The sequence below is a fragment of the Megalobrama amblycephala genome, linkage group LG1, assembly GCF_018812025.1.
Source record: "Megalobrama amblycephala isolate DHTTF-2021 linkage group LG1, ASM1881202v1, whole genome shotgun sequence".
In the NCBI taxonomy this organism is placed as follows: domain Eukaryota; kingdom Metazoa; phylum Chordata; class Actinopteri; order Cypriniformes; family Xenocyprididae; genus Megalobrama; species Megalobrama amblycephala.
In genome coordinates, this window is record NC_063044.1 from 54306617 (window position 1) to 54367564 (window position 60948).

At 37.5% G+C, this 60948-nt stretch overlaps 3 protein-coding genes and 2 pseudogenes across 4 annotated transcripts; all 5 read right to left on the reverse strand.

Moving 5' to 3' along the window:
- Window positions 1-4566: 4566 nt before the first annotated feature.
- On the reverse strand, window positions 4567-17961 carry LOC125270363 (annotated as a pseudogene).
- Window positions 17962-18103: 142 nt separating this feature from the next.
- LOC125275072 (cytochrome P450 2K1-like) lies at window positions 18104-26223 on the reverse strand. Of its 2 annotated transcripts, none has more exons than XM_048201757.1 (9): window positions 25971-26223; window positions 25735-25897; window positions 24253-24402; window positions 24004-24164; window positions 23720-23899; window positions 20144-20252; window positions 19852-20036; window positions 19631-19772; window positions 18104-18936 (listed from the first exon to the last, which is right to left on the reverse strand). In XM_048201757.1, the coding sequence occupies exons 1-9, from the start codon at window positions 26175-26177 to the stop codon at window positions 18749-18751; spliced, it is 1485 nt and encodes a 494-aa protein (XP_048057714.1). In that variant the 5' UTR covers window positions 26178-26223; the 3' UTR covers window positions 18104-18748. The 2 variants fall into 2 exon arrangements, with proteins under 2 accessions (XP_048057714.1, XP_048057707.1); XM_048201750.1 differs by having other exon boundaries at window positions 20144-20285; window positions 25971-26222.
- Window positions 26224-28978: 2755 nt separating this feature from the next.
- LOC125275097 (cytochrome P450 2K1-like) lies at window positions 28979-37198 on the reverse strand. The gene is made up of 9 exons (XM_048201778.1): window positions 36972-37198; window positions 36727-36889; window positions 35988-36137; window positions 35746-35906; window positions 35414-35593; window positions 35063-35204; window positions 34792-34976; window positions 34568-34709; window positions 28979-29443 (listed from the first exon to the last, which is right to left on the reverse strand). The coding sequence occupies exons 1-9, from the start codon at window positions 37173-37175 to the stop codon at window positions 29256-29258; spliced, it is 1515 nt and encodes a 504-aa protein (XP_048057735.1). The 5' UTR covers window positions 37176-37198; the 3' UTR covers window positions 28979-29255.
- A 1955-nt stretch (window positions 37199-39153) lies between these two features.
- Window positions 39154-48350, reverse strand: LOC125270422 (annotated as a pseudogene).
- Window positions 48351-52268: 3918 nt separating this feature from the next.
- On the reverse strand, window positions 52269-58354 carry LOC125275065 (cytochrome P450 2K1-like). Its single transcript, XM_048201737.1, has 9 exons — window positions 57380-58354; window positions 57135-57297; window positions 54905-55054; window positions 54663-54823; window positions 54388-54567; window positions 53345-53486; window positions 53072-53256; window positions 52848-52989; window positions 52269-52765 (listed from the first exon to the last, which is right to left on the reverse strand). Exons 1-9 carry the CDS (start codon window positions 57737-57739, stop codon window positions 52578-52580), a joined length of 1671 nt encoding a protein of 556 aa, XP_048057694.1. The 5' UTR covers window positions 57740-58354; the 3' UTR covers window positions 52269-52577.
- Window positions 58355-60948: the final 2594 nt, after the last annotated feature.

Consider the following 60948-nt stretch of genomic DNA (forward strand, 5'->3'; position numbering starts at 1 on the left):
TTCAGTGACGATGCATATCTCCATCTTCTGTTAGTCGGCTTCACCAGCAGGTGGTGCAAGCGGCGTTTGATGAAGACCAAAGCAACAGTTAGAAACAGTCATTCGTTCACAAAAACGGATTTGCAGAAATGGAGCAAGAGGTAAGTGAACATGTGATGATTATCAGGGCCAGTATATATGCGGAAAAGCTGATAAAGACACAAAATATGTGTTTATGTTTAGTGTCTTCACGCAGTTAATTTCCCTTTGTAAGCTACATGTAAGCAGCTTTCTCTCCAGTGAACGAGATTATAACGTTATTCCTGATGCTGATGTACAGTTCAAATGTTAAATCTGAGTTAGACATATATATCTCTCGGTTGATTAGTTTCCTTGACTTTATATCGCGATGCTAATTCTAGGGTTTCCCTCAAGTCATAGGATTACCCTGCTGTCGGGACAAATAAACAATCGCAACTTCTGCTTGATGCCGACTTTCTATATAGGGGTTGCACATGCACAGACTAGTCGACTTTAATGCTCTACCATGATGCTTTAGGGAGTCAGCCTTTTTAAGGGCTGTCTCAATCGCAGAATCCTTCCAGGGCATTGAAACATTCGCTCCCTAAAAAGTCCCACAATGCACTGCGTGGCATACTCCTCAATATCGCTGTAAAATATAGCATTCTGTGCAGAACTTAAATGAGTCTGATATGTTTTGTGGTCAAAACTTATCAATCTCTCCTTTCAGATACTGAATTTCCTTTATGATTTTGTCTTCACTTCCTCTCTTGCCCATCCCGAAGTCCCGCAGGTTGCTGAGAGCGACGCGTCGCATCTCTTTCCAGTTCTCTCCATTGGAAAAGAGGATTCCTGATCAACACAAAACCACCTTACTATGAGTCTCAGCAACAACACAAGCAGAAAATGATTACTTACTGAGTTAGACATACATTAACCTTAGACCTTTGGGATTATAAAGTGTAAGTTTGCTTATAAGCATTATCTGTCATGTTAATAATGAGTGACAAGTCGACCTATATTGGGCAATCTATGTGTTTAGATCACTAGTCATTTTACAAAAAAAAAACAGTTTTGTCCTAAAATAATGCTTGGAATCCATGAGTACTCCTTGATTAAAGACTTTTTAAGCCAACATTGTATTGTTAGGTTTTATATTGTTAAAGTGGTTGATTCACCACCAAATATGTTATCCAGCGTAAGCGTCAGTTCCGGCAGGTCATGTCAGTCAAACTCGCGTCAGCTGACTCCCATGTGACTTACGTCTATAGGAATAATAGGAATACGACGCCTATCACAGCATCTATATATTATATCTATCTATCTATCTATCTATCTATATATATATCTATATCTATATTATAATGAGCTAAAAGGTTTTACCCATTTGAGTACATTTCATTGGACTGGAGAAGCCACAAGAAACTGAAAGCTTGAGCAACATGTTTGTTTTGCAAAATGTCTAGTATTTACGGTTTATACATTCATTTTAGGCAGAAAAAAAGACAAAGAATCCTACCATGTTCGTCGTTCATTATCCTGAAACCAGGTCCAATTTATCTGTTGCCGAACTCTTCTGCATAGTTCACAAGAGCTTCTTTGACAGTTTTGTACCCAACTAAGACCACAGTTTTTCTGGGACCCAAAAACACTTGGAATATGTTTCCGTAGGTTTTGGACAGCTGAAGGACACAGAGGAAGACATTTAGGCTACTATTCTTTTTAAAGAGTCATGAAACCCCAAAACACTTTTTTGAGATGTAAACAGATATGTATAGGCTGCACATCATTGAAAACACTAAAGGTACTCATTAATGTTATTCATATATGAAAAATAGTTATTTTTGCATTTTTCAGAGCGATTTCTGTCTTTCGGTTTGAAAAGCTGTGTCAGAGCAATGTCACAAAATCTGACGTAATCGTGTACTTTCGGCCCAAGTATGGGCATGATCGAATATGCTGACGTAGACCGTTTCAAGTGATTCTCGACATATATTCATGACATAAAGCTCATTTAATCCAATCCACAGCTTTACTTGAGCAACATGTTTGTTTTGCAAAATGTCTAGTATTTACGGTTTATACATTCATTTTAGGCAGAAAAAAAGACAAAGAATCCTACCATGTTCGTCATTCATTATCCTGAAACCAGGTCCAATTTATCTGTTGCCGAACTCTTCTGCATAGTTCACAAGAGCTTCTTTGACAGTTTTGTACCCAACTAAGACCACAGTTTTTCTGGGACCCAAAAACACTTGGAATATGTTTCCGTAGGTTTTGGACAGCTGAAGGACACAGAGGAAGACATTTAGGCTACTATTCTTTTTAAAGAGTCATGAAACCCCAAAACACTTTTTTGAGATGTAAACAGATATGTATAGGCTGCACATCATTGAAAACACTAAAGGTACTCATTAATGTTATTCATATATGAAAAATAGTTATTTTTGCATTTTTCAGAGCGATTTCTGTCTTTCGGTTTGAAAAGCTGTGTCAGAGCAATGTCACAAAATCTGACGTAATCGTGTACTTTCGGCCCAAGTATGGGCATGATCGAATATGCTGACGTAGACCGTTTCAAGTGATTCTCGACATATATTCATGACATAAAGCTCATTTAATCCAATCACTGTGCTGTAGTATGCATAAGATTATAATTATGCATGAGGAAGTATCACTTTTCTCGCCTCGGTCTCTTGTCATTCAGAGACATATCGTTGGTGTTCGTTTCCTCAGTGCTACAACACAATGTGTTTTCCTGAGACGCGACCAGAGCAGAGGTTTGTGTGCATGTGGATTGTTTTGCTGTAATCTACCAGCACAAATGGAAAATATGTTCGCGTGAGATCGCATTACAGCAGAGAATTCAAATGTCACAAAAGTGCGGCTCATTCACCTCTGCCTGCTCTAGCTGCGTTCAAACATGCGAGCCGTAGGCTATGTTTCCCCCAGCACAGCAACACGTGTTGTTTGTATTTTGCTCGCGATGCGGTCAGAACTGAAGTTTGAATACGAACACATGAAAAATACGATTGTGATTAATAAACACGTGGAGCGCGCATATGATCAGTTTCAGCGCGGAGCTCCGCGATGAGTTTAGTAACACTAGCCACGTGGCACATAGCTCATACAGAATAATGTATCCGTGTTTAAAGTTTTTATTTCACACATTCTCCTGCACCAAACATTAACCAGCACGCTGTAGTTATGCACACATATTTCATCAAGTCTTCTTCAAATGAATTATATGTGCAAACTGGACACTGATACAGTGGTGTAGCCTGAACGCAACGACACAATTATTCTAATAGACAAAAGACTGATTTTGAGACTGCAGTGCTCGTAAACGTAATCAAAGTAGCCATTAGCCCTATTAAATATTCTTTCACATTTCTCCCTTGTGCTTGGGAGTTTGTTGTCATTTTCTCCGTGCTCATATATTAATATTCATTATTCTGTATAATGAGTGTGTTCTATGTCTGTGCTTCATTGGTTGTTCTCTCCCTTCTTCTCCCCCTCTACACTCCCGCTTATCCAGAGCTTTACACGCCCATTTTTACAGAGTTTTTGCAGCTCAGAGGTGTGAACGACCAGGCTAAAATAGGGGGTTTCATGACCCTTTAAACACATCAAGTTTTCACCTCACCAAAGGTGTCAAAGGGTCTCTTGAGATCAAGGGTCAGCAGATTCCCCAGCAGCGGCAGTGGTTTGGGTCCAGGTGGCTCTTTTCCCTCTTTCTGAGATCTGGATCCAGATGAAAGCAAATACAAAACCAGAAGTAACAGCAAGGCACGCAGTAATGTACCTGTGCTGAAAAACTGAAGAAGTAACTCGAATACAGCCATTTTCTCTCTAAGCTTCTGAACTGATGCACACACACATTTATAGGTAGAAAATTTGTAATCTCAGTCATCAGTTAAGAAACAGGCGCCTCAACCCCTGTGATGTGTGGCAGCAGCAGCGCGAGGCCTTGGGAGAATGACCAAGCAGACACAGATAAAGTGTGGTACAAAGTATTCTCAGATTTATTCAGGAAGAAGGGTCATATATATAGACATAGGTCAAACAACGATCTCCAGGATGGCTTGAGCATCCAATCATACGACTTAAGAATCAAACCTTACCATGTATGGCATTTCACAAAATATAATAACAAATAAGAAATGTATGTGCATAAATGTGTGTGTGTCTTCAACTTCTGGTTACATGTGAGAGTGTCAGTGTGTCCAAGGACTACTACTTCTTGTTGTGTCTACGTAGGTACATGATGTGCACAATGGAAAAATCCAAGACACAGAGAAAGTCAAAAAGTGAAGCCCAAGAAATAAGAAATTATTTAACAGTCAACATACGATGAAGATACATGTAACAATATTAAGGCAGGAACACACCAAGCTGACGCCGACGAACTAGTGGCAACGAAAGCAGACTGCAGGGTTGGCTCACGTCAGCAGCGTCTGTGTCCAAAGTTGCCCTGACACACCAAACCGACGCTAAACAGCCGACGACCAAGTAGCACGTCAGTTCTGCGCCTGCGTGAGATGGAATGCCTTTCCGTACCAGCAGGTGGCAGTATCTGAACAGCCAATCAGAATGATCAGATGGCCCGACGGACCGACGAGCTCCGACGCCGATTCAACATTTCGAATCGGCCGAAAAAAGCAGACGAGGACCAACTTCAGCCGACAGTGCGGAACACATTGAGAAAACTAAGTCGGCCGACGAACAAAAACTGCCCGACGGCCGACCGTCGGCTTGGTGTGTTCCTGCCTTTAAGGAACGGAACTTTTCTCAGTTGAGTGTTGGATCAGTTTAGTTGTCTTTCTGTTGTCTACTGATTGCACACAGTTTGTGGGGTGAAGGGTTCAAGATCAGACCCACGACTGGTGTGAGATCCAGATCATCTTCAGACACTCCAGGAGGAGGAGTGAAGCGGAAATGCTGAAGGAGCGAGGTGAAGAACAGGAAGAGCTCCGTTCTGGCCAAACTCTCTCCAAGACAAACCCTACGGCCTGAGAAAAAAAGAGATAATGTTCAGAATGGCTACTTTTGAAGAACACTTTATTAGAACAATACAGTTTATTAGAACTAGTACAGGAAAAAGTGAACCACTTGCAGAATCTGTGAAAATGTGAATAATTTTAATAACATAAGAGGGATCATACAAAATGCATGTTATTTTTTATTTAGTACTGTCCTGAGTAAGATATTTTACATAAAAGATGTTTACATTTAGTTCACAAGACAAAACAATTAGCCTGGTAATACCAGACTCTGCTACTTCACTTTGCTTCGTAGACAGAGTCTGGAATGGCATAATAGAGAAGTGTTTCTCTCTCGCTAGGGGACGCTTGTCTGAAGTTTAAAATCATTGGTTACCCGTAAGCCAATCAGATACGTTTAGTTATGACGTATGTTATCCGCCTGTACAGCCGCATCGAAGCACAGACATCATGCATCGAACTCAAATCTATGATTGAACTTCCACTGTAAACCTGTTGTAAACACATGATGATGTGAGCGAAATACCGGAGTGAACATGGCTGTAAACGACTTTTGCAGATTATGCGAAGTTAATGCATCCCGAAGTTTGCATCCCGTGTCTCGTTTCCCATTTCCGCGGTCGTTTCGGTTTTCGATTTCTCTAACCTACAATGTAAAACTCGCCGCTTAGCATCTACGTCACGGCTCTCAGCCCGCCCTCTGTTCGTTGATTGGCCCGGCTGTTTCCAGACCGGTGGCAAACACAAAGCTCTGACGCTGTATCAGACTGAGTACAGAAGCGAAATGAAATTGAGCGGAAGTAGGAAGTCTGACGTAGTCAGGCTACAAAACAATAGCTGAATTTATTAAAATAACCCCATTCATAAGTATGTGAACCATTGATTCTTAATACTGTGTGTGGTTACCTGATGATCCATGACTGTTTTTTTGTTTTGTGATGGTTGTTCATGAGTCTCTTGTTTGTCCTGAGCAGTTAAACTGAGCTTTTGCAGGCTGTTATAAAAAGAAGAGGGGATACCACACAGTGGTAAACATGGCCTTGTCCCAACTTTTTTGATGCTATGAAATTTAAAATCAACTTATTTTCCCCTTAAAGCTGATACATTTTCTCAGTTTAAACATTTGATATGTCATCTATGTTGTATTCTGAATAAAATATTGAAATTTGAAACTTCCACATCATTGCATTCTGTTTTTATTCACAATTTGTACAGTGTCCCAACTTTTTTGGAATCGTGTTTGTTCTTTTCTTGCAACTGTACACTGTAAAAAAAATCCCGTTGTTTCTACGGAAAAATACCGGCAGCTGTGGTTACCAGAATAATACTGTAAAAATGACATCAAACCGTAAACATACTTACGGAGTTACATGTGAATTTTACATTTTAAATATGTATATTTAACATTGGATTTCAGTACACTGTAAAAAAAATCCCAGTAAAATTTACGGTAAAATAACGTATTTCATTAACTGATATAATGTTAATTTACCAACCTAATGAAGTACTAATATCTGTTTTGTACCTTTATAATACACTGACAGTCACCAAACACAGTGGTGATAAGAGTCACATGATGAATCAAAGTTCATCACAAGCAGCTTTTCCACAAGCTGAGAAGGACAATACTAACATATAGAAGGAGCACACAGTGTCATTCACACACACACTAAACACCATCATGGTAACATGCATGAAATTTTAAAAATGCAATAAACATTAATTTAACAACATTAGATGTAACATAAAACCCTAATGTACATAACTGATTAGAAAAAAATGAGAAAAACTAAGAAGAAACAGTTATTTCAACGAAAATATATAAAATGTGAAGTGTCACGCAGGGAATTGTGGGAATGTCAATTTACGGTTTTTCACTGTAAATTTTACAATGAATTGTTATTTTTCACTTTCAAAAACTGTGAATTTAACGGTATTTTACCGTAAAATTACATTAAATGTACCATTAGATCTATTACAGTTATTCACCGTATATAGTATGGAAACTTTCTGTAAACCAATTAACAGTTTTTCACCGCAGCATTTTTACAGTCTTTTACTGTTAAAATCACGGTAATTTTTTACAGTGTATGTCATTAAAAAACATTGAAACACAATCCAACCATTCGGCTCAAGTTCAGACTAAAAGACAAGTCAATGTCAAAACATGACACCTGCAGAGAAGGGCATGAAGGCGTCTCGTTTGATCAGCTGACCCTCCTCGTCTAGAAAGTGTTGAGGGTTGAAGGTGTTGGGCGTCTCCCACTCGTTCTCATCCCTCAACACAGACGTCAACAGCGGCAGAACACACGTACCCTAGATTTTAGAAGCGCAAAAGCAAGAAATTTTAGTGTTATTTTCACAAAGATTTATTGTTTGTATAAAGCCCACTGGGTTGTAGACTGTAAAATAATTAATTTATTTACTTTTGAAAATTAAGACGTTTTGTGCTAGGTGGGAAGTATAATTGAAAAATGAAAGTAGAAGTTTGGCTAACTATGTTACAAGTTGCCAAACGGCAGCACATTTGAGCAGATTGCACCTTATACAAATTATTTAGAATTCTTTAAAAAACAAAACAAAACAGACAGATTAGTTTAACTGAGCAATGTGTTGTAAAGAACAACCAATACATAACATAAGCAGGACTAACCTTCTTGATGAAGTATCCGTTGAAGTGAACGTCACAGCTGGTCATATGAGGAAGATTCATGGAAAAAATATTAGCCAGTCTCTGGATTTCATGGATCACAGCATCTGTATACGGCAAGTTCTTCCTGTCATCTGTAACTGGCTCACGGCCAGCAAGCACCTGGTCAATCTCTTCATGAACTCGATCTATGACCAATGAGATCACATATAAAGTACATAAAATGCTTTAATTTCAGTGAGATCTCTCATTATGATGTGTGTAGTGACTTTTGTGTAATGTGTAGAAATTGTTTTCACCAACAGAGGGAGCTGGCAAGCTTTACTGATTACTTCAGCCACTAAGAACTATGCCTGAACAAGACCTCAGCACCATCAATTGTCAAAAGAGAGACAGATAAGTGAGATGCCAATGATATTTTGAGCAGCATATTTTTCTCCCTCAATTTGGAAGTCTGACCTTGTATATGAGGATATTTGGCCATGAGCATCAGACCCCAGCGCAGTGTTGTGCCGGTCATGTCTGTACCAGCAGCAAACAGGTTTGACACCGTAATGAGCAGATTCTGATCATGGAAATGTTAATCTTTTTCTCCAGATTCCTGCATGAAGCACAAAAAAAAGTCTTAAGGCCAAAGTATACTTCACTTTTTATGTGTACGTGAGGGTCAGCGTACAGTGCCCGTGACGCGATTTTCATCATCAGAATAGTACGCGTGTACTGAACACGCACCGCTGAATTTTTGTAACCGGTTGCACACAAGTATTTAAAAATTTTTTTCAGTAATTACTTTATCCACAAGGTGGCAACCATGCCATGGGGCTGTCGATTCACAAAGTATTCAAAGAAAAACTGCATAAACAGAACAGACCGAAATGCGTGCATGCTACAGCAACAATGGAGGCCTACACAAGAGATTGTGCGAAGAGGTTAGAAAGTACCCTCATTTGTCTAGCATGAAAGATGTGTATATCGGTAGTAACTCATAGTATTGCAATTTGTCGCAATAGCATTACGTAATGCTGTATTATTATTTTTAAATAGTTTTAGTACATAGTGCATCCTTAGAAAACTGTCTAATAATGCGGTTTTAGCACATTAAAATAATTGAAATTATAATATGACATAAATTACATTAGTATCAAATCAGGCAGATGCGTTGCTGGTGGTCAAATTATCAATGCGCCGTTAAATGTATAAATAATCTCACCCTTAAATAGTTTCACCATAGTTTCACAAATTTCACATGTTTGTGAACATACATAGGCTACCTGAAAGAAAAGCACGGGATGGATCCATCTAGGGCTTTTTTCTTTTTCGCTTCTCATCGCCGGACAGCAGTTGTATTTTCCCGGACATAGTTGTCACAAGTTGTCAGCCAGCAGGAAACACTAGGTGGAGCATATTAGGCAGGTGGTCATAATGTTTTGGCTCATTGGTGTATATCTATGTAAATAAATGGTACAAGTCAGTGAAAAACTGAAAACCATATCCCTAAGGTAAAAGTTTAAGCTTTTGCTGGCAGGTGGGCAAAAATGAAGCATAAATACATCTAATACTTTACTTGTATGTTTTGTTTGTGGATGAGGAAGGAGTCGATGAATCCTCTGCAGTCAAGCGAGTTCAAAGTTTCCCGTAAGACGTTCACTAGCTTCTGCATTTCTTTCCTGTTGCTTTCCATATTTTCCATCAACAGCCTCCACGTCTTCATCCAGGGTCCGAGAACCGGACACATGTTGTAGATCTACAGATGAAGACACACCAACTTTAAAATGCATCTATATCTGTTTGGCTGACATGAAGACATAGAGTTTAAGACCAGAGCCGAAACTGTTTTAACAGTGATTCAGTGTCTCTGCAGCATTTTTGCTCATTGTGTCCTCTTTTCAAATCTGATTGTAAACCCCCTTTAAAATAACATTGCAAGGAACAGCACCATAAACATTGCGGAGTACCTGTATCATAGCTGAACCAATCATGCGGACATTCTTGTTTGCCTTGTTCACCATATCCTGAAACTTTGGGTCCTCATATTCAAACCGTTTTCCATAAACAATAGCTGAGATGATGTTGGAGACGGCGCAATTCACCGGTTGGGTCGTATCAAATGGATTTCCTGCAAGACAAATGCAAACAGAGAAGATTATAGAGTAATCTAATACATAGAAAAGTATTCCATTAACACAAGCAGTTGCTTTACCTTGAAACTTCTCAAACACTTCCCGCAGATAATGTGTCTCATCTACTATTTTCTCTTCGCTCAGTTTCTTGCCCATTCCAAAGTCTCGAAGAGTTGAGATAGCGAATCTTCTCATCGTCTTCCAGCTGTCGCCATTAGCAAAGAGGATTCCTGTGGAGAAGCATGTTTTGTATTCATAAATCACCAGAGAGGATGATGGGTACTGATCTAGTCCACCAGAACGTTTTGTATTAATCCTCTATGATGTAATATTTTTATATTAAATATATCATTAACAACAATGAAATGTTGTGGAAGAGTATGGCTGCTCAACACCACTATTAAAAAATAAACTAACACTAGTTTTTCTTTCTTTGCTCAATGATTAAGCTCAAGTGTCAGCAGTGATGCTGTGTCATGTTAGTGAGGCTGATGTTTTACCACATCCTTGATTGAAGTCCTGGAATATGGGGGTAATGTCTCTTTCTCCGAATTCTTCTGCCTGGTTCACAAGTGCTTGTTTGACCGTCTTGTATCCAGCCAGAACCACAACCTTCTTGGGTCCAAAATGCACTTTGAACACTGACCCGTATTTTTTGGACAACTGTGAAATAGATTTGCATAACATACTCATGCATTGATTTTATCTGTTAGCAACTGAAATGAAACAAGAAAAGCATTTGGAACTTAAAATCAGGGACAGAAATGTTCTTAGTCGTTGATTTGACTTCAAACGAAAACGTATTTTGATATACGCTCTTAAAAATAAAGCTTCCAAAAGGGGGTTTTCACAATGATGTCAGAAGAACCATTTTTGGTTCCCCAAAAAACTAAAAGACCCATTTTTTATTTCAAAAACCTAAACCCTTTTATTTTTTTTTTAATACTATAAAGAACCTTTTGTGGAAAGGAAAGATTGCATGGATTTGAAAGGTTCTTTATGGAACCATCGATGTCAATAAAGAACCTTTATTTTTAAGAGTGAACAGAGATTGTGATCAATTAAATGACAGAAAAAGTGTGTTTTCTAATGTCTTATTATATGTAAACATTCATCCAACATTGAAGAAAATGTGGCATTTAGCACTTCTTTCAGAAATTAAATCTTGTTGCACATAACCCTAACCCAATAAGACTCAAATATCAGATTGTGTTTGAGATAAAGGTGATGAGATATCAATGTCTCTATAAAGAGACAAAAATGCACATATTTCTGTTTTATCTGTTAAATCAGATTCTTGAAATAAATGGGAAAGTTTTGCCTAAAGAACATGGAAAGCAAAGACAAGAAATAGAAAACATTTGAATAGCATAAAATAATGTGTGTAACAAATTATGGGGAAAATGACAACAGGAATTATAATCTAGGAAACATAAGATACAGAAACGTACTTCCCAGAGGCTCACGTGAGGTTGTTTGAGATCCAGTTGGAGCAGGTTCCCCAGCAGTGGCAGTGTGGGTCCCGGAGGATCTTTTCCCTCTTCAGGAGAGCTGGAGCTGATTGAGATTAGATAAGCAACCAAAAACAACAGCACAGCTGCAAGGAAAGCTCCTGTAGTGGACACATGCATGAGAAGCACTTCCACTAAAGCCATAGTCAGAGAGAGCTCCAACACAACTCTGAGTCTTCACAAAAAAACAACAACAAAAAAAAACAGGTGTGAAGGCAGGTCGTTGTGTCTCCACATGCTTACATCAATATGTAAGAATGATTGGCGAAACAGTCATGCATTTAAGGGTTAAAAATAGATGAATGTCAAAAAGTTGATTTTCCATTTCATGCCAACTTTTTTTTTTTATATTTTGCATCTGATAGTCCAGTTACAAATCTTTTTAAGTTTGAAAGTGCAAAAATAACATATTTGACCTTTCTAATCCCAGATAGCAAGCAACCATCGAAATAATGTTAAATCAATGGTAATGTGTCAACTTTAACCACACTGAATAAAAATCACTTTTGCACCCGCAATTAATGATGAAAAAATGTTGAAATTTCAACAAAAAAAAAATCAATGGTAATGGCACTGATTCAATGTTACAATGTGATGTTGGTTCAACAGCATGCTTGCACTCAGAAAATGAAACACAACTACAACTGAGTTAAAGCCACACAGCCTGAAATCAACTGAAAATAAAAGACAAATCTCTCAAGATCTCAGCAGAGGATGATTTAAAAAAAAAAAAAAAAAAACTCCACAAACAACATTACCAGCTTCACTTATTACTAACCAGTTTGACTTTATTTCTGAAATTCACCTACAGAAGTTTTTTTTTTTTTTTTGAGAATTAACAGAGGTTTGGTCATCATTATGATGATCAGTGTTTCCTTTAGTTGGGCAGTTTGACTCTTGGCTTTGAGTTTGTGGTCTTTGTAACTGTGTTTACCCAAACAAATAATTTGTTGCAAAGAAAATCAGAAACAAAGATGATCAGGTGATATAGTTTACAACATCTTAAAGTAGGATATTTATTTTTTTTTTTTTTATTTATTTGTTATTAATAGATTATATTCACCAAAAATATTTTCTTGCCACAGATCAGACATTCTGAATTTTGATTTTTTTAAATACATTATGGATAAAAAGATCATGCTGCAATGATCCTAATCTCACCATTGCTGAGATTAGGCTTGTTCAAGATGCATCGGTGCTGTGCAGACCGATCGTTGTATGACATCAAAGTACCGCGAGAGAGATTGAAGTACCTCTCACCGTGCTTTGATGTCATACACCAAATGGTCTGCGCAGCACCGATGCATCTTGAACAAGCCTATTCATATACTGATTCTTGATGTCTGTGTGTGTCAAATAAAAAAATCCCAAAATGTATTTAAAATCATATTTCAAATTGTTTAATCTGTTGCAAGAAAATATTGTTGGTGAATATAATCTATTAATAACAAATAACCACTTTTGGTCAAAGATAAGATTATTAACTTATTCTAATTTATGATGATGAAAACTATATGACCAGATCATCTTTGTTTCTGGCTTCCTTTGCAACTAATTATGTTATTTGGTACAAAGACCACAGACTCACATAAAAAGCCAAGAGTCAAACTGGCCAACGAAAGGGAATACTGATCACCACAATGGTGATATTAACATTTCAATAAAACATCAACATCTAAACCTCTGTTAATTCTCAAAAATAACTTCTGAATATAAATGACAGAAATAAAGTCAAACTGGTTAGTAATAAGTGAAGCTGATAATGCTCTTTTTGGAGTTGTTTAATCATCCTCTGCTGAGATCTTGAGAGATTTATTGTCTACTTTTATTTTCAGTTGATTTCAGGCTGTGTATCTTTAAGTCAGTTGTTGTTGTGTTTCATTTTCTGAGAGTGCATGGCGTTGAACCAACATCACATTGTAACCTTGATTCAATGCCATTACCATTGAGTTTGTTTGTTTGTTTGTTTGTTTAAATGTCAACATTTTAATATTAATTGCAGGTGCAAAAGTGATATTGATTCAATATGGTTAACACTGACACACTGATTTAACATTGTTTCAATGGTTGCTTGCTATCTGGGATTTTATATATGACATGGTTTTCATGAATCATTGTGAAAGCTGAAAATGATTGATTCCTGAGATTTCTGATGTTTGAATATAAAGAATAAACACACAAATATCTGTTTGAAAACTATCAAATTTACTGTTTTAACAGATTTAACTAACAGATTTCACGACCGCTTCACTGCACACAGTTTGTGTGGGATCGGGTTCAGGGTGAGGCCCACCACTGGTGTGAGATCCAGATCATCCTCAGACACTCCAGGAGGAGGAGTGAAGCGGAAATGCTGAAGGAGGGAGGTGAAGAACAGGAAGAGCTCCATCCTGGCCAAACTCTCTCCAAGACAAGCCCTACGGCCTGAGAGGGAGAGAAAAGTCACAAACTTCTATACATCTTGTGTTTAAAATGAGCATTTTTGTGATGTGTTATGCCTTATAAGTTTTTTTTTTGGGGGGGGGATATTATAGATTTTTGCCTCTATCTCACAACAAAATCTAAAATAAAACAATTTCACCAGGATATTTCATGAATAAAAACGAGAGTCAAGCCCTTTGTGAAGGAAAATAGTACCTGCAGAAAAGGGCAGGAAGGCGTCTCTCTTCACAAATCGACCATGCTTGTCCAGGAAGTGTTCAGGGTTAAAGGTGTGTGGTGTTTCCCATTCATCTTCATCCCACAGTACAGACATTAGAAGAGGAAATATGCATGTGCCCTGCTCAAAAAAAGAGATCACATCTTTCTATGTTTTTTTTTTTTTTTTTTTTTTTTTTAAAAAGGGAGTCAACTTTCTGTATTTTTTTTTGTTTTGTTTTACAATATGCTTACCTTCTTGATGAAGTATCCGTTGAAGTGAACGTCACAGCTGGTCATATGAGGAATACTCATGGGTACAATATTAGCCAGTCTCTGGGTTTCATGGATCACAGCATCTGTATACGGTAAGTTCTTCCTGTCGTCTGTAATCAGTTGCCGTCCACCAATCACCTGATCAATCTCCTCTTGAACCCGATCTGCAAACACATCACACTTTAATTTCATTTTCTGAACTCAGCCCACCAGCACAAGATAAGTTAAACATCCAAAGTATGTTTAACAAGTAAAAACATAACCCAGTTAAAACAGAAACGTCATGCTTGTTGATAAAGACTGTTTGATATTCTCGTTCAGGATAAGTTCAGCTCAGTCTGCAACATTTGTGGCATAATTTTGATAACTATTTATCTATTTATATTTTGTTCCCAGAATGTTCTCCTAAAGGATAGAATAACATTCTTTAAAAATATTCTAAAATGTTTAGATAACATTGTTGGAACATTATCCCCTAACATTCTTAAGATAAAGTTTTTTTTTGTTTTTTTTACCAGGAAGTTTTTCAGTGGGCACAGAACATGGCCAAATTTTGGTTGAAAATGACATCTAAACCCAAAGTTTGTTTGACGTCAAGCTCCATCGGCGGGCAGACTTCACAATGTGGTTGGAATAAACACCACACTAACCAGATTGACTTTATTTCTGTCATCTGTCTACAGAAGTTCTTATTGAGAACTAACAGAGGTTTAGTTGTTGATAGTTTGGTTTTATGTCACCATTATGGTGAACGGTGTTTGCTTTTTTTCACATCTTGTGGTTAAACTATAGAAACAGTAAGTATTTTAACTTTTACAGAATGACCTAATTGACTTCCATTGTAAGTGCCTCACTGTAAACTAGTTTTTTTGTGCATTTGTGTGTGTGGTAATCAACAATATGCCACAAATGTTGTCAAACTGAGTTTAACTTGTACTTGTGAATATATCCAGAATAATGTTTTAAGAAAACATTCCAGTCAATTGCAATATTTCAATCATACCCTGTATGTGTGGATATTTGGCCATAAGCAGCAAGCCCCAGCGCACTGTTGTACTAGTAGTGTCCGTACCAGCGATGAACAAATTGCCGACTGTAAAAATGAGGTTTTTCTCATGGAAAAGTGAATTCTTCTCACCAGATTCCTGATGAAATAGTAAATTAGAGATTTAAAGAAGTAAAAAAAGAAGATCATTAAAATTTTAGGCTGCGTTATATTGACAATACTTCTGCAGTCTGCTTGCGGATGAGAAAGGAATCGACAAGGCCTCTGAGGTCCTGTGGGTTCAGTGTTTGACGTAAACTGGTCACCAGCTCTGATATCTCTTTGATATCAAGCTCAAGGTTTTTCATGAGCACTCTCCAATTCTTGAGCCATGGACCCAAGAAAGGGAACATGTTGTAGAGCTGGAGAACAAAAATCAGGAGATGTTTCTACCACAATGATGCAATAGTGTATGCCATTATAAACCAGTTCATTCTCACAGGTTATATTCAAATCATATGTGAACCTGCACAGACGCTGTTCCACTCAGTCTGACGCTCTCATTGGCTCGATCCACCATATTCCATAGATGAAGGTCTGAATACTCAAACCTGCGGCCATACACAATGGCAGAAATGACACTTGAGGCAGCGTAGTTCATCAACTGTGTGGTTTCAAAAGGTTTTCCTATAAAAGAACAGGCAGTGGTGTTCAGCTTTTGGTCCATTTGCTGGCCATGCCTACATTGCTGCACTACTATGACTTTTGAAGCTTTACATTACAGGCATTATGATATTATCTCTTACAAAGCATTGATACTCTACCTTCAAACTTCTCAAATTCCTCTCGTAAATGGCATGTTTCCTCTATGATTTTCTCCTCAATTTTTTTCTTTCCAAATTCTCGTAAGTTGGTGAGAGCAAACCGTCTCATCTCTTTCCAGCTCTCTCCGTTGGCAAATATGATTCCTACGAAGTTTCTGAATTTAATCTTACAGAAATCATATTCTTGTAGCTCAAACAGTTGTGACGCCAAGGTCACTTTCTGAAGTGACTTCATACATCCATGAAAAGAGACCAATTGGTTTTAAAAGTGGTTCAGAAAAGTTAAGTTGGTTCTGAGAAAAGCTTGAGCATCATTTGAGCACATATGCCTCTTGATTTGATATTGTGTTTCTAATGCAATGAAATTCAGATTTTATTAGTGTGACTAAAATGTCCAAAAGTGTCCAAAAACTGTACAGGGCTTTTCACACTTGATATAGTTAACCCTGGGTCATTCTAAACCCTGGGTAAACAGAATCCTGGGATGTCTTGCTTCACATTTCACATTGCTCATAATTTACCTAGGGTTACCAGTCAATCCTTGGTATTTATAAAATGACGTTTCACACCTTTAGATTCCTAAACCCTGGGTTATTTGAATATTTGAGGTGTCAGTGTCATTGAATGGATAAACACAGCACGTGACCTTTTTATATAAAGTCTCTAGCATTGTGCATCCTCGTATTGCCGACTACTATCTAGTTTATACTGAATGGACATTTCGGACAATAAAGGTAAGAATGAAACAGTCTCTTCTTCACATAAATTGTTGCATTTTCTGTCAGCATTTGACATTTTTCCTCTCAAATGCTGAATTTACTGTTTATATACAATGCACAGTGTTTCCGTGACTGTCCAAAGCAGGCAAATATGAGCGTACGATTGGGTCTGTTGCTAAGCATCTAGCTGTAACATTCTAACATTCTAACATTCTAACTTGTTAACCCCATATTTTAGTGCCAAACTTGTACAGTGTGAAACCATGCAGTGTGGTGCTAACCCTGCTCTGGCCCCAGGTATAAAGCAGTGCTAACCCCGAGTCTAAATTACAGGTGAGAAACATTCCTTTACCCGGGGTTAAAAGCGTTGTTTAGAATGACGATAACCTGGGATTAAGCGCAGTGTGAAAAGCCCTTGTGTAACTTATATCTATGATAGTAAGTATAAAGAACCCTTTAAACTGGGCTGCTCTTACCGTGTCCTTTAGTGAGATCATGGAACAGTGGCATGATTTCTCGATCTCCAAATTCATCTGCATAATTAACAAGTGCTTGCTTCACTGTTTTGTAGCCGGCTAGCACAACCACTTTCTTTGGACCAAAGTAGACTGTGAAAACTGGGCCAAACTGCTTTGCCATCTGATGAAGATTGAAATAGACATTACAGACATTTAAAGGAGAAAAAAAATCTGTTCCAAACATTATTCAACTTTATTAAATGAATCTTAAGAGAATATTATGTTGTTTTGTTCTAAATATGTTCTTGTGTTCCATAGGGTTGAAGCAACATGAGGGTAAAATGATGACAGAATTGTTATTTCTGGGTAAACAATCGTATATTTTCCCTGTGGAAAAACAGAATTGTTCTCTGTAAAAACTCACCAGACCGGTTTGTCAACACCTTGAGGCTTTCTGCTGATGAACCAATAGAAACAATGCTGAACCTGTTGGCCAACAGGACTGATATAATTCATACATACCTCACATAGGCTCAAGTGTGGTTTGTTAACATCCAACATTAGCAGATTTCCCAAGAGTGGCAACGGTTTTGGCCCTGGAGGTTCATTTTCGTCTCTCTGAGAGCTGAAGAATATGAGATAAACAACCAAGAGCAGAAGCAAGCAACCGATAAATGTTCCTGTGCTGGAAAGCTGCAAAAATGATTCCATGAGAGCCATGTTCACTGGACAATACCCATAAGACCTTGAGTATTGTACAGGTTTAAACTTTACCTAGATAAAGTGGGAGTGGATACTTTTGGTCTTGGAGGTGGAGACTGTCATAAACTATAGGATAAATGTTCTTGTTGTTGTTGTTGTAGATGCGCAGTAGATTACAGTTAAAGCAACAGTATACCACTTTAAAAGATTAACTGTGATTGTACTAAAATGCGTTTTTATTAAACTGACAAGTTAAGAAAAAAGAAGCATTGACAAGGCTTTTGTACATCAAATATGTTTTCATTAATGTGCAATAATAGCCTAAGATATGGCAAATCGCAAAGATTAACAGAGCATTTATCTTGCAAAACATTTTGTTTTGTTCCAGCAAATCCGAAACAATTAACTAAATATTTATCCACCAGTAAATGGACGCTGTATGCTGGTTAGCATGGCTTAGTTAGTAAATGTCACAATTACAATTTTCTGCATAGATGAGAATATAAGTGAGAAACAAAATTATATTAAGCAAAAAGTTTACTTTCAGAAGATATATCTTGAAGTTTATCCTTTTTTATTTCACTTACATTTTTTCGAATCTTGTCTTACATAGTTGTGCCTCTTATGTTATTTTATTAAAGGAGGTTCATTTTTGTGAGAAAACAACATACATTTTTTATTACATTTTTTTACTACAAAATGTAACATTACATTTTTTTTTTTTTTTTTTTTAGTTTTATGCAATAAAAAAGTCAGAAGTGATTTTGCGGAAGGTTTGTGAGTTATTCACATATTTACATTTTGTGAATTTATTCTGAATAAATGCCAGTAAAATACATTGTTTCTGTTTTGATCATCCAGTATCAGGGGCGTCTGATTGCACACAGCTTGTGTGGGGACGGATTCAATGTGATTCCCACTATTCCTTTGAGATCCAGATCATCTCCAGACACTCCAGGTGGAGTTGTGAAGCGGTAGCTCTGAAGGAGGGAAGTAAAGAACAGGAAGAGCTCCATCCTGGCCAAACTCTCTCCCAAACAAACCCTTCGGCCTGAGAGAGAGAGAGAGAGAGAGAGAGAGAGGAGTTGAATGGTCTGTTTAAAATGCTGTCTGGGTAGGCAGGACACTAGGTTTTAAAACAGAGCAAATGAGAGCAAAAGCAGGGCCGTAACAATAAAAGACATTAACAAGATTATTCCTTTGTGCTCACTGGGAATGGTATGAAACTTAACCTGTCAGACCTTAGTCTAGTTAGACACCATATTGAATTTAATGCGGATGAAAACATGGCTATGAGGGATAGACTTACAGTCTTTACAATGGCAAACTCTGTATAAAGGTCCTATTACATCATTTTCACACTAAACCTGTTTTGGAGTTTTTGCCCACTGATAGGTTTTTTTATTTTTTTATTTAGAAAGACATTTCATCTGCTGAACAATCGGTGTGTTGTTAAACAACAGTACAATTGAACACACTATAATTTTATCCTTCACAGCCTCATTTTCATTCTTGTCAAAAATGAAAAATGGAACTACCCTGACTATAAGGTCTATAGGAAATTAATGAGAAATATGAATAAAAATATGAAAATACTGAGAATTTTGGAGGTACAATCCACAAATCAGCCAACATGGAAACAAAAAGACTGAGAGAGAGAGAGAGAGAGAGAGAGAGAGAGACTGTTTAATTCCAAGTCAAATGATTATTTCCTCAAAACACTGGGAGCTCAGATTTGAGCATACCTGAAGAAAAGGGCATGAAAGCATCTCTCTTGACAAACTGGCCCTTCTCATCTAGGAAGTGTTCTGGGTAAAAGCTGTTCGGTTTCTCCCATTCATTTGGATCCTTCAGAACAGATGTCAGCAGAGGAATGACAGGAGTACCCTAGAAAATGGAGAAAAGATGATGTTCAAGATGCACATGGTATCTTTTCTAGGCCTACATGTTTACGCATCTGACAGACCTTTTTGATGAAGTATCCATTGAAGTGAACGTCACAGCTGGTCTTATGAGGGAGATTCATGGGCACTATGTTGGCCAATCTCTGAGTTTCATGAATCACAGCATCTGTATATGGTAATTTCTTTCTGTCGTCCACCACTGGCTGACGTCCACCGATCACTCCGTCAATCTCGTCCTGAACTCGATCTGCATTATAGCATATATTTGTGTTTTATGACTCAGTGAATGGGGGGGGGGCCTTCACAAATACACATCAGCATTGGAACAAATACTTCACTTTACTGTTACTTTACCCTGTATATGAGGGTATTTGGCCATGAGCATCAAACCCCAGCGCAGAGTCGTTCCTGTCGTGTCAGTACCAGCAGCAAACAGATTTCCTACCATCGCAAGAAGATTCTCCTGGTGAAAATGCGAATCCTTCATGCCAGATTGCTGACAAGTACAAATCCACAAAGCACAAATTTATCATGTTTACTAAAATACTGAGGAAACATATTATAGTTAGAAAATTGAAACAATGAAATTCATGCAGTTGTAGTTTAAGGACCAAAATCCAAACGGATATTAAGATATCTTTATATATTTATTGAGTTACAGGCAAAAACATTTTTTCCAATATTTGAACTTTTACCATTAGCATATGATGCAACAAGGATTGAAAAAAATCAAGAGATTTTACTAATTGAACTATCTGTATCATGTTACAACAAGGTCTCATTTCCCAGATAGCAAGCAACCAGTAAAATAATAAGACAATAATAATGTCTCAATGTTAACCACATTGAATCAATATCACTTTTGCACCTGCAATTAATGTTGAACAAATGTTGAAATTTTAGCAAAAATCAATGGTAACGGCATTGAATCAATGTTACAATGTGATGTTGGTTCAACATCATTCTTGCACTCTCAGAAAATGAAACAACTACAACTGACTTAAAGACACACAGCCTGAAATCAACTGAAAATAAAAGAAGACAATAAATCTCTCAAGATCTCAGCAGAGGATGATTAAACAACTCAAAAAAGAGAAGTTCACTTATTACTAACCAGTTTGAATTTATGTCATTCATATTCTTTTTGAGAATTAACAGAGGTTTAGATGTTGATATTTTATTGAAAATGTGTAATGCCTGTACAAGATCTGTCTTAGCCAACCAACTTTGAAATTCTCAGAATGCTTTTAGCCTCCTGAACTTTGCATGTAAATCACGAATTGGCTCCGGTCGGTCTAGGAGTGACTGTGACTTTTGGCATCTTTGTGGACCCACTGAGGTTAAACAGAGAACCCCAGACCCCAGCTCTGGGGACTTCAAAAGAATCACCCATGTGGACCCATGCGGCCACAGGCCAGACCAGCCAAATCCCAATACACACCACACACACACAGAGACACACACACAAACACGCATGAGGATTATATATACAAAATATGACTATGCCAAAGTGTACTCGCCGTTCTACATACATGCAAGCTATATGTATGTATCCCTAGTGTACAAGCTTAGCTATGACTGTAGTTGTGTTAGTGTCATTCTAAATGATAAAATTCGAGTATAAACTATCTTCCCTTATATGCTTTTGCCACCTGACAAGTTTGGTTTCTTTGTAAAGCTCTCTTTATGCCTTATTCAACAATGTGTCACATTACTGTAAAATGCATTGCTCTATTTTTAATGGTACTTTGAAGAAAGTACACTCCGATCTGATACATAAGTTTTGCAAATCGAGCCACAAGACAAGACAAAGAAAAGTTTTGCCCGCCGGAATTTCACACTTACCATTAACTGTTTCAACCAAGGAGGCGTGTTGGCTTGTTTGTCCATAAAAGACAAGCACAAACATTTTTGCTTTGTATCTCGATTATCTCTGAATTGTCCATCGCCATCTCATGCACGTCTCTCCCGGACGTCTCGGCGACATCACGCGCTCATCTTCTTTCGGGACGACCATCTCCGGCGAAATGAACTTTCAAGTCCTCACTTCAAATCTTTCCGCGGAAACGGAAGAAGCCAACGAACTGCAGCCGCACTGAACCAAAACTCAGCATGCAAACTAATGGAAGTACCGCTTCTCTATCTTAGATGCGATAAGTCATACGACCTAACCAAGTAATATTGATTCTTTGCTGGCTCTCAAGGACTGTTAGTAAGTTTTGCTACTTGTTCCCTCTCTTTTCCTGTCTTTACTTTTGCTTTTGTATATATATATATATATATCATCTGTGTATATTTAGATGTATAACCTCTGTATATATATATATTAAACACATTATTATGCTCGATTGTTCTGCTGCTAATTCAGAAAAACCAATACACTTCTACATTTTCGATCCAGCAACATTGCTTTACGCTTTGATGCTGTAATAGAAAGTTATTTTCGTGGCCAGAGAATAACATTCTTTTTATAATAGTCTGTGAGAAAAATACTGGTTTGCTGGTCAAACTAGGATAGTTTCTCTAAAAAACTATTAAACTAGAACTAATCATATATGTAATTGATTATAATCCGTTGTAATTAATTCACAATATATGTGCAAAATTCCCTCTTGGGTCAATACATGTATCATAATTAATCATAAGGCTTTATGATTTATTATATTCATATATTTCACCCATGAATTGATTAAATACTTGTAATATTGCTAAAGATCGTTACAAATGTTTGGTCACTATTATGGTGATCAGTAGTTGGACAGTTTGACGCTTGGCTTTTTATGTGAGTTTGTAGTATTTGTAACAGTGTTTACCAAAACACATAATTTGTTGCAAAGAAAAACAAAAACAAAGATGGTAAGGTAATATAGTTTTCAACATCATAAAGTAGAATTATTTGCTAATCTTATCTCTAAACCAAACCAGTTATTTGCTATTAATAGATTATATTTACCAACAATACTTTATTGCCACAGATCATTCTGAATTATGACTTTTAAAATACATTATGGGAAAAAAGATATTTAGACACACACAGACATCAAGAATCAGCATTTGAATCTAAACAATGGTGACATGCTTCATGCTGCAATGCATGCTGGAAATCTTATTACCTGATCATCTTTGTTTCTGGATTCCTTTGCAACAAAGTATGTGTTTTGGTAAATACTGTTACAAAGAGCATAAAAAGTGAAGAGTCAAACTGCCCAACTAAAGGAAACACTGACCGCCATAATAATGCCATTTTCAATAAAATGACAAACATTTTCAATAACACATCAACATCTAAACGTCTGTTAAATTCTCAGAAAGAACTTCTGTAGATGGATGGCAGAAATAAAGTCAGTCTAATTAGTATTAAGTGAAGCTGCTCTTTTTGTAGTTGTTTAATCATCCTCTGCTGAGATCTTCAGAGATTGATTGTCTTCTTTTATTTTCAGTTGATTTCAGGCTGTGTCTTTAAGTCAGTTGTTGTTGTGTTTCATTTTCTGAGAGTGCATGTATGATGTTGAACCAACGTCACATTGTAGCATTGATTCAATGCCATTACCATTGATTTTGTTGAAATTTATTTATTTATTTATTTTTTAATTAATTGTGGGTGCAAAAGTGATATTGATTCAGTGCGGTTAACACTGACACATTAACATTGATTTAACATTATTTTGATGGTTGCTTGGCATCTGGGTAGTTAGCATTGAGTATCATTAAGTAGCATTTAGAAATATTTTTCATTGTTAGTTCATGTTAATGGTTACAAATGGAACCTTATTGTAAAGTGTCATCAAATCTATTTAATTTTAGCATATTTTGTGCATATTTCATTTTAATTTAATAACAAAGTCCAATCATTTAAAAAATATGTTTAATAAACGAGCTGATGATTACTTTTTACTCCATGCTGTATATACAACAAGGTGATTTCTGTACCTCATCGCTCTGTTTGCGGATGAGAAAGGAGTCGACAAGCCCTCTGCGGTCCTGTGGATTCAGAGTCTCCAGCAGCTCATTGATCAACTTCGTCATTTCTGCTTTATTTTTCAGCACATTTCTTACAATAATCCTTTTGCTGTTGAGGAACGGACCCAACCACGGAAATGTATTGTAAAGCTACAAGTACACATAGAGAAAGATATGTATTCATGATTTAAAAAAAAAAAAGAAATTAAAGTCATCCAAATTGTCTCTTTAACATACAGTAAATCATACTTTACCATCATAGAAGCCGATCCACTAATCCGAATGTTTTTATTTGCCCTGTCAACCATTTCTGTGAATCGAGGGTCCGTGTATTCAAATCTGCTGCCGTACACAATAGATGAGATGATATTTGACACAGCGTAGTTCACAGGCTGTGTTGTGTCGAAGGCTTTCCCTGTGAAGAGCAAACAAATGTCTCTCAAGGGATCCTTTTAAACTAAGAACATGATTGCAGAAGTCCATAAATGTGTTTCAGCGTGTACCTTTAAACTTATCAAACTCTCCTTTCAGATACTGAATTTCCTCTATGATTTTGTCTTCACTTCCTCTCTTGCCCATCCCAAAGTCCCGCAGATTGCTGAGAGCGAATCGTCGCATCTCTTTCCAGTTCTCTCCATTGGAAAAGAGGATTCCTGATCAACACAGACAGAACCATCTGATCACAAGTCTAGAAATTAGAAAGTCTGGGAAATTTTCAAACCTTTCCCAATGAGACTTTTTCTTACTACGTAGTGGGCTGCAATAAACTCCAATGGCAGAAGAGCAACAATGAGCAGAAAACTAACCAACACAATAAGATGTCTGCATAGCTTTAATTTTGCTCCATAACAAACCATGTAGGACTCGACACTAGACACGTGCTGATATTCGGTAATAGATATATCACGATAATGAATATGCACAATATTGTTATCGTGGGCACTTCAAAATACTGTGAATAATTATTTATTATGAATTGTTTAAATTTTTATAATGCATTTTAAGAATACTTTACCCATCAACCATATAAATTGCACAACACCTCTGTATGCTGCGTCAAATAAACACACATGTAAACGAGCCCAACGTGCATGAGAAGCACAGGGCAAAAAGAGTGAAGGAGACGTGCTGAATGAAAGTGCACATTCACACTCTGATAGCAGAGGATACTGATGGAACAGCAGAAATGCAGCGGTTACCCTGGAAACCCCGTAAAGAAAGCAGCTGCGCTATTGAACAGTATTTAAAATGCTTCAAATAGCCATTCAGCTTTTTTGTATTTGCAATGTTGTTCATTACAGCACCAAATACTTAATACTTAATCACTTTATAGGCTATTTATTTTCAAACTTAATCATTTTTATATTTTAATCTGGACTACAACATGCCCTATAATGATTGAAAATGTTCTGATTCTGATTGTTCAGTACCACTTAGTGACATAAGGCTTCATTAGTTAACATGTTAATTTATTATTACCAAACATTTATTCATCTTAGTTAATGTTAATTTCTTAGTTAATGTTTAATAACAAATTAAAATTTTTAATTATTATTTAATGGACCTGAGCTAAAACTAACAATGATCAGTTGTATTTCTTTACTAACATTAACAAAAAACAATACCTTCTGTAACAAATATAGCTATTGCTCATTCTTAATCTTAGTTAATGCATTAATTAATGTATTGTAAAGTGTTACCTGATGTTCTTTATATTTGTTTCGAACTTGTGTATTGTGTTATTGTGTTTAATAATGTCCAGAGTTATTTTTTGTTATAAGAAAAATAGTTCTTAAACATGTTATACTATAAAAACAGTTTTTTTGCAACTTATTTCAATATTGTGATAATACCGTATACTGTGATAAAAGCTTCAGCAATCATTGCAACATGAAAATTTGATACCGTCACATGACTACTCGACACATTTGGATTGTAAATAAAGAACTGATTTAAATGCAAACACAGCATTGAGTTATTCTTACCATGGCCGTCGTTAACTATCCTGAAACCAGGCGTAATATCTCGCTCCCCAAACTCATCTGCATAGTTCACAAGTGCTTCTTTAACGGTTTTATGTCCAACTAGTACCACAACTTTTTTAGGACCCAAAAACACTTGGTAAACATTCCCATAGGTTCTGGACAGCTGAAGGACACAGAGAAGGACATCTGTTAAAATGTACTATAATAGATTAAATGTATCTATGTCAAGTTCTCACCTCACAAAGGCTGTCAAAGGGTCTCGTGAGGTCAAGACTCAGCAGGTTCCCCAACAGTGGCAGAGGTTTGGGTCCCGGTGGCTCGATTTCCCCCTCTTTCTGAGATCTGGAGTCACAGGTAAGTCGATATAAAACCATTAACAAAAGAAAAGCACCCAGTAATGCACCTGTGCTGGAAAAATTCAGCATTGATTCAACAACAGCCATTTTTTAAGGCTGCATAAATGTTCTGCTGCATCCAAACTCTTGTAATGCATACTTATGGGAGGGACCTAAATTAAATCCAATGAGAGTTTGTAATTCAAAACAAGGTAGCCATGAGAATACAGTGCTGTTATGGTTGCAACAGGAACCAGGTACATGAGTCATGAGTCATGACAATGAATTAATGAACATTAAATTAGTACTAAGGCCAAAGAACAATAATACAAAACACTTGTCTTTAACATCAGAGGTATAATTCAAATGACCTTTTTGTTTTGTATGATATATACAAAGATATTGTGATTTATTGGGCTACACTTGCATGAGTATTTAAACTGTTATTGGTAAGCAGTTTTAACTGTAACTTGCTGTAATTTTTTTCTTCCGCCATATGCACACTATAAAAACCAAAGACCTGCCAGCCAACCCAATGTAAGCAAACCTGAAAATTCACAATGATTCAATAATTTACAGACAGTGTTTCTGATTGGCTACAAAACGTCTGGGCTGCACCCCATGTATTTATTTTCTTGGGCTGTCCCAGACACAGGTTTTAGGGATATTTTATCCATGATTTAAGCATTTTCTTACACCAAGATCAAAACTGAACTAATTCAGTCTAACTGAACCAAAGTTCGCTTTCATCTTAGAACTGATCCATAACTGAATTAATAGTGTTTCTTTGCACTTAGGAAATAAATGATAACTTATAAAACACTTATCTTAGATTTGAGCCAGCTAAGTAACACAATGTACACCAAATTCTAATAGGACACTTTCTCTCTGTCTTGTATATAAAAGAACCTAATTTCAGTGATCATTTTATGGAGAAACAATAACTTTATTTGTGAGTTTCAGGTCTTTTTGTACTTAATCATGTAAAGTGCCATAGATTACTGGTTGTAATACATATGACTGAGATGTGACAATTGGAATGATTTTGAATGAGAAAGTTTAATAAATTATAACCTGACAATACATGTAAGTACTGAATTAATAGCTTAAGATCTAAACAAGACTGTATTGACTGGAACAGCACTGACTAACTACTGATCTACAGTAAACAAAATGTGCCATGGTATACACACTATATAAACAGGTGATAATGCTTCAGTCAGATTTTCAATAGCAATGATATAGTTTACAGCAGGTCATCTGTCAAATTCAATTTCAGTTCAATATTTTAAGAGGCATTTAAAATTCATAGCAAATAGCAAAACAACCAGTGAAGTCATTAAATTATTTGCTCTTGTTTTCAGTTAAGTGCATTTGATCACAATGCATAAAATTAGTGCAACAACGATCAACGAAAGAGCAAATTTGGTTAAGATTTTCAAGACAATATAGAGAAAAAATAATGCAATATGTTGATTTCTGTACCTCGTCGCTCTGTTTGCGGATGAGAAAAGAGTCGACAAATCCTCTGAGGTCCTGTGGATTCAGCGTCTCCAGCAGCCCATTGATCAACTTCTTCATCTCCATTTGACATTGTACAACATTTTCTATAATAATCCTTTTGTCTTTCAGGAACAAGCCCAACCATGGAAATACATTGTAAATCTAGAAATGCACATTTAATGAAACTGAGTGACAGATGTTCTCCAGAGATATACTTTCAAAATGTCTGTGGACAAACTACATGCAATTTCAGCAAAAGTTCTGGGTTAGTTCACTCAAAAATTAAAATTCTGTCATTAATTACAATTAATTCAATGAAATAATGACTTTTTTCAGCAATATCAAAGCTTTACGAATCTTTTGTTTCAAAGCAGTGATTCGGAGCATGTATCAAACTGCCAAAGTCACGTGATTTCAGTAAACGAGGCTTAGTTAAGTCATATGTGTTTCGAAATTTCAATGGTTCACCACTGGGGGGTGTGACTTTGGCAGTTTGATACATGCTCCAAACTACTGATTTGAAACAAAAGATTTGAAAAAAAAAAAAAAAAAAAACGGCCATCACTAGATTGCTGAATAAAGTCATTATTTGTTTTTTTGGCTCACAAAAAGTATTCTTGTCACTTCTTAACATTAAGGTTGAACTACTGTAGTCACATGAACTCTTTTAAATATGTCTTTAGTACCTTTCTGGGCATCTGAAAGTGTTAATTATCTTGCTGTCAATGGAGGCCTCACTGAGCCATCGGATTTCATTAAAATGATCATAACTTGTGTTCCTCTATGATTTTATCTTCACTTCCTCTCTTGCCCATCCTGAAGTCCCGCAGGTTGCTGAGAGCGAAGCGTCGCATCTCTTTCCAGTTCTCTCCATTTTAAAAAAGGATTCCTGATCAACACAAATGCTTCCCATATTCACGCATTAGGTCAGTAGGCGGAAAGTGGGCGGTCTTTTGTGGCGATTCGAACACATTCGACCACATGAGTGTTTACACTACAAAAGCAATACGGTCAAATGCGTTTTCAACTACCTCTGGAAGTGGTCAAAAGTGGACAAGCTCAAAACATTTTAGACCCCATTTACACCTGTATTTAGTGTCATCCACTTGTGGTCTTAACACCAGGTGTAAACAGGGCCAAAAACACTTTGATTGTGTCATTAATAAAGTGGATTGGCAAAAAAATTAATTAATAAATCACACAAAGTATGAAGTATATGCTAAAAATTTCAACAAAGTCAATTCTTTCACAAAATAATGTTATTATTATTATAAAAGATTGCTCACAGACTGTATAAAAGTCATAATTATGATATTAAAAGATGACATTATGAAATAAGATGTCAATAATGACATTAAACAAATATTTATAACATAAAAAGTAGAAATTATAACAAAAACTCATAATTATGACATAAAAAATGCTTTTTATTTCTCCAAACAATCAATAACAATATTCCTTATTGATTTATAATCTAGAAATGTTTCATTCCTATTAAAGATTTTTACTTGTCTGAAAAGTTTATAATACAAAAAGAAGTGGTTTGACACATTGCTAATTATTTACATATATATACATTTAGTCAGAAGAATGAGTAAAATAATTGCAGAAATCATCCAATTTATACTGAAATGGGGTAAAATTTATGTGTTTTGTTCTAATAACTGATGATATTTTCTTGGATCAGGAGCGTCTGATCGCACACAGCTTGTGTGGGGACGGATTCAATGTGATTCCCACTATTCCTTTGAGATCCAGATCATCTCCAGACACTCCAGGTGGAGTTGTGAAGCGGTAGCTCTGAAGGAGGGAAGTGAAGAACAGGAAGAGCTCCATCCTGGCCAAACTCTCTCCCAAACAAACCCTTCGGCCTGAGAGAGAGAAAGAGAGGAGTTGAATGGTCTGTTTAAAAATGCCGTCTAGGTAGGCAGGAAGTTTTGAAACAGAGCCAATGGGAGCTAAAGCAGGGCCGTAACCACAAAAGACATTAACAAGATTATAGGTGCTTACTGGGAATGGTATGAAACTTGACCCGTCAGACCTTAGTCAGGTTAGACACCATATTGAATTTAATACGGATAAAAACAAGGTTTTGAGGGATAGACTTACAGTCTTTACAATGGCACACTCTGTATAAAGGTCCTATTACATCATTTAAGACCTGTTTTGAAGTTTTTTAGAAAGACATTTCATCTGCTGAACAATCAGCGTGTTGTTAAATGACTGTTCCTCAGTCATTTAGTGGGGCGTGATTTCACCAAGTACAACATGTTCCTAGATGGAACAACATGTAGTTAGTGTATGAAGCCAAGTTTTCTCTGTAATTATTCATTACTTACAAAGTCAATTCAATAATTATTTACAAAGTCGAAAAGACAATCGCAACTTCTGTTTGATGCTGACTTTAAATGTGAATATAGGTATAATATGGGTGAACGCGATCATGCAAAGATCCAGCAGCAGGAGACTCCGGCCACCGGCTAGCACCCGGGGAAGTCAGAGTGGTCCCCAGGATCTGACTAAACTTCTCCAGAGAGGTATGGAGGTGCGGGCATTCACCCAGAAGTTCTGGTCACGGACAGAGAGGTTTAGTCTCCCTGATGCAGTCCTCAAGGACACATTTAATAACTGCTTAGATGACCCTCTGCCGCAGTGGGAGATGGAGCTGGTGAAGGGGCTAAATTTCTGGAATTTCTCTAATTACCTGTATCTGCGTAAGAATGGGCAGATTCGGTTACCTCCAGCACCTGCTCCAGCCCATCAGTCCACTCGTCAGCCCGCTCCAGCCCGCGGGCCCGCTCCAGAACACGCTCCAGCCCATCAGTCCACTCATCAGCCCGCTCCAGCCCGTGGGCCCGCTCCAGAACCCGCTCCAGCCCATCAGTCCACTCAAGTCTGTGAATCTGCTCCAGCCAGTGAGTCCGCTCCAGCCAGTGAATCCGCTCCAGAGACCACTCCAGTCTGTGAGTTCGCTCCAGAGCCCACAGAGGAGGTGTACCTTTTCAGAGTCTGCTCCAGCCCCGCATGTGCTTCCTGTCAGTCCCGTCATGGCCAGAAGGATGGCCATGTTCTTACGTTCAATGTTCTGGCTGTCTTGCGGGCCTGGAGGATACATTCCAGTTCTTTTGATCGTGGACCAGTCTGCCAGCCTGAGCCCGCTGCCATCCCAGAGCAGCCCGAGCCCGCTGCCGTCCCGGAGCAGCCCGAGCCCGCTGTCGCCCCAGAGCAGCCCGCTCTCCTTGTCAGTCCTGTTATGGCCAAGAGGGCTATCTTCACTTTTTATGTTCTGGCTGTCCTGCGTGCATGGAGGATGCACTTGAACTTTATTGACTTTGGAACAGTCTGCCAGCCCAAGCCCGCTGTTGTCCCAGAGCAGCCCTCTGTTGTTCCAGAGCAGGCCGCTGTTGTCCCAGAGCAGCCCTCTGTTGTCCCAGAGCAGCCCTCTGTTGTTCCAGAGCAGGCCGCTGTTGTCCCAGAGCAGCCTGCTTCCGTTCCAGAGCAGCTCGCTGTCATTCCAGAACGGCCTGCTGCCATCTCAGAGCTGCTCGCTCTTCCTGATACGGTCACTGAGGCCGTCACCAAGCAGCCAGCTCTCCATGATACGGCCTCGGAGGCTGTCAATGAGCAGCCCGTTCTTCCTGATGTGGTCTCTGAGCTCCCTTGGTCTGCCCTGCCGCGCCGCCACCCAGGCTGTCAGTCCTGCTGAAGCCCACCTGGTCAGTTCCTCCAGCACCGCCCTGGCATTCAGCCAGGACTCCAGACCTGCTGGAACCCACCTGGAGTGCTTATAACCCAAATGGAGCAAGAGGTAAGTGAACGTGTGATGATTATCAGGGCCAGTATATATGTAGAAAAGCTGATAAAGACACAAAATACATGTAAGCAGCTTTCTCTCCAGTGAACAAGATTATAACGTTATTCCTGATGCTGATGTACAGTTCAAATGTTAAATCTGAGGTAGACATATATATCTCTCGGTTGTTTAGTTTCCTTAACTTTATATCGCGATGCTGTGTTGTAATTCTAGGGTTTCCCTCAAGTCATAGGATTACCCTGCTGTCGGGACAAATAAACAATCGCAACTTCTGCTTGATGCCGACTTTCTATATAGGGGTTGCACATGCACAGACTAGTTGACTTTAATGCTCTACCATGACGCTTTAAGCTTGACGTCAACAAGTTGCTGATCATAGCCTATAGAGGGCGCAACATGATAAGAAATCATTGAAGTCCACCTTTACACACGGGTGTGTCTCAATCAGCTCCCTAGTTCAGTGGTCAGGGCACTGATCAGGGAGTCAGCCATTTTAAGGGCAGTCTCAATCGCAGAATCCTTCCAGGGCACTAAAAACTTTCGCTCCCTAAAAAGTCCCACAATGCACCACGTGGCATACTCCTCAATATCGCTTTAAAATACAGCATTCTGTGCAGAACTTAAATGAGTCCGATATGTTTTGTGGTCTGTGCCAACTCACGGATATGATCCAATCTAGACCGGAGCAGACTGTGTTCACACTGCGGTGGTTCACATGACACTAACGTGAAAACAGACTATATTCACTTCGATGGAAAGCATATTTACACTGTCTGAATCGTTCCCTATCCCCTATATAGTGCACTATGTGCCATTCACCATGTAGAAACTAGTAAATGTGTGAACAAATGACCGATTTCAGCCACAGCGTCAGTGTATGTTTATAGTGTAGGAGGGGCGGGACTTCAGATTCTATAGAGCATTTGATTGGACAGAAGATCTGATGAGAAGCTGAAGTCCACAGTGATGTCATGGAAATCTGTGATCCATTTTAGCGGAAGTGAGAGGCTGTAAGTTTTGAATGCTTATATCTCCTAAATACGATTTTTGTCATTGTTTTGGAACACACCAGCTTATTCATAACCTTAAGACTAACATATTTATACTAAAAGCTAAAAAAACATTTGATTTCAGGGGGACTTCATCAAACATGCAGCGTCAAAAGAACATATGACAAGTATGGCACTCTAGAAAGAGAGAGAAAAACAGACTGAAAGTGGACAGGAAATGTCCACCCTGGTTAACAGTAACCAGTTAGCTAGGAATTGCTACTATCTCTCCTCTATAGTGGACATGGTTGAATTTCTTGTAGTGAATCATTTGCCACTCAGGGGAAGCACAGATGCATTTGATAGTCTAACAGAGGGTGGGAGTGGACCTTTCCTCTCATTATTTGAAAACACCCTCATGCGAAGATCCATAGCTTAGGAGTGTTGTAAAGACAATAACAGGCAATGAAACGTACTATTCTCACGATATTCAAAATGACGTTATTGCAGTCTGTTGACTCAAGAAATTGTTCGAGAAGTTGCAGACTCGTGGTACATAATCATAGTAGATGGGATATGTGACCCAACCAGAATGGAAAATATTTCCATCATCGTTCACTTTGTTAATTGGACTAACCTTTTCCATGACAACAAATGTAAAAGGGGATGCCCAAACCCTGACCAACAAAATGATTATAGAGCTTGAAAAGACTGGGCTCAGTACTTCTAAAATATTGAGCCTCTCTTATGGAGGAGTACAGAAAACTTTGCAGGACAAATTAGGAAGACTGATTCCAAATGTGCATTGCTTCAATCATCAGCACCACCTTGTGGTCATTCATGCAATATCCACCATAGTCTTAAGAGACTCATTGAACAGCAGTGGACAGGGCATCTTCAAATACAAAAAAAAAAAAAAAAAAAAACTGAATTATTTTCAAGACATTACTGAGTTATTAGCACGATCGATGGCAATCACAGATATGAGACAGAGGTACACATGGAAGTAGCTGGCCTGATTAGGGAAGTACCAGAGACAAGCTTTAAATTTATTGTTTCATCTGGTATTGCCCAAGTTTCTACAACTGCTTGATGCTTCAAACAAACTGATGCAGTCAGACGACATAGACCTGATAAGAATTCCTTGCAAAATTGCACTGTGAATCTGACTTCTTAGAGCTGTGGGGGAAGGCTGAAGACACTGAAATTCCAAGACCTTCCAAACAAAAACCACTAACAAAGGCTTTCAAGAATATCTGCTGGAGGAGAGCATTGGCCAAGCTCAAGGTGATTTGGGAAATGAAGAGGAGCTTTGATGATTGCACTACAGTACTTTGAATGCAGTGCTTGCAGAAATCTCGGAGTGTTTTGGAGAACGAGTTAATTAAAACACTTTCAGCTTTTGATCCACAGAATGACAGCACTTTCTTGGATGCGCACCTCGTTCTACACATGCTGAACTTAACTAATTCGAAAGTGGTTCATTCCGAATTTGTTGTGACCCGACAATTCCTGCATAGGTTTGGATTGGTTTCGAGTTGTTTATTCTATGGCCATGTGGAAAAATAATTTTCTACTCTGAAAAATGTGTTCACGGACAAGCGAAAGGCACATTTAGTGCAACTGGCATTTGAAAAGGACTTGACAAGAACATTTTGGGATGAATGGAAATAGGGTTGGGCTGATAGACAATGCCATTGTTCATCACCGATGGCTAACAGACATCACAATGTTGAGCCAGCACAGTGATCCCCCCTCACCCTTCCAACAAAAAAACATCTTAATTATTGTGCAAGAAATGCCAAATGAATTATAGGCTAGTAGATGTTTTACACAAACTAAACCATTGATATTAAAATATGGTGGACCGCGGTCCGCATCCCAACCTCAGACAGAACGGTAACACCATTTTACTGTTTAGTTGAAGTGAGCAGCGTGTCAAAACAGCGGTGCGAATCACACCACAAGCACTCAGGATTGTTTGCTGTAATGATATTTCAGCCATATATCCTCTTGTACTTTTATCTAAAGCCAAACGCGCTTCATTCAAGCCCTCCAGACGCGTGCCACATTAACGGTCCACTGGTGCGGAGCAGAGCAAGCATTTTTAATTAATTCCAATGGAAGTTGAGGTTAACGCTCAAATGCAAACGTAAGCATTAAGCTCAACTTAACCTAACCTTTTACTGTACCTGCAGAAAAGGGAATGAAAGCATCTCTCTTGACAAACTGGCCCTTCTCGTCTAGGAAGTGTTCTGGGTAAAAGCTATTTGGTTTCTCCCATTCATTTGGATCCTTCAGAACAGACGTCAGGAGAGGAACTACAGTGGTACCCTAGAAAATGGAGAAAAGATGATGTTCAAGATGTACATGGTATCTTTTTTAGGCCTTATACCCATTTATTCTTCTGACAGACCTTTTTGATGAAGTATCCATTGAAGTGAACGTCGCAGCTGGTTATATGCGGCAGACTCAAGGGTACTATATTAGCCAGTCTCTGAGTTTCATGAATCACAGCATCTGTATACGGTAATTTCTTTCTGTCTTCCACCACTGGCTGACGTCCACCGATCACTCGGTCAATCTCCTCTTGAACTCGATCTGCAAACAAATGCAACATGTTTGTTCCTTTGGACACTATTGGATTCAGCACTGAGGAAAATCTCTTGGCATTACTGTGTTTTTACCCTGTATCTGAGGGTATTTGGCCATGAGCATCAAACCCCAGCGCAGAGTCGTTCCTGTCGTGTCAGTACCAGCAACAAACAGATTTGTCACAGTCATCATTAGATTCTCATCATGAAAGTATGTGTCCTTCTTGCCAGATTTCTGTCAAATGCAATCCACAAAATAAATATGCTATTTATTCACATAACCAATAACATAAACTTAACATAAACATAAAGACCTATTCAGATCGTGTGCAAACTTCTGATTGACATCTTCCACCTGATTGTCCGATTATTCCAGTAAAGGTCATCATAATATTATGGGCAAAAAATATAAAATAAAATAATGCAACATGTTGATTTCTGTACCTCTTCACTCTGTTTGCGGATGAGAAAGGAGTCGACAAACCCTCTGCGGTCCTGTGGATTCAGAGTCTCCAGCAGCCCTTTGATCAACCTCGTCATCTCCACTCGACTTTGGACAATATTTTGTACAATAATCCTTTTGTTTTTCAGGAATGGGCCCAACCACGGAAATATATCATAAATCTAGAAATGCACATTCAAAAGAAACAGATGTTTTACAGAGATACACTTTCAAAAGTATCTATTGTAGATTTTGAGACATTGATTCTAAAGTCAGTAGACAAACTACATTCAATTTCAGCAAAAGTTCTGGTTAACATGTCGATTATACTTACCCACATAGAAATCGATCCACCGACCCGAACATTTTCATTTGCCCTGTCGACCATTTCTGTGAATCGAGGGTCTGTGTATTCGAATCTGCTGCCGTACACAATAGATGAGATGATGTTTGACACAGCGTAGTTCACAGGCTGTGTTGTGTCGAAGGCTTTCCCTGTGAAGAGCAAACAAATGTCTCTCAATGGATCCTTTAAACAATGATTGCAGATGTTCATAAATGTGTTTCAGCGTGTACCTTCAAACTTATCAAACTCTCCTTTCAGATACTGAATTTCCTCTATGATTTTGTCTTCACTTCCTCTCTTGCCCATCCCGAAGTCCCGCAGGTTGCTGAGAGCAAAGCGTCGCATCTCTTTCCAGTTCTCTCCATTGGAAAAGAGGATTCCTGATCAACACAAAACCACATTACTATGAGTCTCAGCAACAACACAAGCAGAAAATTATTACTTACTGAGTTAGACATACATTAACCTTAGACCTTTGGGACCTATAAAGTGTCAGTTTGCCTATAAGCATTATCTGTCATGTTAATAATGAGTGACAAGTCGACCTATATTGGGTAATCTATGTGTTTAGATCACTAGTCATTTTACAAATGACTAGTCATGAATTTATATGTTAAAAAAGTGAAAACCAATTTTGTCCTAAAATAATGCTTGGAATCCACAAGTTCTCCTTGATTAAAGACTTATTAAGCCAACAGTCCCATAATCAAAGGTATTTTTAGGTTTTATATTGTTAAAGTGGTCGATTCACCACCAAATATGTTATGCATGTTTATAATGAGCTCACATTTGTGCCAAATTGAATTAATTTTTTCTTTTTTTCTTTCAGTGTTTTACCCATTTGAATACATTTCATTGGACTGGAGAAGCCACAAGAAACTGAAAGCTTGAGCAACATGTTTGTTTTGCAAAATGTCTAGCATTTACGGTTCATACATTGATTTTAGGCAGAAAAGAGTAGAATCCTACCATGTTCGTCATTCATTATCCTGAAACCAGGTCCAATTTTTCTGTCGCCAAACTCTTCTGCATAGTTCACAAGAGCTTCTTTGACAGTTTTGTACCCAACTAAGATCACAGTTTTTCTGGGACCCAAAAACACTTGGAATACATTTCCATAGGTTTTGGACAGCTGGAGGACACAGAGAAAGACATTTACAAACAAATCTAAAAATGTTAGGCTACTATTCATTTTAATTGTATCAAGTTTTCACCTCACAAAAGGTGTCAAAGGGTCTCTTGAGGTCAAGGGTCAGCAGGTTCCCCAGCAGCGGCAGTGGTTTGGGTCCAGGTGGCTCTTTCCCATCTTTCTGAGATCTGGATCCAGAGGAAAGCAAATACAAAACCAGAATCAACAGCAAGGCACCCAGAACTGTACCTGTGCTGAGAAACTGCAGAAGTGACTCAAATACAGCCATTTTCTCTCTAAGCTTCTGAACTGATGCACTCACACATTTATAGCTGCTATGTAAGGGAGGGACCTCATGTGATCCTAAACAAACTATAAAAATCCATGAGAAGAGGGTTGGTATGGTTACATAAGCATGTATGTGACACCATTTGGGGAATCATTAACCTTCTTCAGCTTGTTAAAACAAGACAGGAACATTATTTAAGCCATAAAGCCATGATAACAAAAATAATAATAATAATAAAACAGGTGTAACACAATCTTTGCTTCAATATATTTTTTTTTAATTTATGGGATTAAAACGTCTTTTGGTTTTATATGCACAAAATATTGCAATGTCTACTTGCCCAACAATGCACAGCAAAGCAGGTCTGAACTGTGACACACAGAGATACTGCGACCTTTATTAAACTTCAAACTAGTGCAATCTCTCGTCTACTGCAATTTATATTGGGCAATCTATGTGTTTATACAGATTATAATTTTTAGAATCAAACATATAGACTATGACTATGAAAGAAATATGTAAATCATCTACCAGATGGGCTTTACTACACTATATAGAGTGTTAACATTATCAAACAAATTTTACTAAACTTTTTTTTTTTTCATAAGGAACTGAAATGAAAATTCTCTATTATTTAATCAAATATTTCAACACTTCACATTTATTGGTTTCACTTAAAAATGCTATTGTATGCTCTATTATATATTTTATATGATATAAGCTTTACAATAACTCAATTAGACACACAAATTAAGAAAAAGTTCACAAGTGCATCTCTCACCTCTGTCACACTTCAACCTGGAGTGACTTCAGACCTGATTAGGCAATGCAAAATTTCATCAGAGGGTTTAGGATGTAAAACCATGTGCCATGTACACTAACTGGGCCTGTCAATCAAATTAGCTTTCAAAAAAGGGTGTTAAATGCAACCAATCATACACTCTTAAAAATAAAGTTTCTTAATTGGCATTGATGGTTCCAGGAAGAACCCTTAATATTCATGGAATTTTTCCATTCCACAAAAGGTTCTTTAGAGTGGATCAAGGTTCTTTAGATTTTTAAATGTTCTTCACAGTAGAAAAAAAGGTTCTGTTCACTTAAAGGTTCTTTGGGGAATCAAAACTTGTTCTTCTATGGCAGGGGTGAGGAAGTTCAGTCCTAGAGAGCCGCTGTCCTGCAGAATTTAGCTCCAACCTTAATCAAACACACCTGAACAAGCTAATCAAGCTCTTCAGGATTACTAAGGTTACGCAGGTGAGGTTTTTTTTTTTTTCAGGGTTGGAGCTACACTCTGCAGGACAGCGGCTCTCTAGGACCAAACTTTTAAGAATGTATATTAATTGTGCACAATTAGGATAACTCAACTTCTAATCGGAAACACTTCCAGTATCTTTTAAAGGTTTTGTGTGCAGTGAAACTCTACTGCATTTTGGTGAAAATTCATCTGCCACAAACGCCGGTGAAGTTTCCTCAATCGACCACCAGAGGTCTCACTCGCCTGGGTATTATCATTGGACTACATTACCCAAAAGCCCACATACTTGGATTGATTACTGTGGTTCTGTTCCATATTTCTCAGACTATTTAAGCCCTGTGTGTGCTTTTTTGCCCTGGCTACATTATTATTTCCTATGTTGTTCTGCCTGTGTTTGACTTTGCCTTGGATTACCTTTGTATGAATCTGGACTATTTTCCTGGACTATTTCTACCCTGATCCTCTGCCTGTTATGACTACATTTACTGTGATTTACAGTAAATATGCTTCTGATATTGTTGTTTGTCCTTCTCTTGCACATGCAAATTTGATTTACACTTGCAATCGTATGTACACTTTCACAAATCTTACCCTGCGCATGCAAATTTTTTAGGCATCATTTCACCCTCATACCAGTCACACTGATGGCATTCCCAATAGCATAAACACCAATACCGTTTCTCTGCTTGGATATAACTGAGAAGCAAAATTATATTAACCAAAAAAATGTTTATTTGCATGTTTTATTTCTTTAAATTTAATCTTATCTTACAGTTGTGCCTTTTGAGTAATCTTTTATAAGGAGGCTATACTTTTGTGTGAAAACAACATACGTTTTTTTAATGATCTTTTTGACTACAATTTTTTTTTTAAAATAAACACAATATGCACCTGCTGCTCAAGATGTGCAATAAAAGTCAGAAGTGATTTTGGTTTGTGGAGTTATTTGCATACAACATGTGGATTTGCTCAGAACAAGTAAAATCATGCCAGTTCTTATTTAAAATGAAGTAAAATGTGTTGCTTCTGTTTTGATCATCCAGTATCAGGAGCGTCTGATCGCACACAGCTTGTGTGGGGATGGATTCAACGTGACTCCGACTACTCCTTTGAGATTCAGATCATCTCCAGACACTCCAGGTGGAGTTGTGAAGCGGTAGCTCTGAAGGATGGAAGTGAAGAACAGGAAGAGCTCCATCCTGGCCAAACTCTCTCCCAAACAAACCCTTCGGCCTAAGAGAGAAGTGAGAGACTGTTTAATTTCAGTAAGTCAAATGATTATTTCCTCAAAACACTGGGAGCTCAGATATGAGCATACCTGCAGAAAAGGGCATGAAAGCATCTCTCTTGACAAACTGGCCCTTCTCGTCTAGGAAGTGTTCTGGGTAAAAGCTGTTTGGTTTCTCCCATTCATTTGGATCCTTCAGAACAGACGTCAGGAGAGGAATGACAGGAGTACCCTAGAAAATGGAGAAAAGACGATGTTCAAGATGCACATGTTATCTTTTCTAGGCCTACATGTTTACTCTTCTGACAGACCTTTTTGATGAAGTATCCATTGAAGTGAACGTCACAGCTGGTCTTATGAGGGAGACTCATGGGCGCTATGTTGGCCAGTCTCTGAGTTTCATGAATCACAGCATCTGTATACGGTAATTTCTTTCTATCTTCCACCACTGGCTGACGTCCACCAATCACTCGGTCAATCTCCTCTTGAACTCGATCTGCACACAAATGCAACATACGTTTGTTCCTTTGGACACTATTGGATTCAGCATTGAGGAAAATCTCTTGGCATTACTGTGTTTTTACCCTGTATATGAGGGTATTTGGCCATGAGCATCAAAGCCCAGCGCAGAGTCGTTCCTGTTGTGTCAGTACCAGCGACAAACAGATTTCCTACCGTCACAAAAAGATTCTCCTGGTGAAAGTACGAGTCCTTCTTACAGGATTGCTGACAAGTACAAAAAGCACAAATGCATTTTTTTGTACTAAAATAATGAGTAAACCAAAATGTTGCAAAGTGCTTAACTGATAATAATACTTTCAGAATGCACATGCAAACAGAAAAGTTTTTTTTTTCTCAATTATTGAGCAGTTTGAACTGTTATATATGTGTGTTTATATATGTATGTATGTATGTATGTATCATGGCTGGTTGAAGCAGAGATGAAAAGAGCAGGATCTAATTGCAGCAGTTAACAAACTCAAAAAACTATTTCAAAAAACAAGAAAATAAAAACAATGCACGAAATGAGAAACAGGTGCAGTGCATTAATCAAATAATGAATGATCATCATAAAAAAAGCTAACAAAGGAAACAGAACAGAAAACCAAGAATGCAACTGAAACGCAGACAAAAAGTGAATATTTTTTACTAAATTAAAAGTGACAAACTTTTCATTTAAGTAATGTGTTAATAAATGTTAAAATTAACATCAACTAAGATTAATAAATGTTTTAGAAGTATTTTTCATTGTTAGTTCATGTTAACTAATGTTTACAAATGGAACCTAAAGGCCCTGATATATGACAAAGTTCTTTTTTGTGCTTCATTTAGGGGTAAAAAGAAGTTCAAAGACGTGAGCAGCGATATACTGTTAGCAAACATCCAAGGCCATTCACTCTGCTGAGAGCGACATTTAGATGAATATAGGGCTTTTCACACTGCGCTTAACCCCGGGTTATCATCGTTCTAAACACCGCTTTAACCCCCGCGTAAAGGAACATTTCACACTTGTATTTATGAAACCCTGCTCCAGAGCAGGGTTAGCACCACTTTTGCTGTGTTAACCCCGCACTGCTGTGCCAAACTTGTTCAGTGTGAATCGATGCGGTGTTAGAATGTTACAGCTAGATGCTTAGCAACAGACAACCAATCACATGCCTCATATTTGCCTGCTTTGGACAGTCACAGAAACATTGTATATAAACAATAAATTAAGTGTTTGAGAGGAAAAATGAGAACGTGACAATTTGAGTGAAGAAGAGACCATTTAATTCTTACCTTTATAGTCCGAAATGTCCATTCAGTATAAATTCAATAGTACAGTCGGCAATATGAGGATGCGCAATGAGCCTTTATTTAAACAGGTTGCGTTCTGCGTTTATCCAATCAATGACACTGACACCACAAGTAAGAACATTAACCCAGGGTTTAGGAATCTAAAGGTGTGAAACGTCAGCTTATGAATACCCAGGAATAATTGTTAACCCCGGGTAAATTATGAGCAATGTGAAACATTGTGCACACCTACCTATACATGATCACCACAGACCAATAGTAGTACAAAAGTGTTTACCAGCAGTAATGAAAAAGTTCACTTGGAAAAATTGCTTTGGCAAGCTGTTTCGATCTCCCAAAACAAACTTTGTTTTTGAAATTATGTCACATCAGTTTTTTCTTCGATTTCGGTTGAAGTGTATTGTGGCCTTTATTGTAAAATGTCGCCAAATACACTGCTAAAAAAAATTAAAGGAACACTTTTTAAGCACCAAGTCAGTTATTGATCTGGTCAGTTCAGTAGCAGAGGGGGTTGTTAATCAGTTTTATCTGCTTTGGTGTTAATGAAATTAACAACAAGTGCACTAGATGGGCAACAATGAGACGACCCCCAAAACAGGAATGGTTTTACAGGTGGAGGCCACTGACATTTTGTTTTTTTCTCCTCTTTGCTGACTGTTTTTCACTAGTTTTGCATTTTGCTAGGGTCAGTGTCACTACTGGTAGTATTAGGCGATACCTGGACCCTACAGAGGTTGCACAGGCAGTCCAACTCCTCCAGGATGGCACATCAATATGTGCCATTACCAGAAGGTTTGCTGTGTCTCCCAGCACAGCCTTAAAAGCATGGAAGAGATTCCAGGAGACAGGCAGTTACTCTAGGAGAGCTGGACAGGGCTGTAGAAGGTCCTTAACCCATCAGCAGGACCGGTGTCTGCTCCTTTGAGCAAGGAGGAACAGGATGAGCACTGCCAGAGCCCTACAAAATGACCTCCAGCAGGCCACTAGTGTGAATGTCTCTGACCAAACATTCAGAAACAGACTTCATGAGGGTGGCCCGAGGGCCCAACACCCTTTAGTAGGCCCTGTGCTCACTACCCGGCACTGTGGAGCTCGATTGGCATTTGCCATTGAACACCAGAATTGGAAGGTCCGCCACTGGTGCCCTGTGCTTTTCACAGATGAGAGCAGGTTCACCCTGAGCATGTGACAGACGTGAAATGGTCTGGAGAAGCCGTGGAGAACGTTATGCTGCCTTTAACATTGTTCAGTATGACCGGTTTGGTGGTGGGTCAGTGATGGTCTGGGGAGGCATATCCATAGAGGGACGCACAGACCTCTACAGGCTAGACAATGGCACCCTGACTGCCATTAGGTATTGGGATGAAATCCTTGGACCCATTGTCAGACCCTACGCTAGTGGCATGAGTCCTGGGTTGCTCCATTGTCAGGCATGCATATAAGCACATGGGGGCCATACAAACTACTGAGTACCATTTTGAGTTGCTGTTATGAAATTTCAGCAAAATGGACTAGCCTACTGCATTAACCCTTAAATGCATGACTGTTTCGCCAATCATTCTTACATATTTGGGTCTTTATCGACCCGGATCTATATCTAACACGGAAGGATCTCTACCTGTCGTGATAACATAAAACTCCTCTGATATTAGAGTAACAATTACAGAAGAATAAAATAAAGCATATTTTGTTACCTTTTGGAGCTTGAAAGGGCTTCGTTTGAGCAGATGTTTTATGCCATCATCACTGTCCTCGTCAGAGCTCATTCCCCAGTAAATTCAGCAAATAATAGGCTAGTTTTATGTTTAAGGTCACAAATACGAGCCCATTCACAATCTCAAATGTATTCTCAAAACTATATAATTTTCAACATCTTCAAAATCAATATTTCGATCGCTAACAGCTTCACCAGGTCCATCCAGTAACAGTTACAGTCATATTTGATACTGTTCAGTACTTGCTCTGCAGTAAATCGCTTAGCTATTTCATGTTTTTCTTATTATTTCGTTTTTTTGTCTGAATGAGTCGTCACTTCATCATTGTGTATCAGACTTTGCCACCTTGTGGAATAAAGGTGAATTCCACTTATTCCATCATCTAAGATTCAGTTATTGTTGTGCAGAAAAAATATACGTACACTCATACACACCTCGGGTCGTTAGTGACCCTATATAATTTTTACAAAAAATTAATACAAAAATAGGCATTTTTTTATAATTTTATCATTTTTTTTCTTGTTATATTCTTTATAATGAATTGATTGAGGAATACCAAGAAGGTTGATGTCTAACTTTAAAAAAATGAACGAGGAGGAGGGTAGTGAATGACGACCCGGGTCACTAAAGACCCGAGGTATGCATTTAAGGGTTAATTTTTTCACTTTGATTTTCAGGGTGTCTTTGAATTCAGCCCTCTGTAGGTTGATAATTTTCATTTCCATCAAACGATGTGACATCCTTTTGTTCCTAACACATTACCCATTCCATATCAGTATAGATATCCAGCATGATATGATATTTTTCCCCATTGAGATCTGATGCATTTTCAAAGTGTTCCTTTATTTTTTTTTTGTGCATATTTAGTGTATGTTTAGTTTTAGCAACTTTTGTGCATATTTTATTTTCATTTAATAACTATGCTTAATAATTAAATAAATAATTAAATAAATCATTGTGTTTAACAATCAAAGCTGATGATTATTTTTTACTTTCTCCTGGATTTCTATGCAATAAGGTGATTTCTGTACCTCTTCACTCTGTTTGCGGATGAGAAAGGAGTCGACAAACCTCTGCGGTCCTGTGGATTCAGAGTCTCCAGCAGCCCATTGATCAACCTCGTCATCTCCGCTCGACTTTTCAACACATTTCTTAAAATAATCCTTCTGCTGTTGAGGAGTGGACCCAACCATGGAAATATATTATTAAGCTACAAGTACACATAGAGAAAAAAATGCATGTATTAATTAAAAAAAAAAAAAAATGAAATCACCAAACATGTCTCTTTAACATAAGGTAAAACATACTTCCATACCATCATAGTAGCCGATCCACCGACCCGAACATTTTCATTTGCCCTGTCGACCATTTCTGTGAATCGAGGGTCTGTGTATTCAAATCTGCTGCCGTACACAATAGATGAGATGATGTTTGACACAGCGTAGTTCACAGGCTGTGTTGTGTCGAAGGCTTTCCCTGTGAAGAGCAAACAAAATGTCTCTCAATGGATCTGTAAGAGCATGATTGCAGATGTCCATAAATGTGTTTCAGCGTGTACCTTCAAACTTATCAAACTCTCTTTTCAGATACTGAATTTCCTCTATGATTTGTCTTCACTTCCTCTTTTGCCCATCCCGAAGTCCCGCAGATTGCTGAGAGCGAATCGCCGCATCTCTTTCCAGTTCTCTCCATTGGAAAAGAGGATTCCTGATCAACACAAAACCACCTTACTATGAGTCTCAGCAACAACACAAGCACAAAATGATTACTTACTGAGTTAGACATGCATTAACCTTAGACCTTTGGGGTTTATAGTGTCAGTTTGCTTATAAGCATTATATGTCAAGTTAATAAGTGATAAGTCATTTCACAAATTCATGAATTTATATGTTATTTTAAAAAATGTAAAAAACAATTTTGTCACCAAATATTGCTGGGAATCCACATATACACCTTGATTAAAACACATTTTCAAGACATTTTTAGGTTTTCATGGTTAAAGTAGATGATTTATCACCAAATTTTTGTTCACTACCAAATGCATGTTTACAATGAGCTCATATTAGAGTAAAATTTAATGAAAACCATTTTTTTTACATCAGTATATAAACCCAATTGAGTGCTTTACATTGGCCTGGAGAGGCCATGAGGAACTTAAAGGTTATGCAACATGTCGCTTACAGATAGTTTTGTACATTACATTTTAGTACATTCGAGTTGGAAAAAAAGATAAAGAATCCTGCCATGTTCATCGTTCGTTATCTTGAAACCAGGTGCAATATTTCTGTCGCCAAACTCTTCTGCATAGTTCACAAGAGCTTCTTTGACGGTTTTGTACCCAACTAAGACCACAGTTTTTTCTGGGACCCAAAAACACTTGGAATATGTTTCCATAGGTTTTGGACAGCTGGAGGACACAGAGAAAGACATTTACAAACAAATCTAAAAATGTTAGGCTACTATTCATTTTAATTGTATCAAGTTTTCACCTCACAAAAGGTGTCAAAGGGTCTCTTGAGGTCAAGGGTCAGCAGGTTTCCCAGCAGCGGCAGTGGTTTGGGTCCAGGTGGCTCTTTCCCATCTTTCTGAGATCTGGATCCAGAGGAAAGCAGGTACAAAACCAGAATCAACAGCAAGGCACCCAGAACTGTACCTGTGCTGAGAAACTGCAGAAGTGACTCGAATACAGCCATTTTCTCTCTAAGCTTCTGAACTGATGCACTCACACATTTATAGCTGCTATGTAAGGGAGGGACCTCATGTGATCCTAAACAAACTATAAAAATCCATGAGATCCACTCATACACACCTCGGGTCGTTAGTGACCCTATATAATTTTTACAAAAAATTAATACAAAAATAGGCATTTTTTTATAATTTTATCATTTTTTTTCTTGTTATATTCTTTATAATGAATTGATTGAGGAATACCAAGAAGGTTGATGTCTAACTTTAAAAAAATGAACGAGGAGGAGGGTAGTGAATGACGACCCGGGTCACTAAAGACCCGAGGTATGCATTTAAGGGTTAATTTTTTCACTTTGATTTTCAGGGTGTCTTTGAATTCAGCCCTCTGTAGGTTGATAATTTTCATTTCCATCAAACGATGTGACATCCTTTTGTTCCTAACACATTACCCATTCCATATCAGTATAGATATCCAGCATGATATGATATTTTTCCCCATTGAGATCTGATGCATTTTCAAAGTGTTCCTTTATTTTTTTTTGTGCATATTTAGTGTATGTTTAGTTTTAGCAACTTTTGTGCATATTTTATTTTCATTTAATAACTATGCTTAATAATTAAATAAATAATTAAATAAATCATTGTGTTTAACAATCAAAGCTGATGATTATTTTTTACTTTCTCCTGGATTTCTATGCAATAAGGTGATTTCTGTACCTCTTCACTCTGTTTGCGGATGAGAAAGGAGTCGACAAACCCTCTGCGGTCCTGTGGATTCAGAGTCTCCAGCAGCCCATTGATCAACCTCGTCATCTCCGCTCGACTTTTCAACACATTTCTTAAAATAATCCTTCTGCTGTTGAGGAGTGGACCCAACCATGGAAATATATTATTAAGCTACAAGTACACATAGAGAAAAAAATGCATGTATTAATTAAAAAAAAAAAAAAAATGAAATCACCAAACATGTCTCTTTAACATAAGGTAAAACATACTTCCATACCATCATAGTAGCCGATCCACCGACCCGAACATTTTCATTTGCCCTGTCGACCATTTCTGTGAATCGAGGGTCTGTGTATTCAAATCTGCTGCCGTACACAATAGATGAGATGATGTTTGACACAGCGTAGTTCACAGGCTGTGTTGTGTCGAAGGCTTTCCCTGTGAAGAGCAAACAAATGTCTCTCAATGGATCTGTAAGAGCATGATTGCAGATGTCCATAAATGTGTTTCAGCGTGTACCTTCAAACTTATCAAACTCTCTTTTCAGATACTGAATTTCCTCTATGATTTTGTCTTCACTTCCTCTTTTGCCCATCCCGAAGTCCCGCAGATTGCTGAGAGCGAATCGCCGCATCTCTTTCCAGTTCTCTCCATTGGAAAAGAGGATTCCTGATCAACACAAAACCACCTTACTATGAGTCTCAGCAACAACACAAGCACAAAATGATTACTTACTGAGTTAGACATGCATTAACCTTAGACCTTTGGGGTTTATAGTGTCAGTTTGCTTATAAGCATTATATGTCAAGTTAATAAGTGATAAGTCATTTCACAAATTCATGAATTTATATGTTATTTTAAAAAATGTAAAAAACAATTTTGTCACCAAATATTGCTGGGAATCCACATATACACCTTGATTAAAAACACATTTTCAAGACATTTTTAGGTTTTCATGGTTAAAGTAGATGATTTATCACCAAATTTTTGTTCACTACCAAATGCATGTTTACAATGAGCTCATATTAGAGTAAAATTTAATGAAAACCATTTTTTTACATCAGTATATAAACCCAATTGAGTGCTTTACATTGGCCTGGAGAGGCCATGAGGAACTTAAAGGTTATGCAACATGTCGCTTACAGATAGTTTTGTACATTACATTTTAGTACATTCGAGTTGGAAAAAAAGATAAAGAATCCTGCCATGTTCATCGTTCGTTATCTTGAAACCAGGTGCAATATTTCTGTCGCCAAACTCTTCTGCATAGTTCACAAGAGCTTCTTTGACGGTTTTGTACCCAACTAAGACCACAGTTTTTCTGGGACCCAAAAACACTTGGAATATGTTTCCATAGGTTTTGGACAGCTGGAGGACACAGAGAAAGACATTTACAAACAAATCTAAAAATGTTAGGCTACTATTCATTTTAATTGTATCAAGTTTTCACCTCACAAAAGGTGTCAAAGGGTCTCTTGAGGTCAAGGGTCAGCAGGTTTCCCAGCAGCGGCAGTGGTTTGGGTCCAGGTGGCTCTTTCCCATCTTTCTGAGATCTGGATCCAGAGGAAAGCAGGTACAAAACCAGAATCAACAGCAAGGCACCCAGAACTGTACCTGTGCTGAGAAACTGCAGAAGTGACTCGAATACAGCCATTTTCTCTCTAAGCTTCTGAACTGATGCACTCACACATTTATAGCTGCTATGTAAGGGAGGGACCTCATGTGATCCTAAACAAACTATAAAAATCCATGAGAAGAGGGTTGGTATGATTACATCAGCATGTAGGTCAAAGATGAAAAAGGGTTCTCAAGCATCAAAACAATAAGTGTAATAAAGCTTTGAATTGTGGTTGTTGTTTTTTAATACATCAGAATGGGTACTGTTTTATTTGTTTGTTTTATTCTGAGCAAAAATTAAATTTCATAAATTTTTACCATGATTTACAAGAAGACACCCACTAAAATTAAACCTTAAAAGTAGACGTTTTACTTGCATTTAATGTGCTTTCTATGTAAATAAAATCACTTTTTTAAAAATATAAAATCTTGTTAAAACTAGACAATAACAGTATTCAAGCAACAAAGCCTTAAAAGCAAAAAATCAGGTATAACACACCCTTTGCTCCAATTCTATTTCATTTCTATTTATTTTCGGTTTATATATTCACTAAATATTGTTATATTGTCTATACTCCCAACAATGCACAACAAAGCAGGTCTGACCTGTGACACACAGAGATACTGCGACCTTGATCAAACGTCAGATTAACACAATCTGCAACTTTATATCGGGCCATCTATGTGTTCAGATGAGTAACACTGATATTGACACTTTTTGATATTGATATTAAAAATTATTATTATTTTAATATTTCAATACTTTACATGTATATTTTCAGCTTTAAAACACTATCATGAGCTCAATTTTCATTCTGTTTATCTTGATGTACTAAAATAACTCAAACTGAAAAATGTAAAAAAAAAAAAAAACTTTAGACCAAAAAATGACAACAAAATAACTAAAGCTTTAACTAAAATTAAAATAAAACACAGAAAATACAAAGTAATATATTATCTCAATGATACTAACACTGGTGCAGTCTCAGTGTTAAAGGGTTAGTTTGAGGTGAGATTGTGTACAAGGTCACATATTTGAATGTGAGACCAGACTATGAAAGAAATATATTATCTACCAAACGAGCTTTAATACACTATTTTATGTCACATATTAATATCTTATCATAATATCATTTTCATAACGAACAAATGAAAATTCTCTTTAAAATGCTTATTTAATCTTGACACCAGAATAAAATAAATATATTTCAACACTTCACATTTATTTGTTCGACTTTAAAATGCTATTATAACGCTCTTATTTATCTTTTTGACTCAATCAGAACACAAATTTCACATCTCATCTCTGTCACACTTCAACCTGGAGTGACCTCAGATCTGCTTTCACAGACATGATTAGGCAATGCAAAGTTTCATCCGAGAGTTTAGTAAACCGCGTGTCATGTACACTAATGGCCCAATCAAATAAGCTCTCAAAGATGGATCTGTTCAGAGGTTCGCAAATGCAACCAATCATACACCTGACAATAAAGGTTGTTTACTGGCATTGATGGTTCCATGAAGAACCTTTAACATACATGGAATCTTTCCATTCCACAAAAGGCTCTTTAGAGTGGAAAAAAGGTTCTTTAGATTTTTAAAATGTAGGAAAAAAATGGTTCTGTTCACTGAAAGATTCTTTGGGGGACTAAAACTTGTTCTTCTATGGCATCAGTATAGCAATATGGCATAACTCAACTTCTAAACAGAAAACACAATCATTGCGAGATAGTTCTGGAAGGTCATTAAATGTTTATGACTGAATTAAATGACTCAGGCATTTCAGAATGACCAAACCAACATTTGAGATGCTGTGAGATGAGATTGGTCCGCTGGTTAGTCTAGTTATCCAATCACATCCTTTGTTGAGGCAAAGTAACATGAGTTTTTGGTTGCACATTGAGGGATTTATTTAGTAAATGTGTTTCCACCGTAGTTTGCATATGTCTTCTTATTAAAAGGATCCACCTCAATTGAGCGCATGCATTTTTTAAGCACCTTTTTAGAATGTATGCACATCTTGGCATTTCCAAATAACGGGGGTAAGATGGAGTAAGAAGAATGTATAAATTACTTTTGATATAATTAGGGCCCGAGCACCAATGGTGTGAGGACCCTATTGTAATTGCTCAGCCAATTATTCTCCTCTGAAATTAATTGCATTATTGAGGGCCTAAACATGCTCAAAATCTCATGAAACTTTGCACACGCGTCAGAAGTGGTGAAAATTGACATCTGATATGGGTTTTAGAATTAGGTGGGGCAAAATAGCTCAATAGCGTCACCTTTAAAATTTCAATTAGGTGCACTTTGCGCTACGTTTCAAGTACAAGTATGAAATTCAGTAGACATGTAACAGGCCAATACCTACAAAAAAGCCCCTGAGTGCAAAATCTGAAAACCCAACAGGAATTTCCAGATGTTATACTTTAATGAACTCCTCCTAGAGCTTTTATTAGATCAACATCATATTTGGTTAATCTAATCTAAAGGCCTTGTGATGCTGAATTGTGAAGATCTTGATTTTTCGCTGAAGGGCGTGTCAGTTATATTCAGTTATAGTAATAGCGCCACCCACTGGCAACAGGAATGGATGTGTTTAACACTGTGATGCACTACTAGCAACATACTAAAATGTGCAATTGAGTGCTAAACATGCAACGTACATTCTGAAACATGCTAGCAACACTTAGCTGAGTGCTAAAGCATGCTATTATCATCATGAAACAGGAAGTTGTTGTAACTCGAGTGTGGGAACCGTGGACGAACCAGACAAATGAATCGTTCAGATGATTCTTTCAAAACATAATTCAAGAAACCCAAACTCAGAGAATCTAATTTTCGGCTCCAGCCCGTCTACAGAACAACCCCCTGCTAGGAACTTTTATGGCACCCATACTTCCTGACTGAAGGAAAGTAGGCAAACACAATTTAAGCCCAAGAAGATAAAGAGTATTTGATCTCCAGATCAAAAGAGACAGAAACAATGCAGGCCTGTTTCTCTGAGTGACCTAACTTCACAAAAAAACCCACAGAGACTATTTCTACAACTAAAACTCCATCAAATTGTTCTAAACCATTTGAAACGGACTCATCAAACATCTTTTAACTGCATACATTTTATATCATGTCTATACATGCTACATGTGACCAGTCGTGTTTTAGAACACCCACAACTCATGTAACTGTGTAACTATTGAATGGTTGAATGAAAGTATTTCTTGTCTGATATGTATTTAAATCTCTTTTTTTCATTCAAATCATGGCTTGAATAAAATCTGTGCAAAATGCATCATATTCCATTTAATAGAAATCATGTCTAAACGGTACTCTCTGCCGAGACCGGCAATTCCAGAGGCCTGAAGTAAAACTCAGTTTATGATTGGGGCAGAGAAAAGCCACCTTTGAAAAAAAAACAATACCTGATTGGCCAAAACTCCTCAAAGAGGTGGGACAAACACCTACGTTTAAATAGTCACATCACAAGACAAAGACATGAACAAAGACAAGACTACAGGCCGGAACACACCAAGCCGACGGCGACGAACTAGTGGTGACGAAAGCAGACTGCGGGGTTGGTTCACGTCGGCAATGTCTGGGTCCAAAGTTGCCCTGACACACCAAACCGACGCTCGACACCCGACGGCCAAGTAACACGTCAGTTCTGCGCCTGCGCGAGATGAAATGCCTTTCCGTACAAGCAGGTGGCAGTAGGTGAATGGCCAATCAGAATGATCAGAGAATGTAAAGGTCATGGGTGTCCTCAGGTGTCATAAATTGAGGACACGGAGGCATGCGCTTTCTAAAACCCTTGATGCTCGACATGATTTGTCTTCTCAACACGCACTACAAACAAACGGCTCATGAAGACAAAAAAACTACAGTGTAACTCTGGCACCCCTTTATACTCCGCATGTGTATGTGTTTCATACACCAGTCATGCTGATGGCATTTGCCATAGTATAAACATTAAGACACAGTGTCGATGTTCCACTTTGAACGGGAACCCTTTTTCTGCATAGATGAGAATATGTATGTGAGAAACAAAATGATATTAACCAAAAAAATATTTTTTAGAAAATATGTTTATTTGGATGTTTTATTTTTTCTTCATACAGTTGTGCGTTTAAGTAATCTTGTATAATAATGCTATACTTTGTATGAAAATAACATACGTTTTTTTAATTATCTTTTTTACTACAAAAAAAATTAACACACAATATGCACCTGCTGTTTAAGACATTTTATGCAATAAAAGTCAGAAGTGAGTTATAGTGAGTTATTTGTATACATTTTAAAAATTTACACAAGTAAAATCATGCCTGTTCTTATTTAAAATGAGGTAAATGTGTTGTTTCTGTTTTGATCATCCAGTATCAGGAGCGTCTGATCACACACAGCTTGTGTGGGGATGGATTCAATGTGATTCCCACTATTCCTTTGAGATCCAGATCATCTCCAGACACTCCAGGTGGAGTTGTGAAGTGGTAGCTCTGAAGGAGGGAAGTGAAGAACAGGAAGAGCTCCATCCTGGCCAAACTCTCTCCCAAACAAACCCTTCGGCCTGAGAGAGAAGTGAGAGACTGTTTAATTTCAAGTCAAATGATTATTTCATCAAAACACTGGGAGCTCAGATTTGAGCATACCTGCAGAAAAGGGCATGAAAGCATCTCTCTTGACAAACTGGCCCTTCTCGTCTAGGAAGTGTTCTGGATAAAAGCTGTTCGGTTTCTCCCATTCATTTGGATCCTTCAGAACAGACGTCAGGAGAGGAACTACAGTGGTACCCTAGAAAATGGAGAAAAGACGATGTTCAAGATGCACATGGTATCTTTTCTAGGCCTTATACCCATTTATTCTTCTGACAGACCTTTTTGATGAAGTATCCGTTGAAGTGAATGTCACAGGTGGTTAAATGGGGCAGACTCATGGGCGCTATGTTGGCCAGTCTCTGAGTTTCATGAATCACAGCATCTGTATACGGTAATTTCTTTCTGTCTTCCACCACTGGCTGACGTCCACCAATCACTCGGTCAATCTCCTCTTGAACTCGATCTGCACACAAATGCAACATACGTTTGTTCCTTTGGACACTATTGGATTCAGCATTGAGGAAAATCTCTTGGCATTACTGTGTTTTTACCCTGTATATGAGGGTATTTGGCCATGAGCATCAAAGCCCAGCGCAGAGTCGTTCCTGTCGTGTCAGTACCAGCGACAAACAGATTTCCTACCGTCACAAAAAGATTCTCCTGGTGAAAGTACGAGTCCTTCTTGCAGGATTGCTGACAAGTACAAAAAAGCACAAAGCACAATTTTTTTTTATACTAAAATAATGAGTAAACCAAAATGTTGCAAAGTGCTTAACTGATAATAATACATTCAAAATGCACATGCAAACAGAAGTTTTTTCCTATATATATATATATAGAGAGAGAGAGAGAGAGAGAGATTCACAAATTCAAAAATAACAATAATACTCATGATATTCAAATTGCAAAAAACACAAACAACCAACTTTTGTCGACAAACATGGAACAAAGACTAACAGAAAACAAAACAATGCACAAAATGAGAAACAGGTGCAGTGCATTAATCAAACAAACAATGAATGACCATTGTAGCAAATGCTAACAAAGTAAAAAGAACAAGAAACAGTTCAAAACAACTGAAAAACAGACAAACATTACTATATAGTAACACTTTACAATAAGGTCCCATTAGTTAACATTAGTTAGTTAGCATTAACATAAACTAACAATGTCTTGTTCATTGTTAGTTCATGTTTAGTTCATGTTAACCTGTGTCTTATCAAATAATAATAACAAATAACTTTTAATTTGAGTAATTTGTCAATAAATGTTGAAATTAACATCAACTAAGATTAATAAATGCTTTAGAAGTATTTTTCATTATTAGTTCATGTTAAATAATGTTTACAAAAGGAATCTAAAAGCCCAGATATAGTCATGGCAAAGTTTTTTTTCATACTTCACTTAGGGGTAAAAAGAAGTTCGAACACGTGAGCAGCGATATACTGTTAGTAGCGATATACTTTTGTGCATATTTCATTTTCATTTAATAACCATGCTTAATAATTAAATAAATAACTCTGTTTAATTATCAAAGCTGATGATTACTTTTTACTTTCTTCTGTATTTCTATGCAATAGGGTGATTTCTGTACCTCTTCACTCTGTTTGCGGATGAGAAAGGAGTCGACAAACCCTCTGCGGTCCTGTGGATTCAGAGTCTCCAGCAGCTCATTGATCAACTTCATAATTTCTGCTTTATTTTTCAATATATTTCTTAAAACAATCCTTTTGCAGTTGAGAAGCGGACCCAACCATGGAAATATATTATAAAGCTACAAGTACACACAGAGAAAACAATGCATGTATTAATTAAAGAAAATGAAGCCACCAAAATGTCTCTTTAACAAAGTAGAACATACGTCCATACCATCATAGTAGCTGATCCACCAATCCGAACATTTTCATTTGCCCTGTCGACCATTTCTGTGAATCGAGGGTCTGTGTATTCAAATCTGCTGCCGTACACAATAGATGAGATGATGTTTGACACAGCGTAGTTCACAGGCTGTGTTGTGTCAAAGGCTTTCCCTGTGAAGAGCAAACAAATGTCTCTCAATGGATCTGTAAGAGCATGATTGCAGATGTCCATAAATGTGTTTCAGCGTGTACCTTCAAACTTATCAAACTCTCTTTTCAGATACTGAATTTCCTCTATGATTTTGTCTTCACTTCCTCTCTTGCCCATCCCGAAGTCCCGCAGGTTGCTGAGAGCGAATCGTCGCATCTCTTTCCAGTTCTCTCCGTTGGAAAAAACAATTCCTTATCAACACAAAACCACATTACTATGAGTCTCAGCAACAACACAAGCACAAAATGATTACTTACTGAGTTAGACATACATTAACCTTAGACCTTTGGGATTTATAGTGTCAGTTTGCTTATAAGCATTATATGTCAGGTTAATAAGCGACTAGTCATTGCACAAATTCATGAATTTATATGTTATTTTTAAAAAAAAAATGTAAAAAACAAGTTTGTCACCAAATCCACTTAAAGTACACACTTGATAAAAGACACATTTTCAAGTCAACCGAAAGGAATTTTTAGAATTTTGTTTTTCATGGTTAAAGTAAATGTTTCACCATCAAATGTTTTATGCATGCTTATAATTAGCTCATATTAGTGCCAAATTTATTGAAAACCATTTTTTTTTTTACCTAAGTAGTTAAACCCAGTTGAGTGCATTACAATGGCCTAAAGAGGCCATGAGGAACTTAAGGGTTTCCCAGATATCAAGCAACCATTGAGGCATTAAATCAATGTTAATGTGTCAACTTTAACCGCATTGAATCAACATCACTTTTGCACCTGCAAAGTTGAAATTTCAACAAAAAAAATCAATGGTAATGCACTGAATCAATGTTACAATGTGATGTTGGTTCAACAGCATGCTTGGACATTTTCATAGAAAATGAAACACAACAACTACAGCTGACTTTAAGCCACACAGCCTGAAATCAACTGAAAATAAAAGAAGACAATAAATCTCTCAAGATCTCAGCAGAGGAGGACTAAACAACTCAAAAAAGAGCATTACCAGATTCATTTATTACTAACCAGATTGTCTTTACTTCTGTCATTCATCTACAGAAGAATTAACAGAGGTTTACATGTTGATATATTATTGAAAATGTTTGGTCGTCATAATGGTGATCAGTGTTTCTTTTAGTTGGGCAGTTTGACTCTTGGATTTTTATGTGAGTTTGTATATAGTTTTCATCATCATAAACTAGAATAATTTATTAATCTTGTCCCTGACCAAAAGTGGTTATTTTTTATAAATAGATTATATTCACCAACAATACTGAACATTCTGAACTTAGATTTTAAATACATTTTGATTTTTTTTTTTTTTTTTTTTTTTTTTTTTTTTTGCATCAGCATATCAGCATCAGCATATGAATCTCAACAATGGTGACATGCTTCTTGCTGCAATGCATGAGTTTTATACTATGGTGGCTCCCAGCATGCACTGCAGCATGAAGCATGTCACCATTGTTGAGATTCAAATGCGGATTCTTGATGTCTGTGTGTGTCTAAAGATCTTTTTTTCCCTTAATGTATTTTAAAAATCAAAATTCATTATGTCTGATCTGTGGCAAGAAAGTATTGTTGGTGAATATAATATATTAATAGCAAATAACCACTTTTGGTCAGGGATAAGATTAATAAACTACTTCACGATGATTAAAAACCATATCACCTGATCATCTTTAATTCTGGTTGCAACAAATTATGTGTTTGGGTAAACATTGTTACAAAGACCAAAACCTCACACAGAAAGCTAACTAAAGCCAAACTGCCCAACTAAAGGAAACACTGATCACCATAATGGTGACAAATAAAACATTAAAATACAAACCTCTGTTGATTCTCAAAAATAACTTCTGTAGATGAATGGCAGAAATAAAGTCAAACTGGTTAGTAATAAGTGAACTTCTCTTTTTGGAGTTGGTTAATCATCCTTTGCTGAGATCTTGAGAGATGTATTGTCTTATTCTATTTGCAGTTGATTTCAGGCTGTGTGGCTTTAAGTCAGTTGTAGTTGTTGTTTCATTTTCTGAGAGTGCAAGAATGATGTTGAATCACCGTCACATTGCAACATTGATTCAATGCCATTACCATTGATTTTGTTGAAATGTCAATAATTTTTTAACATTAATTTCAGGGTAAAAGTGATGTTGATTCAATGTAGTTACCGTTGACACATTAACACCGATTTAAGATTATTTAGATGGTTGCTTGCTATCTGAGTATGCAATAAGTGTAGCATTTACAGTTTGTTCTGTACATTAAGTTTTTGTATTTACTTGAGTTGGCAAAAAAGAAAGAATCCTACCATGTTCGTCGTTCAGAATCCTGAAACTAGGTCCAATATATCTGTCGCCAAACTCTTCTGCATAGTTCACAAGAGCTTCTTTGACAGTTTTGTACCCAACTAAGACCACAGTTTTTCTGGGACCCAAAAACACTTGGAATATGTTTCCATAGGTTTTGGACAGCTGAAGGACACAGAGAAAGACATTTACAAACAAATCTAAAAATGTTAGGCTACTATTCATTTTAATTGTATCAAGTTCTCACCTCACAAAAGGTGTCAAAGGGTCTCTTGAGGTCAAGGGTCAGCAGGTTCCCCAGCAGCGGCAGTGGTTTGGGTCCAGGTGGCTCTTTCCCATCTTTCTGAGATCTGGATCCAGAGGAAAGCAAATACAAAACCAGAAGTAACAGCAAGGCACCCAGAACTGTACCTGTGCTAAGAAACTGCAGAAGTGACTCGAATACAGCCATTTTCTCTCTAAGCTTCTGAACTGATGCACTCACACATTTATAGCTGCTATGTAAGGGAGGGACCTCATGTGATCCTAAACAAACTGTAAAAATCCATGAGAAGAGGGTTGGTATGATTACAACAGCATGTAGGTCAAAGACGAAAAAGGGTTCCATTATTAACCTTCTTCAGCTTATTCAAGACATTATTCAAGAAAAAAAACAGGCTTAACACAATCTTTGCTCCAATATTGTTGCATTAATATTAATAAAATAAGTATTTTTGTTTATATATGCACCACATTTTGTTATATTATCTGATGTCCCAGCAATGCACAGCAAACTGTGACACACAGAGGTACTGTGACCTTTATTAAACTTTAAACCAGCACAATATTCCTACACTTAATATGTAAACTTTTTATACACTATTATGAGCTCAATTATTTATTTTCTATATTGTAAGCCTTACAATAACTCAATCAGATGTGAACAGGGCTTTACGGTGCATGCACACTGGCGTGAAGCGAACAGAGCAGAGCGTTATCAGTTCATTCCTATGGAAGTTGAGCTTCACACTCTTTGCCATATTTTTTTTCAAATCCATTTTTTTTTTTTTTTTTTTGGAATGAACTGTAATGAAAATTCTCTTCTATGCTTTAATCTTGACACTAGTCAGGAATTAAAAATATATATTTTAACACATCACATGTATACATTTCACTTTAAAATGCCATTAGCTTTATTATTTGTCTTTTATATATTAAAAGCTTGTAACACTATAACAAGCTCACTATTATAATTCAATCAGACACACAAAGTTCACGAGTGCACCTCTCACCTCTGTCACACCTGGAGTGACTTCAGACCTGCTTTCATAGACATGATTAGGCAATGCAACATTTCATCAGAGGGTTTAGGATGTAAAACCATGTGTCACACTAGCATTTATTTATATAGCTCTTTATACAATACAGATTGTTTCAAAGCAGCCTAATCATGTCTGTGAAAGCAGGTCTGAAGTCACTCCAGGTGTGACAGAGGTGAGAGGTGCACTCGTGAACTTTGTGTCTGATTTAATTATTATAATGAGCTTGTTATAGTGTTATAAGCTTTTGAAAAGATAATGTTAAATAATGCAAACAGGATTCAATTCTGCTGTAAAGCAGCTCTAAAAAAGTAAATAGTGTCATTGTTCAGCTGAAGTCAGTTCAGTGTTGATTCAATTCCGTTCAATATCTGTGTAAAGTTCATCAATTGTGACCTGATCCAGCAAAATGAGTCACAGTGACCCAAATTTCAAAATTGAGATTTTATGGAAAGATGAGACAATAAGCTTTAAAATGATATCCTAGTAAAAGTCATACCTTGAATGGTTTTAAAGATATACCCATTTGAATTATGGTCGTCTGCTCTCTTTTTCCAATTGAAAACCTGAGAAAATCGCTTTTAAAATTTTTTGCCCGTTTTTTGTTGATATCTTTCAAAATCCATTGCATTTAAAGGGATAAACCATTTATTTTACTGCTTAATTTGACCAAAGACATTTATATATATATACAGCTATGGAAAAAATTAAGAGACCACTTAACATTGATTTCTGAACTTGGAGTGGTCTCTTAATTTTTTCCATAGCTGTATATATAAATGCTATAAACCAGGCTGGGGGTGAATTGTTATGACCACGGGCGATGCACGTGTGCATGAGCCGAACGCGTCTTTCCGCGCCCATGGCCAAATGAGTTTCTTTAAAGGGCTCGCGGGAGAAAGGGGAACACGGGGGCACCGCGATGCGACCGCAAAGGGCACTTTCACTTTCACGATCAAAGTGCATGCCACTGATAAGCATTGTAAATGCAGTATTACAGTATACATAGCCTACCAATTAAACGCGCAGTTATCATCTCGTGCGTCCTCCTCACTGGACTTTCGTTTCGCTTTCATATATCTCTTTTATAGATGCCATAAATGATTTTACCTTTCTAGATGTAAGTTAATTACCGAAATCAAAACAGTCCATAAACTATAAATCCTCACGAAAACTTCAGTCTAAAGGACTGTCTGAAGCTAATCTGACAGGAGGATAGGCTGGACCAATCGCGTGCCTGTCAGTCGAAACGGGGCTTCCCATTGATAAAAATCAGCGTTTATGTCAGTGTGTTTACATTTCTAAGCTTTTTGGTTCTATACAACGTGTAACACCATATTTTGAGAGCAGAGACGTTTCAGGGGATACCGGGAAATGCCCAGAAGTGACGAGAGGAGTTGAGAAGTTCATTTCCAGCGAATTTAGTAAAACCATGTCAAATTTAATAGCCATTTAAATACCTTTACTCAATTATCTGGACTACGAAACTTTGGGAGATTATTTTTGAAAGTCTGTTCTTTGAAATTAGTTTAAAAAATCGATTTTTTTCATTGTTTTTCCACATTATCGGCCCATATCTTGAAATAGAACGTTGCGACTTCCGACTCATTTCCCCAGAGCAGGTCACAATTATGGAATTAGATTAACTGACCCTTCACCGGGAATTTGATTGACAAGCAATCTAACCAATCATAACGCTGAATCCGCCATTTTGTCTGAAAGCAGTCAGGAGTTAGAAGATTAACCTTGGTGGATTTGAACTTGAAAAATGGTGTGTATTGACGTCTTTCCGCGTTTGAATTCCTGTTCATTCATGTTTATTTGATGCTATAAATGAACTAGTAGGAAGAGATGATCGGTTCACGAGCCGCTTGATCTGAGGCACTACAGCAATCTGTCACGACACATTAAAGAGCCACAAAATTATTTTTATTGTTTGAATTTCTTAAAAAATTACACAATTTGAAAGCTATTTTGTTTATATCATAAGTAACCTGCTCTGTCTTGTCTGTCAACGTGTTGTCAGTGTCCTCTTTGCTCCACAATGTATTTTTCACTACATGTGGCGTGATAGCTTGTCGAACAAAGAACTATGGAGGGCGGGTCTTTGCGAAGGGCCAATTAATCTTTAAACCAGTTCTGCACAAAACAGTGATGTCATTGTTCAGCTCAGTTCAGTTCTCATCCAGTGTCAGTGCAGTCAAATCATTAATACTATTGAATATCAAGTGTCCCAAACTAAGCAAGCCAGAGGAAACAATGGCAAGGAACAGGTGACAGAATGGGAAAACCTTGGGAGAAACCAGGATCAGTCGGAGGGCCTCCTCTGGCCAACAAATGAACACAGAGGTTTGATTCAGGCTACACCACAAGTCAGATGAATATGGACTGTATAACAAGATGACTAGACTAAAGCCCTGTTTACACCTGGTATTAAGATGCATTTTGGTCGATCGGATCAGAAGTAAATGAGGGAGACACATTACCGTTTACACCTGGTGTTTTAATTCATCTCTTT

What these genes read in the sequence shown, in the direction of transcription:
- LOC125275072 (XM_048201750.1), bottom strand. Translation starts at nt 26,177, where the DNA reads ATGGCTGTTGTTGAATCAATGCTGAATTTTTCCAGCACAGGTGCATTA. An exon ending in TCCGCAAACAGAGCGATGAG is followed by an intron (nt 20,286 to 23,719) that starts GTACAGAAATCA and finishes TGTACTTGTCAG; the next exon opens with CAATCTGGCATGAAGGATTC. An exon ending in ATGGATACTTCATCAAAAAG is followed by an intron (nt 19,773 to 19,851) that starts GTCTGTCAGATG and finishes TCCATTTTCTAG; the next exon opens with GGTACTCCTGTCATTCCTCT.
- LOC125275097 (XM_048201778.1), bottom strand. Translation starts at nt 37,175, where the DNA reads ATGGCTGTATTTGAGTCACTTCTGCAGTTTCTCAGCACAGGTACAGTT. An exon ending in TCCGCAAACAGAGTGAAGAG is followed by an intron (nt 35,205 to 35,413) that starts GTACAGAAATCA and finishes TGCATTTGACAG; the next exon opens with AAATCTGGCAAGAAGGACAC. An exon ending in TTTCATTCCCTTTTCTGCAG is followed by an intron (nt 29,444 to 34,567) that starts GTACAGTAAAAG and finishes TCTCTCTCTCAG; the next exon opens with GCCGAAGGGTTTGTTTGGGA.
- LOC125275065 (XM_048201737.1), bottom strand. Translation starts at nt 57,739, where the DNA reads ATGGAACCCTTTTTCGTCTTTGACCTACATGCTGTTGTAATCATACCA. An exon ending in CCTTTGACACCTTTTGTGAG is followed by an intron (nt 57,298 to 57,379) that starts GTGAGAACTTGA and finishes TGTGTCCTTCAG; the next exon opens with CTGTCCAAAACCTATGGAAA. An exon ending in GATTCTGAACGACGAACATG is followed by an intron (nt 55,055 to 57,134) that starts GTAGGATTCTTT and finishes TGTGTTGATAAG; the next exon opens with GAATTGTTTTTTCCAACGGA.